Below are 72,089 nucleotides of genomic sequence, written 5' to 3' on the forward strand. Positions count from 1 at the left end.
GTCATGACATGAAAAACCTGCGTTTAAATCTCATAATATGATTTTAAAAAGAATACTTTAGAGTAATAGTGTAGTGCAATTCTCCTGCTTCGTAGCCTAGTCGACATATGGTTGAACAATTTGCCCAATGATTGTACGTAATTAAAATGTAAAACGTCAATTAAATAGGCTAGTGGTTATTACATGTTATTAGGAAATTCTACATTCCGCCAGGGTCTTTACTACTACTAATAATGATAATAAATAAATAAAATTCTAATATATTATTAAAATTAATAAATAAAATTAATAAACACCACTAATTATTATTATTATTATTATTAATAATAATAATAATAATAATAATAATAATAATAATAATAATAATAATAATAATAACAATAATAATAATAATAATAATAATAATAATAATAATGATAATAATAATAATAATAATAATTTTTTGTTATTTTTAAATTATCATTATAGGCCTATGTGTGCTGTATTCCGTGACCGTCTGTCTTTATCGCCTGGTGTAGTACAATAGCTAAACGATGTGGTTGCTAAGCAACGACGCACACGCCGTGCAGGTTATTTTCGTTAACACATTTAGGGCTATAATTGGACTGTCAGGTCTGAGATTAGCGTCCAATCTACAACCGGTTTGACTCAGTCAATCAGAGGAAAGGCCCGGAGCTATTTCGCCTTATTTAGCAAAAATATGTCCGTGTTGCTGCAAAGATGAAACATTTTATATGAAATCAATTCCCCTCCCTTGTTTGTCAGTGTGCGTGTGTGTGTTTCTGTGTAGCTCTTGTGCTTATGTGTATTTCGTCTTAAGCTCCTCCACCACTCACTGTGTAACAGCCTGCCGTATGGAGGCCTAAAGATACAACTGCTCACAATTAACAAGTTATCCTGAATTTCTGAGAAACAGGAGGTCGCTTGTGTCTTTTTTAGTTTTTGCATAAATCACAACACACAACACTCGCATATACATTATCCGTTTACACGGATCCTTGGGAAAATGCTATGCGCAATGCAGTGTTTTACAATCTCCAGTATGGCACCTTTTCCCCCCTCTGCTGTCACTGTACTCCAGCAGGCTCCAGTGGTTGGCTCCGCTTCCTCCTGACACGTGATTTAAGAAAAAAGAAAGAGTGAGGCCTCCTTTTGCGTAAGACTTTAACAAATGAGTAGCTTTATAAAGACCTCGCCCACTTTTTTCCCCCCAACTTGATCAATGCTCCTATCGGTGACGCACGAAGCAACGTATAGAGAGCCTGGAGCGAGCCGTGCGTAAAACCCTTCAAGTGGAAAAACTATTTATAGTTCAGACCATTTTTAGCACATAGTCTTTAACAGGCTATTTGACTTTTTAAACTTCTCAGAATTAAATTATTTATGTATATTTGTGGTGTATCTATATGTATAATAATATTTATAAAGAATGCCAGCCTTTCCGTTGATATATAACAACGTGGACACTTTTTCCAAAATTCGTCCTTTTTAAAGTTTCTGCACTTTCAGGCCTACGTGTTGATGGAAAAGTTTTTTCTATCAAACCAAGAATCTTGTGGGCTGCAAATGCCTCTCTCCCATGAGTGGCTACTGTAATTGTAACTGTACCACAGACACCCGACTCAGCAGATTGCAAACATTAGACTATTTAGACTCGCTTGCACTCTGATGTATCAGATCTTCTCCAAAAATAGCCCAAACCTGGAGATCTTTGTCCCAAACGAGCTGCGTGTGTGTGTGCTTGTGTGTGATGCGTCCATGCATGTGTATGTGTGTGAACATCCTGCACATCCCTGGAGACAAGTGTATTAATCAGCTTTGAAAGAGTCCGTCCAGCGTTGCACGCATGCACCGTGCGTAATCTAGAACGCACACAGTCCACGCACGCACACACGCGCCCGCGTCGTCTTGACTCCGGTTGTCCCTTTAAAAATCCGAATCCAAGGCCAATGATTTATCAAACTCTTATTATCAAGAAAATGTCACGCGAAGGGCACCTTGCTCCGCACTGACGCAAACTCCGCTCTTTCTCACGGAGCTATAGAAAAGCTTTGCACTTGGTGCTTTGCGCGGCTATACAACCAGTCCGCTTCCAGTCGTCTCTCCGGTCTTTTTACAGCTGTTTTCACCCTGCCAGCAGAGATCTGCACAACATGGTGAGTATCCGACACTTTCTTTACTCTTACACCTGCAGTTTCATCTGTTTTATGAACTATTTCTGAGCTGTTTTCATGTTTAATTTGTCACTTTTTTAAGGAGTTTGCCACGTTCAGGTAGTTGCGCTGTCCGTGGTTCTGAAATGCAGCTGCGGCTCCACATTAAAAAACTTTCTTCACTTCTTCAATTCTGTTACAAATCTGCTTGTTTTTCTCATGTAAAACACTTTACTCTGACTTTTAAAAACTTCGAGCAGGGAAAACATTAAATCCATCCTACATCTCTTCCTATTTTTTTCTTGCTTTTCTCCATTTTTTATTTTTTCGCTTTCCCTGTAAACTGAAGTGATTATAGCCAGGTGCAGTTATTTTTTCTGACTAATTAACGACACAACTAAGCATTAATCAATCAACTATTTTTTTTTCTTTTTTTAATAAAGCGTCACTCCTTTTTTAGAATCTGGAGGTTTTCCCGCCCCCCTGAAAGCTAAATTTCAGGGAGTCATTTGTAATTCCGCCGCCCCGGGTCCACTCGCTGCTGTAACGCCGGTGATCTTGCATGCCTGCCGGGGAGAGCGGAGCTACCGAGAGACCCGCAGCAGCTTGTCTATTGCCCATAAAAATCAGTGGATGTGTGTGGCTGAATGACATGAGGGGGAAATGGGCCGTAAAATTAAAGAATCTTGCAGAAAGCGAGAACTGGAGAAGCAAAGCAACCCCCTCCCTCCAACACACACATACACTCATACGCACACACACACACACACCAACACACCCGGTAGACTGTGAGCTGAAAGTATAGAGCAGCCAGAGCCAGAACATGCTGCAGAAAAGCGTTGCAGAAAGAGATTTGAGCCTTTTTAGTGGCACAGCAGAGATGTTCTGCAGCAGCCTCGCGGCTTCACGCCCTCTTGTGTCTTGCTGATCTGTCACTCATGTTCCAGGATTTCTCTGACCAGAGAGACATGGCCAAGCAGCCGGCCGGCGCTCCCACCGGCTACATCCCGACGCAGCAGCCCGACGGAGCTGCGGGACTTACAACAAACAAACTGGACAACACGGCTGCGTGCCCTCCGCCCGCTCCGCACCACCACCCCGCGCCTCAGCCGCCAGCTCCGTGCAACGAGAGCAAAACTTTTTGTCCCACGGAAAATAAACCGGGAGAACTGGACAGTAATAAAGCGTATGGGACGTTTAAAAGCACCCCTCCTGCGGTGCCTGCCGGATCCGTGGCCGTCAACTCGGCCTTCAGGAAGGATTCCGTCGGATCGGCCCGCGGGGGGTCAGCCCCGTACGGCGGCGACCCGCTCCGGGCCACCGCGGACCAGAACAACACCACCACCACGGGCAACTGGACGGCTATGAGCCAGACCACCATCATACTGGGAACAGATGGGAACACGTCTGTTCAGCCCGGCACCGTGACGGGGGTAAGTCAGCTAAATGAACCGGAGCGGCTGGATGCAGGTGCGGTGTGGATGTTTCCGTGTGTCGCTGATAAGAGAGCGGACTGGATTAACCTGCTGGGAAGGTGCAAACCCCCGGGAGCTCCAGTAGATCAGTGCTGCTGATGTGTGATGGAGAGATGCTGAGCTGTAGTGTTTACCTCTTAAAAATGTGATTCTGCAGACGGTGGTTTGTGGGTTTGTCTGTGCGCACATGTGCTCAAAAAGCGCCCAATTGTAGCTGAACTTCCGAGCTGAATCAGTGGATTATTGTTCCTTGAAAATTATATAATACCCTAAAAATGTTCAATCATTTTGAGGCCATAAGAGGGGTCGATCATTCATTAACGAGATGTTTTAAAAATAACTGTAGAATCAATGGGATTTGTCCGAGCTGTTCGTAAACGCACCAGAAAGATAATTGATTGCTGAGTCTCATTCCTAGGACGTCAAATACCGACGTTTAGGGTTGTAAAACGTCCAAAATAATGAGAAAAATAAGGAAATACAGGTAGAGGGCTGCAGGGTGTCTGCAGATACAGACACAACACACATTTATAGTGAGTCATAAATGATGTTTGATAGGAGTTATTGCTAAATTAGTCCATACAGTGTTTTAAAAATAAAGTGTTGCATATTGTACCTTTAAAAATCGAAAAGACAACGGCCTTAGTGATTGAATTAGCCTGTTTTCTTCCCTGTGAAATCAGCCTATATTTTGTATTAAGATTCCCATAAAGCAACGTAAAGAATGGCAAATTAATGTGGTTATAAACTGTGTAGTAGACCAGCATGGGTAGACCCCATTATTGGGTGGATCCTGAGCTATTTGGCGTCCCTGCTCTGCGCAGCCCCTTGGTCCTGATCCCTCTGCACCAAACTGATTAAAAAACTTTCAAATGTCAGCTAAGTATTCAGGAAACAAAACGAGGCTATTATTTAAAAATCAGCGCCTGCCAGTCAGTACAGAGGGAACATTTAGTCCTTTACGAAACTATTCGTCTTTTTAGATATGAATGAATTTTTTGTGTGTGTCTATGTTGAAACGATTAATGAAAACGAGGATTAAACCATACTCTGGCGGTATTTTGGGTGTTCCCTGCCCCTCTTGGTATGGCCCACAGAAGCCCAGGTGTTATCCGGCTGATAGGCAGAACTGTAGTACATGAGACTGCGGATTGTTTCCAATCCCCGTGAGGGAACACCCCCCACCCCCACCCCCCACCTCACCCCACCCCTCACACACAAGCACAGACACATTCCCCTGCATGGTCTTGTTTATATCTGTGAATATTCATGCAGTTTCTTGTATGAATTTGCTCAGATCCCGCCGTGCAGCTGTAATTACGCATTTCTGTTAGTATTTGCTGTGGTTTTTATTAGTGGGCTATTAGGGAGGGATTTTTTTTAATCGTTGTGCCTGAGATTTAACCTACAGGATGTAAGTTCAAGCGTTTTGTTTTGGTGCCAATAATGGGCCTCTAAGTCTGAAGATAAGCGTTTTGGCTTGACACTGGAGAGCTGAATTCTGATAGTCAAACGAAATTAAGGAGAAACTCATGAGATCACGTTGTCACTGCACTTTAAATCACGTTCTGTTCTCTGATAGGATTAATTAGTGTATTTTAGTTAATATAATATGTCAGTGTTTCTTTATGTTATTAAAATACAGGCCTATGTGTGTTTTTCCATAAAGAGTGGTGAATTTCGTTGCTTGTTGGGGACTTAAGATAATAGTTCGCTCGTTCATATATTTAAATGTACTTTATTATTAAATCAGGTCCAGACTCGATGCTTGTGTTGTTATATTATTATTGTTTTATTAACCTGGAGTCTAATGTGTCCGGGCTGGATTTTTATTCTGGACAGTAAACGCATGTTTTTTCCCCCCTCTTAGACTGAAGATGATGACGAAGGGGGAGATGAGAATAAGGCCAGAGGAAACTGGTCCAATAAACTGGATTTTATTCTGTCCATGGTGGGATATGCCGTGGGACTGGGGAACGTGTGGAGGTTCCCTTATCTTGCCTTCCAAAATGGTGGAGGTAAGAGCTCTGGGCCAGTGCTTTTAATTTCCTAACGCAGAGAGAAACAAAAAAAATAAAAAAATGTTTCTTCGTTTTAAGCCTGAGTTTGAACTATGCCTTATATATTTTTTTTAATTATCTCCTTATTGCTTGAGATATTTCTCCCAATATATCTTCTTGTAGGCCTTTAAACAGACGAACAGTATTTAAAAAATACAAATGTGTGTATTAAATTGTGTATTAAAAATGAAAAAAAAAGCTTACAGAGACAAGATTTTGTTCAGTGACTAATTTTCCAAAGAAACAGGCGGAAAAAAAAGAAAAACTAACATAAAGAAAAATGCGCTAAACATTATTTATCATTAGGAAAGCTGTGAAAGCTGTCACAGTGGACACAACTGCTATTAATATCAATTGTAAAAATCTATTATAATTAATTATTATTATTATTATTATTATTATTATTATTATTATTATTATGTTTAAATATGAGCACATGAGACGCAGATACGTGCTGGCTTTTATTTTATATTTTAATCCAGCGTTAGTTAGTTTGAGGCTTTTCTGCCTCTTCTTCTTCTGCGCTCTGTACAGCTTGCTGTTTTAATTTCCCTGCAGGAGCTTTTTTGATCCCCTACCTGACAATGTTGGGCATTGCCGGGATCCCAATCTTTTTGCTGGAGGTGTCTCTGGGCCAGTTTGCCAGCCAGGGGCCCGTGTCAGTGTGGAAATGCATCCCAGCCCTGCAAGGTAAACTGCCACAGACTGATCAACCAAACTGGAAGACAAAATTCAAAAATAAAAACTAATAACGAGCTCTCTACTTCTCTTAAGAGTAATTTATATATTTCGTCTCATTTATTTATTTTAGGTTGCGGGATTGCCATGTTGATAATATCTGTCTTGATAGCCATATACTATAATATTATAATGTGCTGGACACTGTACTACCTGTTCGCTTCGTTGAAGGGCTCACTGCCATGGGCTAACTGTAGGAATGAGTGGAACACGGTGGAATGTAAGGACAAAGACATGCTGCTGTTAGGTAAGACACACACCTTCACACACACACACACACTCTCACACACTAAAAGCACCTCTCTCTCCACAATGCGCAATGCGTCATGACTCCCTCAGCTGAGGTGTCCTGCAGTATAATGAATCCTGACCTGTGATCTCTGCGGTGTTTTCACTCCCAAAAACACTTTAAATTCAGAGCACTTCACTTTATCTCTTTCATCCATTTTTAATGAGATGGGCCAATAATGTGTAGGAGGCCCTCAGCGTGACAGAAACATGAATTTTGCACATTTTCCATCTTCTTTTGTGCGATAATGTCAGATTATAGCCATGTTTTATGTTGTAAAGCTGCAGTATTCAGCTGAAGCAGTCTGTCTTGGTCTGATTTTTTAAAATGAAACTGCAGATTAAATCATGTTTGGACTGTGAGGAAACCTGCACGGATGTGTCTGATGTCGATCTGCGTCGAATAAATATCGAAATCCCGCTCGTTTCGTGTAATATTCGCCTTCAGCGATTCTGTGAATTCAGCACAAAAACTGCTTGCTTGACAAATTTACTGTACCGGCCGAGCTGCTGCAGTGCTGCAGTGAGCCCGAGACTGACCCCTGCAGGCTCAAACACGAACTGCAGACCCCCATTCAACACTATAGTCTCTCTACCACTCTCTCACCCTAAGCAACGAGGAAAATAGGAGATAGAAGAGAAATATTATCAGTAAGAAAGTAATTACAAAGTAAATAAAAATTGCTACATAATAGTAATAAATATTATCAGTTATGTTATGTATAAATAATACAAACACCATGACAATCTGATACAATCACCCTGTAAAAACTGATAAATGCTGTTTGTTACTTTCACATTTTTGTGTCAAACTGATGTTTATTTAATTACGATCTAAATTTAAACTACAATCAAATTAATAATAAATACTAAAATTAAGTTTGCCTATGTGTTCATATCTTGTGTAAAAATAAATGCCACTCAGTCTGATACAATAGCCCTGTAAAAAAATAAAGAAAATGCTGTGTTTAATTTGTAATTTTCACATTTTTATGTCAAAAAATGTTCACTGACATGATAGTTTTTAAGCCATATTTTGTGTTTTTTTTCCACCTTGTTTAAAATCTATCTCTGAGTGGATGAGTCATTTCCTTTTGTTTTGTTGTTTTTGTTAATATTTTAATTTTGTTCCCAAAACTAATTTCGGACGTACAAACATCCAAATTTAGAGTTATAATTTATGAAAATGAATGATTTTCATCAAGATTTTAAAATTGAACAAGCAAAACAACAACAGCAAAAGAGGAAAAATAAAGAAAAAAGGTGAATACAGTTCAATAAATACGTCCACATTTATATATCTATACATTCACCCATGCATATACTAATACATACAGTGGTCAGTTGGGGTCATTTTTTTCATTTTTTTATTTGTTATTTCCCATCATCTAAAATTACCCTTTCCCCCCAAAAAACCTTTTCCATATTGCTTACATGTCAGGTTTGACAGATGAAAAAGCAAATGACAATCACAATACACTGAAAATAAAATATCTGTTGCCCCCACAACAGACCACAGAGCTCTACTGTTATTATCTGTTCTAAAAGGACTCCAAACTTTATAAAATTGAAAATGTTCCTCTTTTAAATAAAAGCCGAGAGCTGAGAGGCAACATCTGCTTGAATAAAATGCATCTCCTGGCACAGAAAAGGAGGATTTGGAGGAATATTTGGAGGATTATCTACACCAGGACTGCATGATACAGGAGAAATCTTCAGTTTTAGACCAAATATTCCATTTAGTTCTTTAATCTTTCCAGAACTCTTGACTATATACATTATGCAGATGCGCCTTCTGTGTTCTTGCACTTATTACACAACTTCTATAGATTTGCTTTTCATTTTATTTATATGATTTATCTTTAATCGTAGCTCTTTTGCTCTGTTAGTGGTAAAACAGTCGGATAGTCTTAGCCACATATCATCCCACTCTTCATTTCTTCTATTTCAACTCCAAAATCTATTCTGTTTTAATCATAGTTGTATTTTCTTTCACTTTCCCAGAGAGTGAGCTGTAAAGTCGTGTCACTATTTTGGTTGAGCCCTTGCTCGATCATTTTCTCGATTAACTGTTTGATTGTTTGGTCCGTAAAATGTCACGAAATGTTGAAGAATGTTGATCACTGTTTCCCAAACTCCTGTACGACGTCCTCAAATGTCAAATGTTTTGTCCAGAACCCAAAGATATTCATTTTACTGTGTTAGGGGAGTAAAAAGAAACCAGAAAATATTCACATTTAAGAAGCTGAAATCAGAGAATTTTGATATTTTTATCTTAAAAAAAAGACTCAGACCAATTCATCAATTATCAGAATAGTTGGTGATTAATTTAACTGATTAATAGATTAATTGACTAACTGTTGCAGCTTCTTTGAGTCTTTATTTTGTAAAAGATAATATAGTGGGAGGTATTTTAATCAGTATTTTGCCATGTATATAGACTATGCATGGCTGCATTTTTTATGCAATAAAAGCAGGATTTAAAAAATGTAAACCACATAAAAAAGCTATTTTGTCCACACATTTTGTCTGATGTGTCTGCATGAAAAAACTGTGCTGTCAAAAGCAAACAAAAACAGTCTTATCTTTCCTTCTCCAAAGAATCTAAAATGTGGCACAGATTCAGTACAATCTGTTATTCATATCTGGCTGCGTATCAAAATCTGACACAGTTCTCACTCAGGATCCTCTCTGCAGTCTCCAGATAAAGCTCCCGTCAGTCCTCCTCTCTCCAAATCAGCTCCATCTGTTTGCCCCCACTTTACGTTCAGTGTGAGAACCTGAGCGGACAGTAAGCTCTGTCCCGCAGCAGCGCTCTGCCAGTCAGTCTCTCTCAGCTGATGTGTGTTGGTTTCTGATTGGAACAGACACGTGCATCCTGCAGGACAGAAACATCACCTCCATCAAGAACTCCACGTTCTGTCTGTCCGCAAACGCTGTCGGAAACCTGACCAAACTGATAAACATGACTGTGGATGGCAACAAGACCTACGTCAGCCCCAGTGAGGAGTACTTCAAGTGAGTGCAGCTTCTGACTGATGAGAATTTAAAGTTAAAGTAGAATTTCAATTTAAAAGAAAAAAAGATCTGTACAGTTTGGGTTATAGGTCCAACTGTCTCTTTTTAATGTCCACAGATTAGTGATAAAATCTGATATTTCTCAGTCTTCTTATGCAGATGTTTGGTTTTATAGGGTGCAGACCAGGCTTTTGGTCATACTTTTTAACTTTTCATTTTAAATTTGCCTAGCTGCTTTTGAAAGGGTTTGACAGAACCAAGATTTAGTGATCTTCCTCCACACCAAACATCTCCTCTTCTCTCTTGAGGATGATCACCAAATGTTTGAATTTAACTGGCAAAAGAAAATCACCAGTTTTACGACAGTTTCACCTGACAGTGTTATGCAAAAAAAATAAAAAATCTCCTTTTCTTAAACATGTAAAATCTGCCATCGCAAAGTATTACCTGTAATTACCAGTAAAATGTAGAAGTATTACAACTACATCTTGAGTACAAAATACAAAAAAATACAACTTGTTTCAGTAATAATCAACAAAGAAGTCAGTCTCTCTTGAATAAGGCAACCATCTACAAAAGAATTAAGAAATATGATACCTTGAATTAAGTTTTTATGTGTTGGAAACAAGAAGAATTTGCAGTGTGCAGATTTATATTTGATTTATACTGCATTATCTTTTAGTTTATTTGTCTTCAGGCTGAGCTTTGTTGTTTCTGTCACACCTGCAGGTACAATGTTTTGCACATCTCTAAAGGAATTGAATATCCAGGAGACATCCGCTGGCCTCTGGCAGGCTGTCTGTTTGTGGCCTGGCTCATCGTCTACGTCTCATTAGCCAAAGGAATCAAGTCATCAGGAAAGGTAACTAAGTTGCACGTAAATTCCAGAAAACCCCTGATAACTTCTACTGTTTGCACCTTCGTCCAGCTATAGAAGAAAAACTGTGGCTGCGGTTTTACGTGAGCAAGTTGTCTTCTCTTCCATTCCATGATGAGAGCGCCCCCTAGTGATGAAATGTGCAACATGTAAGAAGTGAGCCCTGCTGATTCTCAGCAAGAGAACAACTGGTGTTTAAATTGATTCCTGGAGTTTAGGTCTTATAGTTCATTTAATTTTGGACCCACCTTTTTAGTACAAGTTTTGCACAAAGCCTTTTTGGTTTTTTTACTACAACTTGACCACAGTGTAGCAGCGCAAATGAAATATTGAACAATTAAAGTATAGACTTCAGTCTTTCATGTAACATCTGTGGGCAGGGGTTCTTGATTGCTGGCGTCCCCCAGTTCCTCCAGGCTGTGGGTTACAACATTTCTTTCGTTCTCGTCATTTAATGTTTACCAAAACGGCAAGGCAGTACAAACACATCCCAACTCAGGGGTACAGTCAACTTCCCTCTCCTCTCTTCTGCACAAGGCACTCTCCTGTGTGACACTCATACCTGTCCCCACAAAACAAAGGCAGGTAGGAACCAAACAGCTCATAACCAAAGGAACAAGATGAATCTCCTTAAACACTGCACATGAAAACATGCAAATGAAACAACGTCTGTGGGATTGGCATGTTGATAGACTTCATGCTGGATGAAAAAAATTTAGACTTTTGCGGGGAGAGAAAAGAAAAATGCAAGGCAGGATAAATTACTCAGAATTGGACATTTGGTTGACATGTTTCATTTGGGCATTTTTTAAATCTATTTTTCTGCCTTGGTTGAGGAGGGAATATGCTGAATATGCATCATACTGACTGCTGAAGACTCACAGATAATTTACTTTTAATATATATGCTTATTTGATAGGGACGGTGCATGTTCATGAAGAACTGAATAAAAATACAAGATATAAACATGACAGATTTTTGCAAAAATACTAAGTTACGTCTGTAGTCCTCAGACAGAGGCAAAAGCAGAGACATTACAAATGACAATGTGCAAACATACACACAAATTAAAAAAAAAAAAGACAATAGATTGTGCAACATATCAAGTTAGTGTTCCCTGAGTCTTCAATTCAGATTAAATGCTTGTATAATGCCGCCCCCTGCTGGACAGATATGCAACATACACTATAGCAACGTTTAGAAACCTCAGTTGGCACAACATTTTTTGTCACGTTTAATTCTTTTAAATTTGTGTATGTCAAGGGTGACTTAGTTAACAGTAATGCAGCTGTAGAAATGCTTTTACAACTTTTACCCGTTGGAACATTAAGGACACCCTGGAACCTCACATTTGCTTTTGTAATCATAAGGTAAATGTGGGAAAGTAAAACAATAGTAGAAAAGCAGATGCTATGAGCATGTGGGATGGCAGATACAACCCATTATTTTTTCCTGAACGTAACCAAAGATTTGTTGCCTTTAGTTATCTCATTTTTTGTGCTGTTCCTTATGTCTCTCATTATGTCTGATTTTGTCTCCTCTCTGCTCAGGTGGTTTATTTCACAGCCACATTTCCCTACGTGGTGCTGGTCATCCTGCTGATCAGAGGAGTGACCCTCCCCGGTGCCTTCGATGGCATCCTTTACTTTATCACACCAAAGTGGGAGAAACTAAGTGATGCAAAGGTACCAGACGCCCACTCGCTTATCTCAAGCATCATGGGTTTTTGTAAAGTTTGTCCTCACCTGCTCTTCACCCGCAGATCTTCCTCTTTTCCTCTGTCAGGTGTGGAAAGACGCAGCCACTCAGATCTTCTTCTCTCTGTCGGCTGCTTGGGGAGGCCTCATCACTCTCTCTTCTTACAATAAGTTCCACAATAACTGCTACAGGTAAACACACAAAAGGTAAACTATGCTTCTGGCACCATAGACACATGACACTGTGTATGTATGTCTGGTAGAAATGTCAATAATAAATGACACCTGTTTGCAGCCAGCAGTTCAGTGTTTCTTTCATTTTGTCTCACCTAAAACACTCCCCCTGTGTTTAAAATCTAAACTTTCAGTTCAGTATGAAGGTATTTTTTTTTGGAAACACCTGAATGCATCAAACATTTGGGCGCCTGTGTAGCAAGATTTGATTTTTTGTGAAAATACACAGTATATTACAAAAGTTTTAAAGATAAAAAAATGAAAGAAAGTACTTTGTCATGGTTTGTGGAGACACTTTTTTGCATGCAAACACAACTCACGAAAGATCAGAGGAGGGTTTGTTGAGTTTTGTCTGCTTGTGTAAGATTCACAGCTTTACAAATCTTGCATCACTTTTCTCTGACGTTACAGGGATAGTATGGATTATTTAAAATGGGGTTGTATGAGGTACATAGTCAGTATATTACCTATAGTAGATAGTGGCTGACAAGTTCCCAGTTTGCAGAAGCAGCAAGAGTAGAAAATAGAAATAGAAAATACTTTATTTTCTACCCTTTGTGTGCAAAAAGCAGACAACAGACTGCCTTTGCTTACATGTGCAGAAAAAGTGTGAAAAAGAAAGTACATTAAAAACACAACATATTTAAAAAAGACAAATAAAGAAAAAATGTATGGAAAGTTCTGCATACTAAGGTGCTTGGCTTACTTAAGAAAAACTGCCTGTCCTTACTGATTAAGATATTTACTGTCAACAAGAAAAAATGAATTTTCTGTAGCTGTTTTTCTTTGCCCCTCCTTGAACCGCCACCTGATCGTGGTGGAGGGGTTTGAGAACCTGAATGATCTTAGGAGCTATGTTGTCGGGGGCTTGTTGCCCCTGGTAGGGTCTCCCAAGGCAAACAGGTCCTAGGTGATGGGTCAGACTAAGAGCGGTTCCAACGTCCCCAATGAATAGTTCAAGACCAGGGATATCTACGTCGCCCGGATTGGCGTTACCGGGGCCCCACCCTGGAGCCAGGCCTGGGGTCGGGGCTCGTATCTGTAGCTGTATCTTTTCTCTGACGGCAGTAGCTGCCTTGATTGGTTATTTGGTTGCTGTTAATGTGCGACTTTGGTGAATCCAAACTAACCCTTTAAAACACAGAAAGTCACAGAATTACACAAACAAACTTACTGGCAGGGAGGCAGGATTGGACCAGCAACTCCCATGTTCTGTGAGGTAAAATAAGTGTTTTTGACAAAGGAGTCTGGTTGCCTTTGAGAGGTTTCTCATCAGAAAAGTGATATAAAGTGTCTGATGTATGTTTTGCTGCTGATCTTGTCCACAGCAGTACTTTGCTTAGCTTCCTCCACCAGAATTTCTGCTGCTTCTCTAACCTGTGGGTGTGCAAACTGCCATCTACTGTAGGTAATACACTAACTATAGATAACTACCAAATATAACTCCACTTAAAAAAAATTACCCAAACTATCCTTTTAATATTTTCTTCAAATAAAAATTCCACTCTGACTCTGAAAGTGTTTTGCTTCAAAAATACCTTCAGTAAAGCACCCAGTAAAATATTATACACACACACCTGATGCAACAGCCCTGCATGACTTACACGTAAAATCAATTTGTTGGGCAAATTTGTATTATTTTTCACCGGGTGAATAAAATAACAGAGACATTTTACAATGCAAAGCACGACACCCCCCTGTGTACAACTCCTGTAAATACCTAACATCTTTTAGAGCCCTCTATTTGCAGACGGTATGTATTCCTGCCATCAGAGGGCGCCATTACATCGCTTATCTGTGTGTACTCAAGACAGGGACGTCTCATATTAAATAAAAGAGCATTATCATATTCTAGATCACTTGTTATAGGTAGCATGCTATTAAATATTGCTGCTTTATTTCAGTCAGTCCAGCAGATATTTGCTTATTCAGCCTCTGTTTCTCTTTTTCCTCTTTTGCCTGCAGGGATACTATTATTGTGACATGTACAAACAGTGCCACCAGTATATTTGCTGGGTTTGTCATCTTCTCGGTCATTGGTTTCATGGCACATGAGTTGAAAGTGCCGATAGAGAAGGTGGCAGATGAAGGTAAGATACCAAGCTAGCAGGCAGCAGCAGCAGGCCGGCGCTGCTCCTCACTGAAACACTCCTGAACTCGTTTAATCATTGGTGTGTGCACATCCTCATTTATATATGTGTGTGTGTGTTTGTCTGTCTCTGTGTGTGTGTGTGTGTGTCAGGTCCTGGTATAGCATTCGTGGTGTATCCGGAGGCTCTGACCAGACTTCCCCTGTCTCCTTTCTGGGCGATCATCTTCTTCCTCATGCTCCTGACTCTTGGCCTGGATACCATGGTAACCACCTCCTTAGATGTGTGTGGGTGTGTGTGTATGGGTGTGTGTATGGTTGTATGTCTCTACTTATGTGGCTCATACCTCCTCATAATAAGATGAGGGCCTTCCAGATTGATAGCCAGGTTAATTGACCAAATGAAGGAATCACGCTTGCATGAAAAAAATTTAACATTACTGTAAGCAGCAGGCAATTTGAAGGGGAGTGAGGGGTTGTGCTTGTTAGCAAAATGACCAAAACGCATCCCTCTTGTTAACCTGCCATCCCCCCCCTCTCCACATCAGAGGGGTTGTTGAGTTGAGTGTGTTACTCTTGTCTCCCTGACTCATTAATCCTTCACCTGACTGAGGTTTGTGTGAGTTAGATCCAGTATAGTACAGCAGTGCTGTGTATTTAGAAATCCATGGTGCTGAAATAGCAGAGAGAGTTGTAATTGTGCCTTTTTTTTTTATCTTGGATCTATAATGTTCTCATACTTAAATACTTAATTCTATACTATAGTGTCCCCTGTGCAGTATATTCCATAGAGGTGGCTGTTAATCTTTTTCCCTAGGAGGCCTCCCACTTCATTCTAAGAAAAGCTAAGCCCCCCCACTAGCCCACGTACATGCATATATACAACAGAATAATAGGCGATTATTTCCAGGCTTTTAACATTCACTCACAATTATTGTCATTTATTCAACCTTCACTTCTGGTAATTGTCTTTTTTTTCCTGACATTTTTTTCTTTTAACAGCCCAACAGACTAACTTATACACACACTCATAATGATTCATGATCACAGAGCTTGAGAGCTCACAGAGGTGTGGCCAACTAAGTAGCCAACTATTTTTGACTGAGGACAAAAAAAACACAAAAGTCTTCTAAATAGTTTTGCATACAGACATTTGCATAAGTTGCAATCGTGCAACTCTAATTCTGACAACCGGAAGCTTAGGCCCAAATTCCGGACCCTATACACGCATACACTCTCTCTGTCTTTTGCTTCGTGAAGGTCCCTGTATACTCTCTCCTCCTCCCCAGTCTGATGCTCCTGCTTTCAGTCTGTGTTCTAATTGAACTGGCTTGAACACCCAGTGGATCTAGCTCACCTTTGTAGTGAACATACAGAGATGAGAGTGATAGGAATCCTCTCATCTCAATCTGGACAAGACAAAGAAACCAACCTATTTTCTAGAAGTTTTTTTTTTTTTGGCCACTTGGGGGCAGAAGAACTACTCTATACATTGTCAGAGAGAGCATGTACTTTGAGAGCAAATACTCTCTTCTCATTTTCTTCACCAGCTAGTAAAACAGTAAAAACAGCTGCTTGCTGCTTTGGGAAGCAAGAATGATGACAGTGATAGAAAATATATAATATCAGAAAATATTGTATCCTTCAACTTTGGTAAAATCACCCCAAAATATCCCAAATACAGGTACTGCAATCTTGCACTGGTGATGTCATTTGGAGCCAGGGTCTGCCCAGCAGTGATCAGTTGAAGTGTTGAGGTCCCGCCCACATGCCTGGCTGACTCAATCGCAAGCAGAGCTCAGCTTTTATCAGCTCCATCAAATAATTAATTAAAACGAAACATCAGTGTGATAACAACTACAGGAACCATCTTTTTTAAGTTGACCCATGTCCCATCTGCTAACACGGAAAGAGTGGGGTTTGTAATCTATTCTGCTTTGGCTTTACTTTTGGAGATCTGTCATGCCAGAGGCTAAAAAGCTCAGTGAAGCTGCAGAGTTGTTGATAATTCTCTGTAGGTCGATCACTGGAAACAACCCCTTTCACATGCATAATCAGTTGACTCAATGTTAAGATGAAAAAAAAAAAACAGCTTACCTCTAAAGATTGGATTTTTAATTGTAAGATTAGTTTCAGATCAGAGTTTGTGGGAAAACTCTGTTTCTGTTGGTGAAAATCTGTAAGTTTACCAACATCAACAGTCTTTATGTCAGTAATGAGAGTCTCTTGACTTCTGTTTGCTCCACACTAAACACTGAACTTTGGTAGCACCATTCGGCGATGTATAAACGCTGCACACATTGACCCAATTAACATAATTACCCGAACGCACCACCCACTGTGACTGATTTCAGCTGAAGTGCTCGAGCTCTCCGGGTACTTTAGCACAGGGGGGCCTGTTTGATTGAAGTGAGTGAAATTAAGTTGACCTTAAAGTTTTTGGAACAACGTGACTGAAGTTAATCAAAGTTTAAGTACAGTGAAAGTACATTACATCTTAGTAAGGTGGTTCCAGCTTCCAAGTTCCAAACGTCAGCATTTGAAGACATCATCTTGGACTATTTTCTGACATTTTGCAGACTAAACAAAATGCCTTTTCTGGTGTTTATGTGGCAGGTATGAAGCCTTGGATGTTCCATCAGAATATGTACAGCCTTTTACAGGCTTTAATTATAACCAACTTAAAAATAAACCATTTGCATTTATATGATAAACTGATAAACTCTAAGTGAAAAACAAACAAAAAGATCATCACATTTACTAATTAATAATTCAATTTCCTTATTCTGTCTTTACATTATTGCTTAATAATTGCATTTTAAAGTGGAATTAACAAATGCAGCTTTAATATTTATTTATTTATGTGTCTGCTAATCATATTTCATCTCACAATTAATTTGTCTCCTGGTTTAACATTTACATTCACATTTGAAATAATTTAAACTGATGAATTTATTAATCTAGTGTAACTGAGCACTGTAAAAACAGCCTATATTATTATTATTAATACGGTGGCACACTATTGCAGGAAGGAGCCATGTCAGCTCTTCTGTAGACGGTCTAATTTTTGGAGCAGGTGTTCAGCACGCTAATCTTAATTCATTAAATAAAAAGGTCCTAAACTGGGACGTTGTAGAGCAAAACTAAAGGTGAGAGACCCAGAATTCAGACTAAAATACAGTGAACATCACAATTTGTCCTGAATGTGACATTACACCATCTGCCACTTCTCATTAGGTTGTTCAAATTATGCTATTTCATGCATAAATATACAATATGGCAGTGCCATTATCATGCTTTTAAACCAGTTAAATATGATATCCAACCAGACTCCTTTTGAAAATATTTATTTGATTGAGAATTACATACTGTCGTTTTTTGCATTTTTCTTTCTGTCTGGAGAAGGATTGTTTTTCCCCTTGGTATTTGTTTCTTTTAATGTGAAAGGTTTCCCACAGTGAATTATCAGGAAACAACAGCAAACAGGCAGGTAGCAATTAGCTAATGAGTAACATGGAGCATTTAGCAACTGAAGAGATTTTCCCTTAAGAGCTGGTGGACACCAAAGTTAGTAAAAGAGTAAAGACTGGACTCACATTCATCAGGTCGCTACAAACATGAAATGAGTGATAATCTTACTATGTGTCTGCTGGATGTGTACATAAGATATTTAGTCATAATACATTTGCCATAAATGCTTTATAGCATATCAGATATGTGTTTTTAGTTTGTTTTGCTGCCCTTAATGTGCCAAAAAAAAAATTTGGTTAATGTAGTTTAAAGCGACTTATTCATAGTCAGTGTATTACAGTCTATGGTGGTCAGCAGGCACCCAGTTTAGAGAAGCAGCAGGAGTCTCAGTGTAGGAAGCTAAGCAATGTGCAGCAGCATAATGTGTTTTAGCCACTTAACCTAAAAAAAAAAGTATATTTAGAATATTTCCACAGCTTTACCTTGATGTCACACAGCCTTTATCCAGTGGGGAAACTGCTGACATATAAGCCAAAAATAACTCTCCCAAAATCCACCAGACTCCTTTGGCAAGTTTAATAATTTTGCTTTGCAGAACACAGACGCTGCTGGTCTACCGCATGCCTCAATCTGTTAGTTTGTTTGTATTATTGTGTGACTTCAGTGTCACACACACCAAAGTCACACAATAACACAAACAAAGTACAAGATAAACGCAGTGGTAGATCAGCAGCTCCTGTGCTCTGTGAGGAACAATTACTGTTTTTGCCAGTGGGTTGAGCGAGAGAAAGCCATATTTGACTCATGCACACACTCTTAGAAATAAAGTTCCTAATTGGAATTATAAAGGGTTCTTTGGCTTGTCCCCTTAGGAGAACCCTTTTTGATTCCTCTTAGAACATTTTGTGAAGGTTCACCCTTTCAGAGAGTTCTACCTAGAACCCAGCATAAAGAGGTATACCTAGAACAATCTGTGCAAGGGTTCACCTGGAACCCTTCTATGGTATAATGGTTCCACCTGGAACCCTCTTTGGAGCTTCTCTCCAGAACATTTCCACCTTCTCAGTGTGCCAACAAGAACCCACCATGAGAGTTCTACCAAGAACCATTTTATATTCCAAGGGTTTTATCCAGAACCAATCCAAGGGGTTTCAACGAAGAACTTTTTATACTAAACTTTTTATCTAGGACATCCTCATAGGGTTCTACAGAGACCATTTTATAGAACCCACCCAGGAGGTATCTAGAACACACTAGGGGTGGGAGGTGGGTGGGTTCTACAGAGACCCTTTTTGTATTATGTTTATCTAGAACCCACTGATGGGGTTCTACTGCAAACCTTATTATAATCCAAGAATCGACTTGACAACCCAGGCAGGGGATTCTACAGAGAACCTTTGTATATTCCAACCCACCTACGGGTTTCTAGTGAGAACCCTTTTATATCATGGAACTAAAAACTTCTTTGGATATAAAGGGTTCTTATCTGAGCCCTTTCTTCAAATATATGATTCTTCAGAAGCAAATGGTTCTTGGTAGAACCTCAGCCCTTCAGGAAAAACCTTTTTGGAACCTTTATTTCTGAGTGCACAGGTGCTTTTGCTGCTTCTCCATCACTGTGGGCGTGCTGACTGCCATCTCCTGTAGATAATCCACTGTTTATAGACAAGTACCTTACACAACCCTCACTTCAAAGAACTCGGAGAACAGTGTACAGAACTCTAATTGTGTCAGTTACCGCTGTGATTCATTCCTCATGTAACACCGGTGAACAAACACTTCAGTCTCCTGGATGTTCTCGAAGACCGGAGCACCTCCAGGTACAATCCTGGGCAAACAACCCCAGCTAAAACACCAACTCCTTCAAGTGCAGCGTGATGCACCTGAGCCGAGCAGAGGGCGCAGCGGCACATTGAGACACAAGTCAACAGTAACAGTAAATGATGATGTTACTTCGGCTTGGCAGCGGCGGCTCCGAGGAGGGGGCTGGTGGCTTTGTTGTAGAAAGCGGCGCGGTGGTAATAGGCTTGGGATGTTGACGGGAAATTAGTTTTGGGAGCTCAGGAGGAAGGAGAGGAGTGGAGAAGTGGCAGATAGCTCAGTGCCAGTGTGTTCCTACAGCACGCACACACACATACACACTCAATACCAACCTCCATCACGTCGCCTGTTTGTATATTCATCCACCGCCGTCCGCTGGGTTCTGAACCCCTTTTACCATCATGTTACATCTTCTCCAATCACACTCCACCTGTCAGTTCTCTCTATTGTAATCTAAATTTTTAATACTTATTTGTTTAGAAATGTTCTCCCGCTCACGATTAGGACAACGCTCTTCATTTGTTTTGGAAATAAATGAAATTACAGTAAAAATATATTTATTTGATAAATTGAAGCTGAACAACAACAACAACAACAACAACAACAACAACAACAGTGGATACTGAATCCTGACAGCAGCAGCTGCTCTGATTCAAATGAGGTAAAACCTGCTGACTGGAGGCTTTTCAGCTGAAACGCTGCAGCAAACCCGCCTGATTGGACAATTTTCAGTAATTCTGCAGGATCTGCTGGGACATGTTTTTTCTGGAGCCCAAAGCCTTACATGCAGAGTTTTCTGATGACACTAATTTAACATACTTTAATTAAAGTCATGCTATTTTTCAGGCAAAGTCAAATTTAAGCAGCGTCTTGATTAAATATCTTGTGATTAAACAGTAAAAAAAAAATAATAAAAAAAATTAACTTTTCCTTTCCTCATCCAGAAGGAACAGGCATCATCTAACAATGATATTTGGTCAATATTTTCCAGTACCAGTACCATTTCAACTGATGATCAATTTAGTCACTTTAATCATTACTGTCTCCTTTTTTATCTAGTCATTTATTTATTTATTTGTCTTGTTAAGTTTAGTTGTCTCATTACATCTATCACTGTTATTTTCAGTATTTCATTTTTTTGTTATTGTTTATCAGAGCTCTACAGTGCTGAGTATTATGTTTATAAAAGTTGAAAAATGTCTACACATTAAGTCATAAAAAAGTTTTAAGTCAGTACTTAAGTAAAAAGAGAGAGAGGTTGGTATGACATACAGAGATGAATTTAATCTATATTAAATTCATATATGTGCTCTGTGCCAGAAAACAGCCTTGTCCCAGACAAGAATTGACAACTTAAATCAATTTAGAAATGTGCTACAAGTCTTCAAAATCTAAAACTAACAATACCTCCTCGTATAACATAGGTGTAAAAAAAATGTACTATTATAATTATCTCTGTTTTAAAATCATTTTTGGATGATTTTTATGTTGGCCCTTTAAAGTTGTGTCCCAGATTTGTGTCAACTCTGTGTCTGAATCATAACATGTCAACTTCATTGCCCTTCTGAACAAGAATTATGATTTTAAAATGTGTATTTTGATAACCATTAAGAGAATCTTTTAGCAGATAAATTATTCTCTGTTTCCTGCCCAAGGACTACAGATGAAAATTAGCTAATAGCTAACTTTTGCACCCCTGTTAAATAAATAAAAATAAATGAAAAATAAATTAATAAAATTCTCAGTAACTTTAAAAAATAAAATGGCTTCCCACTACGGCTTGGCTGTGAAATGAAAAAATAAGAGTTAGGCACATTACAAGGTTTAATGACCAAGAGTTTGATGTTTTAAAATTTATTTTCCAGCATAACTTTTCCAGAGTAAAAAACAAAACCCGCTCAAAATATGGTTTTGTCCCAATTCTCAAGAATGAGTGATTAACATTCACTTTGGGTTAATTAATTGTCTAAGTAATAAAAAATAATGTCTAGAATAATCAGTAAAGTTGTTGATAGATTAAGTGACTCACTGAAAAAGTTAGTTGCAGACTTAATACCCAGCGCCCCCAGTAGACGGCACAGTTTACACCTGATGAGTTTCAGTAATTCTGCTGGATCTGCTGGGATGTTTTCTTGAGCCTGAAGCCTTAAAAGTAGAGTTTTTTGATAATGCTAATTTTATAGAATTAAATTAAATTCATGCTATTTTTCAGGCAAAGTCAAATTTGAGCAAAGTTTTGATTAAATACCTTGTGATTAAACAGTGAAAAGTTAACTTCTCCCTCCCTTATCCCCTCTTCTGTCCCCTCTCTTCATGTTTTTTTCTCCGGTTCATTTTTCTCCCTCCTTCCTCCCCCTCCTCATCTCATCATCTCTATTCCAGTTTGCCACCATCGAGACCATCGTGACCTCTGTGTCGGACGAATTCCCCAAATACCTGAGGAAACACAAGCCGGTCTTCACCCTCGTCTGCTGTGTCTGCTTCTTCATCCTGGGATTTCCCATGATCACAGAGGTACGACACGGACACAGAAAACACACGTCTATGAACACACTGACACCACACAGCGGGGACACTCGGCCATTCTCCCCGCGCCCTTGCGACTCTTTCTTTGAATAAGCCGACAGATTCCTGCATGCAAAGTGAAGTCATGGCCTTCAGAGGACAGGCTCAGCGAGTGGAACAAGAGAGGCTGAGTCTTATTAAAATCCCTCCCGACAGCTTCAGAGGGCAAAATCCAGCCTAAAGTTAGATTCATACATTTCACTTCTTATGATCCGATACAAGTCAGTGTGAAAGTTAAGTCAAAGGTGGAAAAATCTGAGGGTAGATGGGTGTCACTGTAAGACAAAGCCTTATTTTTGTGATATTTTGTTTGTGACAGAGTGGGATGTACATGCTGCAGCTGGTGGACACGTTCGCGGCCTCCTACTCTTTGGTCATCATTGCTATCTTCGAGCTGGTGGGGATTTCTTACCTCTACGGTGAGTACGGCTGATCCTGTTTTATCTCCTGACCTTTGTACAACAAGACTGAAAGTCCACCACAGGCTGTAATGTGATGCTGTAGGTACCCCTCAAGTTTAGTTCTGCACATGCAGGGCTTCACACTCAAGTCAATACTAAATATGCAACACCCAGGGAGACGTTCAAAATAAAGGCACAAAAACTACTCGGATTGGTTTAGGTAATAAAACTACTTTGGGTGGGTTTAAAACCACTTTGGCAAAATGTTATATGGAAATAAATCATGCTTATTCATTTATTTATTTTTTTACATTTTAACTTTCATTTATCATTGTTGTATGTCTATGAAAAAGTTGAGACAACTCCAGTTTTCAAGGCAATATAGTGCAATAGATTTTTGAGGTTTGAGCCCAATTTCAAATTTTGAAAACATTTTGCCAACTACTGATCGTATGTTGAGAAGATTTACTTTTCTTCTTCAGATAAACTTAAATTTTAATATTTTCAATTAATACCATTTAATTTCCAGGCACCAAAATAATGGCAAATCAGGGTCACAGTACTATTTTACAGTAAGTATATCAAGCCAAATTTTGAAATACAGTTTCTAAAACTCAAAAGATTCAAGTTTATCTAAAGAAGAATTGATAATTATCTCAACTAAAGATTTTTTTTTCTTTTTTTGGCCAAAAATGTCCCTCATTGTAAAGGTTGCAGACCCCTGGTTTAGGAAAAGATCATGGTTTGGGTTACAATAAGTATGTTAGTTATGTAAATTAACGTACCTAATGTAAGTTAACATAAGATAAGTTAATGTCACACAACAGACTGTAACACAACTCAGCATTTTAAAAAGAAGTCAGGGTTTACTTTTGGTGTCGCACAGGACATGAATCCCAGTCTTATATTTGCACCGACCAAGCTGCCATATTTGACACATTTAGACAGAGAACTGGCTGGTCCATCATTTCAGCAAGTGACAGGTTTAACCACTGGAGGTCAGTAAAGACAAGATAGTCTGGGGGTGTGACGTAACTCTTTACTGAGGAGCATGAACGTGCTCAGTAAATTTAATCGTAGTCTATCTTTTAGTTTATGAGATGTATCATGTGGAAATATCAAATTCAATATTATTATCCCTAAACAAATTTGGATGCAGCCAAGCTAAAACACATACAGTTAATGACAGAAATGCAGTGTCAAATACATGAAATTAATGCAAAATGTCAAATGCAGACGAATATTCAAAAATGGGCATTTATAAATACAGAATTTCCAGTCTAGGTTCAGGCTACAGAAAACACAGATGGCTTCAGTAAATTGCATAATGTGTACAAATGGAAATGTTGGCTCGATGGTGAGTCATCAGGACTATTAGGAATAATCCTCTGGGTCTCAGTAATATCTGCGTAAATGCAGCAATTTGCTTTCAAGATTCTGCCATGAACCAAAATCTTGGACAAAGCCAGAAAAATCATTCGGACATATACTTCCGAGACCATATTTACACTAAGTTGATGGTAATCTGGTAGTTTTTGTCAACATATATCTTGTTGAGGACCAATTTTTTTGAATATACTGACTGACCTAGACTCTGTTGCTGGAAGGTACAAAAAAAAACCCTTATATATTGTTCCTTTTAGTCTTTTCTTTGAGTTAGACTCCAAAATCACTGGATCCTGCACCTCCCATTTGCAGCTCGATATCTTTTGTTAGACCCTTGAGTCCTGGTAAATTAGCCTGGGAACCAGACAGATCTGCAAGCTCGTGTTTCATTTGCTCCTGCAGACACGCCTGGCCACCCTCTCATTCAGAGAGATTTCCACCCCTCCTGGCTCTTGTCGGGCCAATCACAACTGTTGTTTTTATTTTTATTTTAATGGAGAGGGCTTGATATAATGACTGACAGAAGAGCGTCACGGTCCAGATTTGAAAAGTGCAGCGCGCCGGGCTAACAAAGTGCCGATATAACAAATTCAAATTAGGCAGTAATTATTTTACTGTATTGCCTGTTTCTCGCCTCCGGTGTTTTCAGAAACACATTTTAGTGACTGTTTAGCTGTGATTTGAGAAAGTTTGCAACCAGGGTGCCTTTTTTTAAGATTAAAAATGGACTGCCCCAACTTGCATGCGTTGTTCAGCACTACATCACATGCTTCACTGCTGTAACTGGGTCTAGGTCTATCCAATTGTATCCAGAGGCATTTTGTCCTGCGTCTGTTGTTAACACTCCTTAGAAATCGAGGTTCCAGGCTGACACAGAATGTTAGCATGGTGACATGCAGAAGCCATGTGCCTACAACTGAGGGGGATGAAGGAGAGCGTCTCTCTGCCAAAGTGTGTCCTTGAAAAAAATGTAAGGGGTGTAAGGGGCTGAATTCTTTTGTTGTAAAAATGGTAGAATCCAGTTCTTTAATTTGAATATCAGCTTATTAAATAAGCTGCAGCTTCAATACAAAGACTTTGAAACACAGGTTTTTAGAGCCTGACCAATACTGGATCTTTGCGACCGATGTCAACACTGATAATGAGGAGTAAAAAAAATCTGCTGTAGTGGCCAATATTCTTTATTTATGTATAAAAAATCCAAAATGATGTCAGGGCATTGAACAGTAAACTTTAATTGGTGTTGCTGATCATTTCAAATAACTATGAATACAAAAAATCGCTGGCTCTACTGGTTTTAGTATCTTAAAGGGACAGTTCACCCTAAAATCAAATATACTTATTTTCCTTCTTACCTGCAGTGTTTTTTTTTTTTTTTTATCCATCTAGACTTTCCATATGTGAGATGTGAGGCTTTGGAGATATTGGCTGTCTGCCTTCTTTTGTATATAATGGAACTAGACGGCACAGATAGCACCACATCACACCAAAACAATCTAGATGTATACATGGCACTGCAGATAACAGGAGGAGCATGTGTTTCTTATTTTTGGGTGAACTGTCCCTTTAACTTTGCCTGTGTCTATAAGGTGCTGTTCATCCAGAGGTCCTTCATGTCAGACAGTAACTCTCACCTCACTTTCTCTGCTTTGTGCAAAACATTATTCCAGCCGTGACCACTAGGTGTCTCTGTTGTAATGTATAAGTCTCACACACACACACACACACACACACACACACACACACACACACACACACACACACACACAGGCAGGCAGGGAGCTCAGGTGTGTGTCGGCAGGCTGTTACCAAGGAGCAAAGCAAACGGTTCTCCTCTGGTTTGTCAGAGCATCAGTACAGGTGACATATTGAAATGATTGTGCGACTCTGCCTCTTCATGTCACTCACTGTTATCCGTCAATAAAGGAGAGGAATGAAGCCATCTGCTCCCTCGCTTCGTCTCAGGGACCACTGAAACCGATACTCTCTCTTTCTCACACACACACACACACACTCACACACACTCACACACACTCACACCCACACATAAGGATGGATTGAATTTGCTGGTCCTTTTTTTTTTTTTTTTTACGTACCTTATTAAACCCAGGTCACTCTCTGTGTCTGCCTCTTTCCAACTTTCTCCCATTTCTCTTCTTTTATTTTATTTCTCTTCTTTCTTCTTATTTTTTCCTCTCTGCAGGTCTGCAGAGGTTCTGTGAGGACATTGAAATGATGATTGGTTTCCAGCCAAACCAATTCTGGAGAATCTGCTGGGCCTTTGTGACTCCGACCATTCTGACGGTATATTTGTTTTTGCTCATCTCATTCTCCTTCACACTCTCTCACACGGACGCACACACACACACACACACACACACACACACACACACACACACACACACACACACACTGACATGTGCAGCTTAAAATGTTTCCATTTCCGCTGCTGCCTTTCAAGTTCATTGATTTGCAGTTGGAAGGAACTGGGAAGAAATTGCTCTTGTTACATTGAAATCGAAAATTATTTCTTCCTTCTAATTCCTGTCATGTCACCAAGTCTCAAGTTGTTTGTGTTTTTTCAAACAGTGCACTCTTAGAAATAAAGATCCTAGCTAGAACCATAAAGGTTCTTCGGATTGTCCCCATAGGAGACCCTTTTTGGGTACCGGTAGAACCTTCCACTTGGAACCCTTTCAGGGGGTTCTACTGAGAACTTAACATAAAGGGTTATACTTGGAACCATGTGTGAAAGGTTTCACCCAGAATCCTTTCGAGATATAGTAACGGTTCTATCCAGAACCCTCTCCCTCTCTCTTTCCACCTTTACCTTTTTATATTCCAAAGGTTTTATTAAGCACACACTCAGGGGGTTCTACAGAGAACCCTTTTGCATTCAAACGGTTTTTTATCTAGAAAAAACCAAAGGGGTTCTACTGGGAAGCTTTTTATATTTCACGAGTTTTAACTTGAACACACCCACGTTGTTCTACCGAGAACCTTTTTATATAGCAAGGGTTTTAACTAAAACCTACCAGGGGGTTTTTATGGAGAACCTTATATTCCAAGGGTTTCATCTAGAACCCAACAAGAGGGGTGCTACTGAGAACCTTTTAAGATTCAATGGTTTTTTTTTTTATCTAGAACAAACCAAAGGGGTTCTACTGAGACCCTTTTTATATTTCAATGCTTTTATCTAGAACATACCAAGTGGGATCTACTGAGAAACCTTTTGCATTATGGTACAAAGAACCTTAGATGAACCCTTGCCGAAAGAGTTCTTCAAGGATTGCTCAAATCCTTGAAGAAAGAACCTTTGACAAGCCCCCTCTTCAAAACAGGGTTCTTCCAAAGCGAATGGTTCTGTGTACAACCTAAGCCCTTCAGGAGGAACCCTTTTGGAACCCTTATTTCTAAGAGTGTAACTACCACCTAGAGTTACATCAGTTCAGCTGCTGCAAACACACATATACATTTATTTCCAGAGCTGTTTTACTTCCTGTAAAATGGTCCCCTATTTGTCATATGCTGTGCAGCAGAAGCTCTAAATTCAAATGCACAGTGTTTACCAGCGTGTCAGTGTTGGACTCTGGCCAGCATTAATGTTAGTAATTGTAATGGAAACCACTGTAGCTCCGAAGCAGAGGTGACGATGACAAATGGAGCAGCCGTCGGGCCGGCTGGTCATCCTGCTGCTCTCTAGGGAGATCACAATTCCTCTGGGAGCTCGTTGATGCACAACCCCAGGCTAATCTATTTCTGTCTGACTTTTTTTTTTGTTTGTTTCCCCCTTTTTTTGTCTTATTCTAATCTTTCTCAGCCAACTTTGCTCTAGATAGGAGGTGCAATTTTTTCAACCCTGTCTACTGCTCATGTAGTAAAAAGGAAGATCTCATTTTCACTGTCATTCATCCTCTCCTTTATATAGAACAGTGGACAGAGCTTTGGCTATTGAAGTGGACAAGAATCTATAATTCCCAGAATAGAGCTGGACGCCAGACTGAAGAAAAATCAAGATCCTTAACGTGTTGCATAAAATATACTGATACAAAGAGGTTGGAGATCATCAACTGTTGCATTTAAAGCAAATAACCCGGTGAGAACTTTCCCTTCAAAAGCACATTTAACCACCAGTGAAAAGACATTCAGAATAGATTCAAAAGTGAAAGTTTTTTCACACATTATTTTAGATGTTGATTCTCTCATCATTTCACTGCGATTTGCAACAGTGACATCCTCTTTGTACTCTACAAAATTTCTCAGTTGAAAGCCAGATTCTTTCTTTTTTTTTACCAGTTGCCTGGATGAAAACCCAATATTTAATCCACTCATCCAGCACATCACGCTGTTCATTTAAGCTACTTTAGCTACTTATATTATCTATATAAGTACTTGGACACATACGTTAAACTAAAACATGAAGCGATATTTCTTTATTTTTAGAATTAAGAATTTTTCCAAGCCTGTGTAGTTTGTTTTCATGCAGTTTTATTTGAAACATTACTGCAGGGGGTGTGTAGAGGCCCAGGAGAGAACGATATATTGAGCGAAACAAAGCTGTATGATTTTTGTAGGGGAAGTAAACAAAGTATTGATTGCTGATGGTATCTTGCTGACCTTCATTTCACCAAAATTCAACTTGAATCAATTCAATCAATTCAACTTGTAATTGTAATAATGATAATAATAATAATATTTGCCAGAAAAAGTTCCAATATCTTTTCTTTTTCAACCTACAACTGAACAAATTATCAAAATAATTAAACAATTTGTCACATGTTAATGTTTTGCCTGCACTTTAGGTGGTTGGAAAGAGGGTGATAAGAAGTCTCATACAATCAGACTGAAAATCAGCCACTTTTCAACAAGAAATCAACACTGAAATCCCAGCCAGTGCTCACTGGGAATAACTAAATCAAATGTGTCTGCTTAATAATCAAAGAAAAAGTCTCTTACTCACAAAATGCCCATGAAATCAAGAGAAACCAAATTCAAATTCAGAGTTATTATAAGAAAATCAAACATCCCTTAGTTAATAATCCACTCCAGATGATCATCAGTCTTTCAATTCAGGAGATGAGGTGTGTGTGTGTGTGTGTGTGGAAAGAGTTTGTGTGTGTGTGTTTGAGAGGAGGTTTTAATATCCAGGATGGGTAGAGGATGAGGGGTAGTGCACGTTAACCTGAGATAGATTTGTCCAACAAGGATAAAGAAGTCCATTTCTGTGTCTGAGCAGGTCAAAGAGGGAGTAGAACCAGCTTCGTCCAAACTCGCTCATTTCCAGCAGCAGCTTTTTATCCAGAAAAATTCCAAAGATCCAGGCGGTTTCTTGGAACAACAACTGTTATAGGTTTATATACATATGTATATACATTTTTTTTAAGAAAGGATGTCCAGAAACTGGATTATATTTCCATCGATCTTCTCTTTTTCCTACTTCCACTTCTCCATGCTGCCTTTGTTTGTTTTGTTCTTTTGTTTTTTAAAGATTATTTTTGGGGCTTTTTATCCTTTATTGACGAGGACAGCTCAAGATAGAGAGTGGAAGAAGACGCACAGAAAATGGCCACAGGCTGGAATTGAACCCATGTCTGCTGCTCATGTTGCCTTTGTTAGGTTTTTTGCCCCTACTTCAGCTTTTTGGTATGTCTGATCTATCTTCTCTCCCTTCTTCCTTTCCTGTCCAGGTGGAAAAGAGCTATTCTATACATTTTTCCCCGTGTGCTACACTATAGGCTCCACATGCGGTTCAGTCAATAGACCTTTTTCTACAGCAGCCATATTGATATGAAAGAGCAGGGTAAACACAGGTGTTACCAATGATTCTAAATAAGGTCCTGTTCTATTTAGTGTAGCAGAGCCTCTCTGTGAGCTAACATGCACAACAGCAGCCCCCGGACTCCGTTTGACCTTGTCTGACTTACCGGATGCACGCAGCAGGAAGTCCTGGATTGGTCACTTGCGTCAAGCAGCATCGCAGTGTCTGCTATCTGCGTTCCCAGGAAAGAAGTACAACCACCTAGCTGCAACCTACATGCTGAAAATGGCAAATTGGCACCTGGGATGATAATTCATACTGTGATGTAGTCAGCACCTCTGTTTACCCTGCTGTTTCGTGTCAAAGTGGCTGCTGCTTAAAAGGTCTGCTGGAAAGAAATCCTGTTTGGTGCAGAAAAGTGCTCAACAGTTGAGCAACGTCAGGCTACAGCAATCTAAAGACACAAGTTTGGGTCATTATTTTAAAGATTTTCAGTTGTCATTCAGACTTGTGGCCAATGAGCAGCGTCACTGAAGGCTGAAGTGACTTGGGAAGACACGGTGGCAGCAGTTAAGGCATCTCATTCAACTTCTTTGTTTCACTGGTGTGTGCAGGGCATCCTGGGACTGAGCCTGTACCAGTGGAAGGTGATGACGTACGAGGACTACACCTACCCCACCTGGTCCATGGTTCTGGGCTGGCTCATGGTCATCTGCTCTGTCATCTGGATCCCCATCATGTTCGTCATTAAGATGCACCTCGCTCCCGGCACCGTGATCGAGGTAATGATTGAGACAAAGCCGTGACGAGACACTGTCACGTATGTTTTGTTATTGTCTGCACGGCGCACGCACACACACACTGTTTCCAATGCACGCACACTGTTGGAGAAATCAATAGTCTCATCCTTTGCTCATTAGCAGGGAGAGGCGGACTGCTGGCTGAGTATTAATTTGGACATTTTTCTGGGGAGTCCGGCGGGTCCCTTTTAAATACTCAGATTAATGGATGATGATGATCGTGGCTCTCTCTCCTAACATCTCTGTTCCCTCAGCAGCTCTGACAGCAGGCTCAATCACAGATCATCCTCCAACTTTACACTTTAATTTCTATTTTTTGCATGTCCGTAAATAAATAAATGCATAATCACCACAGTTTTCTCTCATGTATCAGGGTCCTATTATGTTGCACTGCTGTAAAGTAACAGAAAATAACAAGAAGCACAAACAGGAAGCGTCTCAGCAGTAAATTAAATAAAAGCAGGCATACCAGTAAGACCAAAATGTCATGTATATAATAGTACCCATGATGAAAATGCTGCAAACCCACAGTTTGACATTAATTATACTGGAAGAGTGGTGCATTTACAATATACAGTACCTTGGTATATAAGTGCTTAAATGTGCCTTTCATTCACCCACACACATTCTATGAGTGTGTGCATGTGCCTGTGTTTAGGGGAATGAGATGCACATTGTAAAGGGCTCTGGATAAAAGTGCTCTGCAAATGCAGTCCAAATGCAAATGCATGCTCCTGTTTTCATCCACTTCCACTTCATTTCTGATAGTGTCTACACAATATCTTTTATTGCTTAAACTTCCCCTTTGCTTCTTCTTTCTTCAGTTCGGATGACTGTTAGCGGTAATATCAAATAAGACACTGTGGTAAACAGAAACACACGCCGCCAAAAATTCTACACATAAAGGCAGTAACAAGAAAGCTATAGTCTGCCAAGGAAGCTAAAATAGAGGGAAGGGACATAACATCACCATAGAACATTCTATAATACAGACGTTAATGTCAGTTTTAATTTAGCTTATGGGGGATGCAAGGTCAATCAGGCTATTTGGAGACCAACAGCAAATAAGTGAACGTGCACATTTGGAAAAAATAGTTAGTGCTGTTCTCTTAAGTGTGTTCTTGAATTTTTTAGAGGAATTTCTTCATCAAAGGTAATACAACATAGATATGATGGGTTTTAATGTGCAAATAGCATAATTGACATTGCATCTCCCTTAAGCTTTGCTAGAGTTCAACAGTGAAGTTCAGGAAATCAAAATCCCATTCATATCCTGAATATAAGCTTTAGATTATTAGTCATAATGTTGTTGCCATCCAAAGTAGACTGACCACAAGATATGAGACTGAAAAGATGTTATCTGTTCCTATAGAAGCCACAAGTCCATTGGATATCAACCTTGTACTACACTAGCCACAACCCTAAAGTGTAAGAAGGATGTCTCTGATTGGTGGAGCTCACTGCTACCATGGAAATGTTTACTGTACCTGCAAAGCAGTACTTCTGCAAGCAGGCTGGCTAGCTAGGTAACTAGCTAGGTAACTAACATAAGCTAACATGAGCCATACTAAAAGAGCAAAAAAGATCAAAAAGAAAACAGAAAAAAGGCAAAGGTACAAGAGGATACTGTTTCCTCTTAAGTGTAACATTTCTCGCCATTATATTGTGTTTATATGGTTAATATGTTGTAGTTTGTGTTGTGTGTGTGTGTATATAGATTATATTCACTGTGGCATCACAACATTATTAGTACAATTCATGTTCACTACTTAACTAGCCAGCTTGCTAACAGAACTACCTGTTTTCAGGGGAATGTTTGTTGGTGATGTGCTGACCCTTTTGTCTTTTTTTCTTTGTTTTCCTGGCTGCTGTTAAAGAAAACAGTTTACCCACATTAAGTCTGTTTTGGCTCTATCTTTTATGTTATATGCTAGACACGTCTATGTTGAAAAGAAAACCAAATTTTGAAGGCAGTTAAAAGATCTTGGTAGCTAATCTACATATTTCGTTGGAGAGCTAGTTAGCTAGTATTTGGCTTTTTTTAGCAAAGCACTAACTAACTAGTTTGCTGATCTACATTAATCCTTAGCTAGCTAGTCACATCTGAGATTCCTGGTATATTTTCTATCTTGTCAGGGGTCCTTGGCTGAGAATGAACTGAGAACATTGGACTTAAGATGTGACAATGTGACAATCATCTTTAAAGTTTTTCTTTTCAGCATAGCCTAGCACATATCATATCTCTGCAGGAAACAGGAAAGGAGAAAATTGATAGAGGTTGCACTGTGTACAAAGTTTGCTAAACTGTCACTGGAGCACAGAGCAAAAAGGGGCGGGACTTAGGAGAGTTTCATCCTGTTCCCCATCTCCAACTACAGATATGGATTGTTTGCAGGCTATCTACTCTGTCTGTACAAACCCCTTCTATGTTGCCTCTCCTCTGCCTGCAGCGTCTGAAGCTGGTCTGCACCCCTCAACCCGACTGGGGACCTTTCCTGATGAAGCACCGTGGGGAACGTTACAAGAACATGATCGACCCTCTGGGAACCAACTCCCTGGGCCTCAAACTGCCCCCCAAGGACTTCCAGCTCGGCTCCTACCAGTAGCAGCCACACCGGCAGCGCTGCACCCATCACCTCCAGCCCCTGCAGGGGGCACCGGGAGGGGGTGCGACCTCCACCTCTTCTTCTCTTTCCTCCTCTCTATCGTTCTCCTGTTTCTCCCTCTTTGCTTCCTGTCTTCCTTGCCGACAGACAGGCTCCCTTTCCTCTTCCCTCTCTTCTTCCTCACCACTTCCTCTCTTCTGCCAGGGAGGAGTGGCTGCGCAGGTGGAGTCTACTCCTCCACTGCTGCTTCGTACTCGGTAAATGGGCTATCATTGCCTCCCACACATGACCACTGATTACTCCAGAACCCTTCCCAGGGATCTTTATTCCAAGAGAAAAATTGTGTCATAAAATGACACAGCTCAGACTGCACTTGCAATATTAGACTCACCGTAGCTGCTCCCTATGGAGTCGTGTGTGTGTGCGTGTGTGTGTGTGTGTGTGTGTGTGTGTGTGTGCGTGCGCGTGTACGTGTGTTTGTGTGGGCGTGTGCCATCATATTTGTGTGTAGAGATAATGAATCATCTTGGTGCAAGCAGACTCACGAAAACAAAAAGAAAATTGAGCGACAGAGAAACAACAGTTCAACGAGCTCGACGGGGATCTGTGTTTTTGTTCCATCTGTGTACAAAAATTCCATCGGCAATACAAATAATATCAACTGCCTCGGGAAAAAAAAAGAAAAATAAACACAGTATGCACTGGTATCACATTTTGTTCCTATCCAGCAGTATATATGTATATTCACCCTAGCTACTGCTCAGCCGCTTTTGCTTTGTCAAAAATAGATTACAAGATTTGCAATTTGTGCCTCCTATGTCCCGGTAGAGTAGAGAATGCATCCTGATTACCACTTTCAGTAGATACACTTTGGCCTGGATGACTCCGCAGTCAAATAGAAGCTTGGGTCTATTTTTCTCTCTGAATCCAGGGGCCTATTTGTGATACCCTCTCTCTTTGTCTATTTATTAAGTCGTATTCCTGTTCTCCTCTATTGTATTACCCTAGAATGTAAACGTAGGAAAACACTAGAGTAGTCAATCTTTCCTTTTAGTAGGTGAAAAAGTGGCCATTTAACCCTTTTAAGTCCCGAAATCCTGACCTGATAGTCAATCTGTGCATATCTTAGATGGTGCATTTATCCCTGTATGTGTTGTGAACTTGTCAAGCCATCTGTGAAAAACATCTTTCCAATATGCATCACATCAGTAGAGTAAAGGTATAAAATATATAAATATATATACATATACATAAAGTAATATATTTATAGCCTCCAGCGGTGGAGAGAGCTAGCAAGACAGAGATTGAGTGTGTGCGTGTGTGTTTTCATGTCTCTCTGACCCACGTTTCTCTTGCTAGCTGTGTAATATCTTGTACAAAGTGTACACTTCCAAAAAAAAATCTATCTTCAAGTCGTACGTATGTGTGTTGTCGCGTCCTCACAATGTTAGGAGCAGCTGCTATGTGTGAGTAGATGAAGATTAGACTAGACAATGGCCTCCTTCTTCCCTGGAAGTGTACTTTTTTGTCTCTTGATGTTTGTGGTAGAGCTCCGGAGACCTCGTTGCCATTTCAGACTTGCGCCTCTCGCTTCTCTGTGTCCTCATGAAAAACAGGGTCTCAGGTATACTCGATTCCATCAGACTACTCCGGTAGTTGTAGGAATAAAATAGCATTCAGTGCATAGGAAAACAGAGAGTAGAGCCATCCTAATGATAAACTATATTCGAAGCAGTCTGGAAGTGTGTTGCAAAGGATCGGAATCAAAAAATCCTTCCTGATGACCTCAGTGCAGCATCACTTGATTTTTGCTAGCTGTTGCTTTAAGGGATGGTTCAGATTATTTGATTTAGGGTTGTATGAGGTACTTATTGATAATCGGTGTTATACTTACAGCAAATGCTGGGCAGCACGCTCCAGTTAGGAGAAGCAGACAGGGACACCAGCATGAAAGCTAAACAATGATCTGCTGCGGACAGGATCAGCAACAAAAGGTATTTTAACTGCTTAAAAAAGGGGACACCTAAAAAAATCAATATAACTTTAAGTGTATGATATATTTAGAAAATTTACATTGCCATCAGACAGCCTTTTTGTTGCTACATAAGCTAAATATTGCTCTTTCCACACCAACCAAACTACATAGGTGAAATCAGTAATTTTACCTCACAGAGCAAATGAGTTTTTGTTCTAGCGCTGCCTTGATCTGTTAGTTTTTTGTGTTACAATGTGACTTTGGTGCAATCAAATTACCCCTTTTAAATGCAGATGTCACACAGTAACACAGACAAACTGAAAGACTGAGGTAGTGGTGGATCAGCAACTTCTAGGCCCTGTAAGGTAAAATTACTGATTTTGGCAGTGGAGCATATTTGGCTTACAGAACAACAGTTTCCCATGAGAAAATGCTGTCTGATGGCAAATAAAAGCAGTGAAAATATTCTAAATATAGTTTAAACTTAAACTGATTTTTAGGTGTACCAGTTTTAAGTGGCTAAATACATTTTGCTGCTAACCCTGTCCACAGCAATACAGTGTTTTGCTTCCGACACCGGTACTCCTGCTGCTTCTCCAAACTGGTGGGAGTGCCGACAATAAGCACCTCAAACAACCCCACTTCAAAAAATCCAAGCTATCACTTTAAATGCACCTTGAGATGATTATACAGGACGTACAAGTGACTTAACCTGTTTTAACCAACTGTGTGCAATGCTTAATCAAGTGCTTTTCATTATGCTTGTAGACTAGTTAGATGGAAAACAATAATTAGTTGATATTGATTTAAAAAAATCTAACTGTAGTCAACTAGAAATTTGATTACCTCTTGAGCCAGTTTGTTGACCGTCAATATATTGATCAGTTTTATTACACATGCAGAAGATCAGAGGCTTTCAGAGACTGTCTGATTGCCTTGCTAACACTGTGGTCCCTTGTAATCAGTCAAATTACTGTAATTTAGAACATATTCCCCTTTAAGCTGTGCTGTTAAGACATCAGCAGCACAAAGTGAGTAAGTCAGTGAGTTTCTGGGGGTGTAAAAGTCACCCCCAGATGTTATATCACAGCAGCGCTGAAGAAATCGTCCAGTCCAGCTCAGCAGGCCTCCAACTGGTTTTGCAGCCTCTTAAAGTGTGACATGACAAGCAGCCAACCTTTACTTTGTGGGCTGCCAACCAATTACCTACAAAGTAACACCATGTATCCACTTAGAAGCAATTAGTCCTTTCCATGCTTTGACTAGTTGGATATGCATTTTCATGTTGACACAAAGCCCTGATTGGTTTTATTACACTTTTAAAGCCACAGGCATTTACATGTTGAGTGGCTGAAGTGCTTTAAATGGAGGCTGCAGGTATGGATGCAATAACAGTTGCTCAGAGGTTTAAGGGTCTCCCTAACTATTTCTCTAAGCCATGTCTTTTCATAATCTTGACACGAAAATAGCACAGATTTAAGAGGCTGTATGGTTTGAAAACAAAACATAATCAATTAATGAGCACAAAAGTCCTGTTGTTAAATAGTTTGCTTGCTCCACAGTGTTGCTTTTGTTAAGACTTAGTGTATTTAGCTCTATTTGTTTAAACGTGATAATAATGTATGTCTGTGTATGCCTGTGTGTGTGTGTTTGTCTCTGTATTAGTTTTACTGAACTCCACTTAACTGTCAGTCAGACGTTTGCATGGCCAGATCGCTGAAAGAAGCAGAGGACTTTTTTTCTTTTTCTTTTTCTTTTTTTTTCCTAGGATGCCTCGGGCCTTACGGTCCTCTTTCTCTTTTCTGACAGCTGTGAGGATCTTAGACCACCAATTGTGAACTTGAGCTGGGTAAAATAAACTTTAAACACTGATATGCTCCAAAAAATTCAATCCTATGCCAACCGCCCACTTGAGAGCAGGGGTGGCTGAAGGAGCAGGCTGGCATTTTAAATCATGTGTTGGATGTAGTGGACAGTACGCTCTTTAGACTTAAATGACAAAAGCCTTTTGTGCCCTGAGATAGATTTTAATGATTTCCTTTAGGGCCACAGATAAATAGCTATAAGTTTGTGTGCTTTGTGTCCCTGTGTTTCCATTTCAACTGGGCTTCTCTGCTTTTGTTTTGAGAAAAATAATGGCTTAGGGTTCAGTTAAAACCACATTGTTTCTTAAAATATAACACTGAAAAGCTTGCATGTGCAGTTTGTGTTGCTGTAACTCAATGTCCATGTATAGTAATCCTTGTCCTTTCTCTCTCAATAGTATAAGTCTGTGCATGTTTACTTTAGGGAGCTTTTCGTTTTACATAATTGTAAGAAATGGAGGGTTGCTGTTGTCCTTCTTGCAGAGGAGGAAGAAGGGAAAAAAAACAGAAAAAGTTAACTGTCAATTCGCTTTGCCTGCAAGTCAACCTTGGGCAGTATAGGTAACCAAAGAAAGAGTACCTTAAACTAGGATTGTAGTGAAAACAGAAAACAAATTTAAGAAGAAAAAGGAACGTGTCATCTGCGTATAGGAGGTTGAGATACTGCCATTCATATCCCATGTAGTGTTCCTTGATGTTTGCCAATACGTTACAAAACATCTTCAGGTAACCATTGGCCTTATAGATGTCCTCTAATGGTAGAATATTGTATGTATTTCAAAAATAACACCACAGAATAGCTTATCGTCTGTCTCATATGGTAACAGTATTCCTATTGTTATGTCTGTTGTGTCTTTTTGGCACTTTATTGTCCGACCTATGGATGCATAGGTTAAATTTCTAATTACTTGAGTAATGTCATATATTTCTGTGTGTTCTATGTGAGGCACTGCTGCCTATGGATATAGATATGTGCCTCCAACAGCCCATGACACCCTTTGATTTGAAAGTAGAAACTAGATATAAAAAATATGTTTTAAAAATTGGTGTGAGATGTAAAAAAAAAAAAAAAGAATATATATCATATATGTGAAATGCATTTATTTATTTTCATCACTGTCATCAATCTTTGAGGCCCTACCTCAGATTTTGTATTTATGTATAGAAATGCAATTGGATTATAGTATCTTTGCCAATAATAATATATCGCTATTATATCATGAAATGTATAACCTATGAATCAATAAATAAATGTTATTGTTTTCTTTGTTGTCGCTGGTTTCTTTTAGAAAGAAAGGCCCCCTGCTGCTGTAAGTGGAGCAACAAACAATAATGACGTGAAAGTAGGTTAAGACAATAAGTCCCCTCTGTGACCTGTCAATCATCTTTTTTATTCAGCTGCTAAATAACTGAAGGCATCGCGGCTTTGTGAAAACATTACATGCTGTTTGTTGTTTATTGGAAAAATCATGATCAAAGAAAAAAAAAGACAATCTGAACGCTCCTGCAGGCATGTTGTTTGTCGGTACATACCATGTGCTGCTGAACACCACTGACTGTGGCAGACAAAGCTTGCATATTTCATGTAAAACTAATTTGCAATTGAAATTCATTTGCATGCAGCACACTGAGTTAGCACAGTATATCATACACAGCAGTAAGAAGTCCCTTAACAATACTGGGAAGCAGGGAGACTAGAGATTTATTGAATTCAATGCTTCAGTGCCATCATTATTGATTTGTTATGAAAAGGAAGCAATACAATAAGTGAATGCAATAGATGTTTAAAATACATGAATATTTCCACACAGAATTACATAATACAGTTCAATATTGTCAGTACTAACTAACTTTAGGAGCAAAAATGACTTAAATTTGTATGTTTAATAGATTTTGTTTTTGGAAGAAAAATCATTTTAAGCATGCATTTGATTGTGCATCATTATAGAGTCAAGTGAGCAGCTCTGTGTAGCTGCACTTGGGTACAAAGATGGTTTAAGGCAAATGCTAACAAACTGATGTTTACCGGTAAATTCCACCAGGCACGGCATGTCTACGCCATGGTTCTGATCTGTCCTCCACACGGCTGCAAGCCCCACCAGCAACATTTCAGAAGCTTTTTCAGCAGCGGGGCGTTTTGTCTGCCTGATGACGTTTTTGTTGATTAAGTCTTTTTTTGAATCACAAGCATTGTCTAGAATGTCTGCTGTGGTGTGGCTGTAATTTGGCGCAGCTGTTTCTGGTGGAAATTGTGGGTTAGCAGATATTATTCACCAGGTTTGCCATCTAGGTTTTACCTGTTAACATGTTCAAATTTGCTAATTAGCACTGAACGCAAATAATAGCTGAGGATCATGGCAATGTTATTGGTTGTAATTGAAGGTGTTGGCAATCATAAATTCTGGCCTTATAATGAAAGATCCGATCAAAAAGAAAAGATCAGGTGCCATCCACTGGGCACCATGAATGCCTTTACAAAATTTCATGCATTGACATATACAAAGATGGAAGACATGACAGCTGTCAAAAAGTGAAACCTAAACATCTTGATGAATAGACCACAACTCTGCAGACTCCAAATGATGTCACCAGCACAAGATGGCAGGGCACATATCCAGGGGATTTTGGCTTCATTTTTGTACAATTGGAGTAAATGGAGAAGCGTCGTCCCTTTTCATACGGTCCATGTTGGACCAAATAACTGGGAGACCAGTGTTGCCATATATAGAGTCATACTGCAAACATTGCTAAAAATATATTCCTTGCGTCTATATTTTTCTAAATCAGCATATTGTATTTTAGGTACATAAATTCCAGATTTGTGATCAGGTTATCAAATCCATTACCTGTATTTTGATTGACAAGTTGCTACCATGGTATGTCCTCAAGTTCTCAAGCAGATCCACTCAGGACAGAGGCGGAGCAATGCATCCTCTTCCAAGGACTGTACTCTCATTCATTTCTAGTGCCAAAAACCCCAAAAGATGGCAACGACCCTAATGCCAAACTTTCAAAATGATACTCCAGAAACCACTGAGTGATTTCATGGTGGGTTTGGTTGACATAAAAGCCTGTAGACCCTGAAACCCCTTTTTAATTTGACAAAAAAACGACCAACTCCCACCAGCATCTGGCTTTTGTACAATTGGGTACAATCAGCATTCACTTTCAGGTCAAAAGACTCTGCAGTAGTCACAGGCTTTTATCCATTCGAGCTCCAGTCGGCACTGATGGAAACATGACACCCAGGTGGATATGCATTTCCCTTTTTGACAGAGGCAATGAAGGTTGTCGCCTCCGTCTGTAACATCTGTGACTCATTTGCTCCTTTTTCATACACATGCAGCTTTGTTTGACTCAGTTTTATTTGGTATGTCAGTTCAGCACAGTGGAGTTTTCACCCACTTGAAGGTGAGTATTTACTGATAAAGCAGTCGTCTTTAGTCAACTGTCTGTACGACAGTGGAAAAACATTTAATTTTCAGTAAATTCTTCACAATATAAGCCCCCCTGTTGTTTTGTTATCTGAAATCTTTTATTATGAAGCAGCAAAATCAGGAAATGTTGGATTTTCATCAGCAGCAACTTAACATGACTGCTATCGAGCTGAAAGTGAACATGAAACAGTAACAAAAAAAGCAAGTATCTTGAAGCAGAAACAGTGAGCAGCCTCAGAGACATTTAAAAACGTCTTCCACTACTCTCCTGCACACACAAGTTAAGTCTCTGCTTTGCAGTGCACATCAGAAAAAAAAAAAAAAAAAACTTGTCAGCTGGTGATGGGAAAAGGGTCAGTTGCATATTAACAGTATATATAATGGTATAAATGTTAAAGGCCATAGTTTCACTTCACCCTTCTCCCAGACTGTTGAGTTAATCAAGTTGGCTGCTCTTTTTACTCCTCATACATTAAGAATCCATCAAATTTTCCCTTTTTTCTCCTTGATGCTGGACTTTTGATGACACAGTTCAGCAACAAGCGGAAAAAAACCCAACATTTACCTCATTATCTTTCCCCTCCCTGACAATCCTTTGTTCCACGAATCCCCTGAAGGAGCAGAAAGACTCTTCCTCTCCTCAGAGTGCAAGGAGAGCCTCTAAATTAAAAGAGGTAAATGAGGGACTTCTGCACCCACAGTGGATTTGTTTAACATATGCTGCATAAGTATATTATCCATCTCATTATCTGTTGATATTTTGTGCCTTTGATCGATTTTTTTTTTTGCTGCTGTGGCTTATTCTCTGAAGGGATATTTATTCTGAGGAGCTAGATGAGCCTCTTGAATTTACGTCCCAAATACCTCCAGCTCCTGACACTTCAGTTGCAATTAGTATTGACTGTTTGACAGTCTACCCAGAGGCTGAACAACCTGAAGTTTTACTAAAAGAGCTACAAATTTAAATTACAGAAATAACACAAAGTTCTTTCATCTACCAAAATGGCACAATTTACCCATATTAACACGGTACTAAAATTATCAGGTGATAATTAGCAGTGGAACTTTTACTTTTCTTCTGAAGAGGATGTTCTCAGAAGACTCAGAAAACTGAAGAAATGTGCAATTATTATAAACCAGAGGGGAAATTCTTTTTGTCTCAAGATACAGCATCATTTACCGTCTGTTGAAAGCACTTAGACCTGAAGTTCTGTTGGAGAAAAGTGCTGCCATCTGTACTGTCAGCGCTGTCCTTCTCCTCTCAACCTGCTAATGCAAGATCAAAGATCTACGCGGGAGGGAGAAAAATAAAGTTTGATGTGTTCAAGAACACTTTGTCTCCTTTTTGCAGGTGGTGACATTCAGACATTTATCATTCTGACCGCGGCAGTCTCGCTCGCTCTCAGCCTGACAGCCTGTTTGTTTACTTCACCATCAGTTAAAAGTTTCCTGGCCCTCGGCGTGAAGACACAAGAGCCAGCGCACAGTTTCCTGCCTGTATTCGGCTGACAAGAAAATCCTTCATGATTTATCTCATCAGCTGATGAAAGCTGATGAGATAAGGCGGGAAGTGAGCTGACCTTGAGGAGCAGAAAAACTCACAGCTATGCCGGCAAAATATGATAATTCGCTTTTAAACGACCCATTCTGTGGTATGATGGCAAATAAAAATGCTGTTGACACCAACATAATGACATGATTAAAGGGTACCTGTTTCTCCTGCCTCTCATTGTTAAATGCTAAAACGCTTTCATTACAGCTGAAATTTAGAGTATCTAATTTGGGCTTATTGTCAAAACACAACATGACGGCAATAAAAAAAAGAGGAAATTTGATTATTAAAGGCCTCTTATCCATCCCCTAACACTGGTGCAGATAATAGAGTGCTGCTTATTTATCTACTCTTTTATTTATTTGTCTGTTTATTTGTCTTTCTGCTGCTGAAACATATGAGCTCAGTAATTAAATAGCAATGAGTTAGAGAATGCTGCCCTGACTGAACACATTTTAAAGCCAGTGTTGTGTTAAGTGTTTCTCCTTGACTTGAGGGCATCATTCACAAGAGACACTTTGAAAACACTGCTTTAATTTCCACTACAGATTCAGTGACAGGCGCACAAATATTTCCTGGACTTTTCTTTCTTTTATCCAGCTGTTTGAGTTGCAAATCTTTTTCTCGGTGAGGCGGTAATATGTAAGCAATAATGACACCTTACATGGTGTACAATGACAGATTAAAGGATTTTCAATGTGCGACTTTTTAAGGACACCTTGGATTGTATTATCACGCTTAAGGTCCACGTCATAATGCATATAATATTTTTCAGAGTTTGCAGTCAACTCTTCAGTTATGTTTCAGTAAGTATTATTCTCTGTTGAGCAGAAGCACTCTTGCTATCATTACCTACCATTTAAAGGTCCGGTGTGTAAAATTTAAGGGGATCTATTGTCAGAATATGGCAGAAATGGAATATAATATTACCTTGGAATGGGCCCTTTCTGTCTATATCTATTCAGGGACTGGGGCCTCTTCCATGGAGCTAATAGGGCCGCTGCTGGCCATTTGGGTGCCCTCAGTGTTATTGCTCCCTGCTGTGACAAATCAGCTGGTCCCAGCCTGGCTCCTAGGTAAAACCGGTCTACAACTGCCACTGTTGAGATGATATGAGATGTAAATAGCTTGCCAACATTTAGTCTAACTTTTGAGTGTTATTCAGCCCCCTTCCCAAAAAATTAGCATGCTAAGGTTGGTGTCAATGGATGCCTTAGGTCTTTTAGTTTAATATGATACAAGTTTCAACGGTCTAGCTTTGAAACTCACTACAGCCTCTGAAGGAAAGTAATGCTTCTAAAAAGGACCTTTTGTGTTTTTTTTGCAAGTTTTGTCATTCGTCGTTATTCTATGTGCTATAAAGGGGAGGGTGAAGCAACCTGCAATCTGCAACCTCACCACTAGATATCACTAAATCCTACACACTGGTCCTTTAATATAAAGTGCACACTAATTTGGAAAAATACTTTAACTGTTGACTTGATTAGTGTATGCGACAACACTGACATATTATCACATGAATATGATTTTAATATGGCAAACTTGTTAGCTTTTAATGCCTCTGAGTAAAGACTTTCTTGTCAAGTAGTACTTGTTAGTTAAATTAAAGTGAATATCCAATTAGTTTTTCTACATATAATGAAGGTAACTGCAATATTTATTCTCCTTTTGGCTCTGATTTGGTCTCCGCTACCTCCTGAGAAAAAACATGACTCTTTAGCTGCTAAATGTTCCACTTCCTTCACCTGTTTGTCACTGCAACTACTTTACTTCACACATAGCAATCTTTTGAGTAATAAGCAAGGTCTGTAAAAAAAACACAAACTGCAGAGGCTTGAGAAACCGAGGAAATAATAATGCACCCTACTCATTTAAAGGACACCACAGCCTTTGATCTCTGCTTTCTTGCTTTGAAAGAAATGTGCTCACACCCAAGGCTAATCCACTAAAGAATATATAAAAAATATACAAATAAAATACCTCGGATGACTTCTTGAGTCTTCTGAGGACAACTGCCTCGTCAACAGTCATTACACTTCATTATTTTACATCATCAAGCATCACTTATTCACTTCTTCTGCCAGGACTTTTACTTCTAGAAATAAGTGACATTTTTCCAAGGTTATCTGCTTCTCATAGGCGCCTCCAGCCTCCATCTAATCTACTGTATGATCACATTATCTAACATGTAGCCCTGCAGGTATGATAACCTAAGCTGTGTTTATCCTGCAAAGGGGTAAAAGGCTTTTCTGATATTTGGAAACAATGAAAATAGGGTGGTTCTCACTTTTGAAGCTCAAGGCAAAGCCAAAGCAAAGGGCTGACCAATATCAACAGGCTTTTCAAAGGAAGTCATGAGTTTCCAGGAGGCTGCACTCTGAAATGGGAAAAGGTTACTCTGTCCGGCTCTCAGATACTCACCTGTTTGACCCCCCCCCCACCACCCTCCTTCCCCCTTTCTATTTCTACCACCACATACAGGAAATATCAGATGCTGTACACAACAGAGACAGAAGTTTGTGGACATCAAAATATTGCACTCCAAAAGAACTGGCTTTTGCTTACAGTCACTTATATGGGAAGATTTTAGAATCTGGCTGCATGGATTTTGGCCTGAGGTCAGTCGCTGCTGTTGGGTGATAAGACTTAACTTGCAGATGGTGTTAAAGCTCATTCTAAAGGTGTTGGATGAGGTTAAGAAGTTGTTTTTTGAAGGCCAGTCAACTTCTTCCACCATGGGCACCACCTTGCGTCCAGTACAAAGCCGCACACAGCACAGCGCAACTGTCATTGCTAGTTTCCCACCAACACAGCTGTCATTTCCTGCTTTTTAAAAGGCATGTTCTTCAGATAGTATGACATGTCTACACACAATGTGAGTGCACTCTTCACCTTCCACAAACTGCTCCCACAAAGTGTGAAAAACACCACTGTCAAAATTATTACTGTATGCTGTAGTACTAGACTAAGTCAAGTCAGGTCTAACCCAATTTAAAAAACAAATCCAGGACAAAACTAAACAAAAGTGGCATTGAAGTTAAGGGGCAACTGCGAATAGTCTGCACCTGAATGCTACATAGACCTTTCAAAGGTTTTCTTGAGTCAAATCACAACGAAGTAGACAGGGTAGATTGAGGAAAAATTGGTATAACAGTAGCAAAATAGGGACACTTATCAAATAACTCCAAGGAACATCACAAACTGACAGTGTTAGTGTATCTGACAGGTGATTTTTCTTCTATAATATATGTAAATTGACAGAGTGGGTGTTCAAGTTCAAATACAAAAGGGGTTCTGTTGTGTAAAAGCTGCAGTATAATACAAACAATGACATTTATTTATTTGAAACATGAGCTTGGTCACCAGCTATTTTTTTGTATCCTTTGTGTGTACTACTTTGGTGTATCCTCACAACACAGTGAAATCAATATGGCAAAACTCAATTACATTAACAATCAAATATATTATCATATTAAGTCTTATTAAGATTTATTTTGTTTCTAGACAGCTACAGAATTAGTTGATATTTAATATTTTTTGGTATAATTTCTAAGACTTTAAGTATTCTTTCATCTTTTTGTGACAACATTTATTTTTTATAACATTTTGTTGTGAACTTTTATTTTGAAATTTCTGTGGTGGGGGTGGAGCATTCTTTAGAGGTGGATCATCTATGTGCTTAACCCTCATTGGATGACCGATAAAGAGTCAGCCATCTTGAGGTGTATATAAAGGTGTTGCTTTTACCTGTCCTGTCAAACACAGAACTTGTGCTGAAATGAGCTGGTGGACAAAGTGTAGAATCCTTCTGTAATTCAGTTAGTGTCAAGTTTTCTTTCATGTTTGGTTTTATTGTTACCTAGCACCTAGTTTACTGGTTTAGTGAGATTAGACTCTTTCTAAAAGTTCTTACAGCAGTCTCAAGTAAATTAGAACAATGCATTCATCTTCTTGCGTCCAACCTCTAATCAGCTCCACCTTTCAGAGGTACAAACTTTAAGCTGTTTCTGTGAGGCTAATGAAAGTGCAAGAATGGCTTAAATATAAATCCACATTTAAAAATAATCAGGTTTTTATGTGATTTCAAACGGCCTGTGTATGTTTTGTGCTAAACTTGTGATGCTACATCTGGATTAGCTGCTGTTCCATTAGCTGAAACTGAGTGCAGTCTCTCACTGGGTTTTTTCATCAGTCTTTCTCTTTTTTAAGATTATTTTTTCAGTTTTGCCTTTATTTTCGATAGAGACAGCTGAAGATGTAAGAGTAGAGAGAGAGAGGAGATGACACGCAGCAAATTGGCCACAGGCGGGAGTTGAACAGGCGGCCACTGCAGAGGACTAATAGCCTCAGTACATAGGGCACACACTCTACCAGCTGAGCTATAGGGAGACTTCTCCATCAGTCTTTTAAAAAAAAATCCATATCTGAACTAGCTGCAGTCAGTCAGCTGGCCACATTTTGACACACAGTTAGTGTTTAACCTGTGAAAGTATGGGCTTGTGGAAAATGGTGAAGGACACTATAACCAGAAATTTTACACAATGTTATAATAGTTTAAATATTTAAATATTTTAGCTTGCACCTCTTGCTCCTGTCTCGAAATTTCCAAATCTAACTTGGTAAATTAGGGTTTATTTCTATCAAACCAGAGTTGGTGATTATTGCAATGATGCAAACACAAACCAAGACATTTTTAATTAATATATTGGCTTTTTGTCATTTATGACAGTGTCACAAGAAAAGGGGTAAGAGAAAGAGGGGAAGACATGCAGCAAAGGGACTGGACTTGAACCTCAACTGTTCTGACAAGGACTGGGGCGCGTACACAAACAGGTGAGTGACCAGGGCGCCATCGAGTTTGAATGAAGTGTGTTTAATGATGATAAAAGTGCTGTTCTTTGTAAATGGAGTCTCCTGAGTTTGACAGGGGTGATATAATGGCTGTGTCTGTTTAAACAAAAAGGATCTTACTCTACTAACAAGACTATACTAACTAGACTATACTAACAAGAAGGTCTGTCTCTGTAGAGAGCTTTTCCATGATGTTGTCAGACATGTTGAATAACAATCTGAACCTGTCAGCAGCTAAAAACAAGCTCTTTTAGTGGACATACATTGGCGGTGTGCAATTGCCTGCCAGGACTGCATTGCAGCCCGTTTTGTGGGTGCTGGCTGCAGTGCTCTTGCTCAGTACTGGACCAGTTTCAAAAATTATTGTCCCCATTAGTCACCTACACACAAAAGCATGAGAAAACAGGGTCTAGCTCAAAAAACACTGAAGTTTCCCCTCAATATTTCAAATAATTTGAGGTGTATCTACTTTCTTAACTGATGTTTTTTAGTCCCCGTTCAGTTCTTTTATGTGCTTCTGTGGTGCACTTGACTTTGGCACTTGACAATTGCAGGATTAATCCTCCTGTTTCGACTGAAATGTGTATTTTCAGAGTCTGATGAGATGGTAATTCATTTCTGTGCTCATTATTGACAGGACCACTCAACGTGACGGTCGTGGAAGTGCACAATTAAGCAGACAGTGTGCCGCAAAGACTGGAAAACGAGTAGTAAAGCTGCATTACACTGAGTTCTTTTGGACTGAAAATAGTGAGGTGACTAATGCAGGCAATAATTTCAAAATACCCTCAGGGCTGACTTCCATCATCCATATTTTGTCACACCTGTGAGCTGCTTAAAGAGACCTAAAGAAAGCCGAGCACCTCAGATATCTAAAAATATGTGTTTGCTACTGATCCAACTATAGAGCAAGACAGACATCTGAGGGCTGCCTCTGTGTGTAATACAGCCCTTCAACAGACTGCACCTGCTCTGCTGACAAGAGGATATTAAATCTCAAATAGAGTCTCCGTTAGTAATAAGAACAGAGTGTGCAGATGTGCCCATCTCTGCATGCCGTGTTTCGAGGCGGTTGTGGAGGTCAGTGCTGTCTTAACGCTGCTCTTGTTTTCTGAACTGTGTGCAGAGATAAAGAAAGTCTTGGGTCTTAATGTGAGGCAGCTACAGAAATGTCAGACCAGGCCACAGGACTCCTCTGTAACTAAATGTGTTAGTATTTTCCGGCAGTATCTTGAAAATTGAAGAAGGTGTCCTTAATCCAAATGCAAATTAAAAGATTGCTCCAGCAAACAAACTGAATTACACAATCTGAGGCCTCCTTCCAACCTGAAATTGACTGGCGGAGCTCCAATCACTGGCAGTGACAGTGAAAAATTTACTCAGATTTGAAGCATTTAGGTTTCATAAAGTTTGTAATGATTACTTCTGAAGTGGTCCAGATTTATCCCTGAGAGGTTTTGACAAGACTCAGGACAAGAATAAAGTATGGTGAGCATTATGAACGTTTTGTAAATCCTTTGGCGTTAAAATGTTTAAATGATGTGATGACATACATGACAAAACGAACTCTGACCCCGATTTTCTTGTGTTTATTTTTGACTTTTTTTGTTCAGAAGTGGAGGTTCTTTTGCCCCATCCAATCAGAACCAACTGTAAAAAAGCACTCTGGTTTCATTGTGAGTCGACACCAAGGCTTTGGTCATGGTTGCAAGGCGCAGTTATATGTTTAGTCTTGCCGCTCAAAAGAAAGTATCTCTGGCTGAAGATGGTGTTCCCATTCTCTTAATCCTTCTCACAAAGCTCTGATTCAACGAGGGCAACCTGCCATCACTGACTACGTTTACACATACACACTAATTTTACACTATTATTCTGAATATGACAATATTCTGAATTTGATACGGTCATGTAAACAATATATCCTGTTTGGTCTCATTCCAAATGTAGCATTTTCCAATGAAGACATATGGGACGTGCAGATATTACTGGGGTTTTAACCTAAAAAATAAACAGCATTACAATAACACAAAATATGTTTTATAAGCATATAGTTTATTGACTCATACCTCTATGTTAAGTTTCTAAATTAAGTTTAAATAAGGATTAATGGATAATTTGATGTTCAAAACTGTAAGTGTGCCTATGTGGAATTCTGGGTTATTGCAAGTGTGCACATGTGCAATACTACTGCAAAGGTGCGCTGTCACCAGTTAGTTGTGTGATGCTGCATTGTCAAATTATGGTGCTCCAGCACCAGATTTTGTCAGGTGGGCTATTACTATGTCTGACTCATTGGATGCCCACTGCGGGCATAAGTCCTGCCACTGGTTGCTTGCTTCAAGCAGCATTGTGGCGTCCGCTATCTATGTTTTCAAAAGCCCCGGGAAACAAGAACAACCCCCTAGTTGCAACCTACATGCTCAAAATGGCAAATTAGGTATGAATGTTAACAAGCTAACAGCTGTTACCTTTTCTTTTGCAGTCATTTTAATGCCAGAGCTCACCTCCTGATGTGCAAATGTTCCACAAAATAAGTCCCCCCTCCACACTATTTTGCAGCAGCACCATCGCTGCATCCTGGGCATGGCACCGCCCCAAGACATTTGTGATTGGTTTAGAGAAATGCAAACCAGGCAGGGTGTGTTTTCCCTTGTAACAGAACGTGCACGCGTGAAGCCAGACCTTTCTCCAATGCTGAGTGCTGTGGAGAGAGGTCTGGCTATGCAGGACTATGGCCTTGCTGACCCCTCTACTATATCACAGCAGTCTGTTTTGCTAGTGATAGCATGCAGTACATTTTGCAGATGCTGGTCGTTTTAAAGCTGCATGCTTTTCAGCCACTACTGGCATCACGTTATACAGCATTCTGTCTGTTTGTGATGGACAGGGCTTGATGTAATAATCTTGCACTGGGGCTGATTTTAGGATTTTTAACTACACTTGTACAGTGCATTGGGAATATTCATCCCAGTTGGGGTTTTCACTGCAGTTTGTGACACCTGACATTGTCTGTAAACAAACCAACTAGGCAACAGTTCGCAAGTCTGGCGTAGAGATGCATGCAAAAAAGAAAAGCCCACAGGACTTTTTTGACATGCTTTACTTTGGGTATGATGTATGAGCTGTAGGACTTGTGTCATTAATGAATATGCAAGGCTGCATGTAAACAGGAATATTAGTGAAATATTCATTTTCATTAGCCATGTACACAGCTTAGCAGGAATATTGTGTTTTCTGGAAATTCAGAAGGGCAACAGCAAACCCAGTCTGACTCAGATTCAGACAAATGCAACCAGACAAGAATGTGCAGTGTTGTGCTATAATTTTGACTGGAGCACAACATCATGTTACAGAATGACAAAAACAAACAAATAACAGTCACCGTGTGTTTACATTTAATATAGGTAGGTTTTATTTGGATGCATCCGTGCAGGGAAAGATTGAGAGCAGGTCGGTATAAGGGCCACTTGTACGTCATTATAAGTTAAAGGATCATTCCACTAAAATATTAATCTAAATATTTATAGTATCATTTTGTTTGAGAGGAAGAGTTGAAACTTTTCCTCTGGCTGCTGACAGCAGCAGAGATATTTTAATCTCAGCTGTTAATCACAAAGCAGTGTTGTCAGTAAAATAGTATGCGCCGCTGAGAGTGAAAGAAGTGCCACCTAAGGCTTTCTCCTTTGCTGGAAACTGTAGTAATTACAATAATAATAGTCTGAGTACTTGACACAAGAACTTGCAACACAGTGTTACTGACAATGAGTTCTACTGATATACTGTACTGTGGTGTTTTACAAGTTCCTTTTTTTTGTTTGTTTGTTTTCATATTGTCAACAGATCAATAAATCATTTCTTGACACATTTCCAGAGGCCTTTATTCCATCTGGATGTAAAATTAAATAAACATAACATAAACATTGGCCTCTTGAAGTTTTGCTGGTCAGATATAAACTACCGGTTGTGAATTCATGTGTCTGTTCCAAGGGAATGATGATTTATAGTTGCACAGCCGAGCCAGGAGTGTTTGATAAAAAATATGCCTGGGAAAATAACAATGTTATCCTTTTTAATGACTCTTTCGAACTAAATTGCTTTGGCAAAACAAGAACGTTCCCTCTCCGGAACTGGCAATTTTGTCAGTACTTGAAAAGCCTTGGCAGTGCGCTTGTGAGTGCTTGTATTTGAAAGTAAACAACAGTTAATTAATACACAATGGTCTGAGTCGTTGGTAGGAAATGACTCAACAATAACAGGGCCTCGAATATTTTTAGCCTGCAGAAGGAACTGAAGCAAACAATTATTTTAGTTTCTTTTTAATATTAATATTGAATATAAATATATAATTGTATTATATTCTATTGGTCATCATTAGACCATTTCCTCCTAGAGCCTGAGGAAATACTGATAAATAACCACGATAACAGCAATAATAATAGCACTGAGAATCATATTAAAGACAAATCACTTTTTCCATCCACAAATAAGCCTCAACAGGACATTTATTAATGCTGCATTCAAGGGAAGTCTTTAGTATCACATCAGGAGACAGCTCTATAACCAAGCAAACTAATAAACAGACTTTCAAATGTTTGATATGTTTCTTTAATACTAATATGATTCAACTGTTTTAATGTTCTGTTGTTTGTTTACTGCTGAAATAGTGCTGGAAAGCAGCATTTCCTTACTCACATCAGTAGGGCAAAGTGTCCGTTGTGACTAAAGAATAAATTCTTAAGGCGGGGACAGACATCAGGACTGTTGAAGCAATTCTAAATACGATTTGGGCGTCACAAGGGGGACCAAGCTGGACGAGACTGTTTCAACAGTCTGCAAATAAAATCTTATAGTGGCGTGTGAGATTCCTCTCTTAAAGTGGAAATAAAATAGCAAAAAAAAGACATATTTCTAACTTCAATAAAATAATTAGATGCATCACCTTAAAAATTACTTCATAAAAGTAAGCAATTTCTCAGAAATCCCTTTTTTTAAATATGTCTTTATGTCGTATTAACAACCTGGGTGCTGCCATATTTGTTTTCGCTGGCGAACGACATCACAAAAATGGTTGGCTGACAAGAAGGCTGAATACAGCTGTGTACTGCAGACTAGTTGGGCATTGATAACTTGGATTTTGAGAGTTTTGATGAGTTAGAGTGACTCATGGACAGGGTCAAAAACGCAGTTGTTTCTGCTTTTGAGCCGATAAGAGCAACTTCAGTACTAAGACATGTCACCATGGTGTTGATGCTGTCTCTGGGGGACGTCCGAGCTGAGACACTGGTGCGCCTGATCAGCAGCTGGTAAGCTTAGTCTAATGACTACATTCAGTTAAAGTTTTCAGCTGGAGGACTGAACTGGACATTTCCTCAGGGGAAGAACATAACAAGGGACAAGTTTACCGTTCTTCTTTGATTGGGGACTCATTTAAACATCCAGGAGCAATACAAAAGGATCTTCCTGTGATTCTTCTTTTTCTGTCTCTTTTGCTCTCAGCATTGTCCATTTTAGCAATCCTACATGAAAAACGACTATTGGCGAACAACAGGGACAAATAATGCCTGTTATGTCACAACCCAGCTCATTTAAAGAGGGTTGCACCCTACTGCTGAAAAAGTGAAATACTATTTAGTTTTCTAGCAAACCTAGGTGTAGATCAAGTTCAAAATGTGGCCATCATGGAAAATCAAAATCAGAATCAGAAATATTTTATTGATTGATATTTCCTTGGACCACCTTTACCTTTGACTACAGCATGCATTTGCCATGCAATGTGCAATGTCACAACATTTATGTCCGTCCAGATTTGCATTAATTTTTTTACCAACATCTTGTATTGATGGTGGGAGAGTCGGACCTCTGTGTAAAGTCTTCTCCAGCTCATCCCAAAGATTCTCAGTGAGGTTAAGGTCTGGACTCTGTGGTGGACAATCCATGTGAAAATGAAGTCTCATGCTCCCTGAACCACTCTTTCACAATCTGAGCCTGATGAATCCTGGCATTGTCATCTTGGAATCTGCCCGTGTCATCAGGGAAGAAAATATCCATTGATGTAAAAACCTGCTCATTCAGTATATTCAGGTAGTGAGCTGACCTCATTTTTTGGACACATAACGTTGCTGAACCTCGACCTGAGAAACTGAAGCAACCCCAGATCATAACACTGCCCCCATAGGCTTGTACTATAGGCACTAGGCATGATGGGAGCATCACTTCATCCACCTCTCTTCTTACCCTGATGCCCCCATCACTCTGGAACAGGGTAAATCTGGACTCATCAGACCACATGACCTTTTTCCATTGATCCAGAGTCCAATCTTTATGCTTCCCGGCCAATTGAAGCCTTTTCTTCTGATAAGCGTCACTGATAAGTGGTTTTCTTAAGGCTACACAGCTGTTTAGTCCCAATCCCTCGACTTCCCTCCACACTGTGTGTGGAAATGCTCTTACTTTCACTGTTAAACATAGTCGTGAGTTCTACTGTTAATTTTTTATGATTTGATTTCATCAAACGTTTAAATGATCTCTGATTGCTATCATTCAAGACTTTTTTTTTCCCGACCACATCTCTTCCTGGAAGATGATGGTTCACCACTGTCCTTCCAGGTTTTAATAATGTGTTGGACAGTTCTTCACCCAGTTTTAGTAGCTTCATCAATCTCCTTAGTTGTTTTCTTTGCTTGATGCAGGACAATAATTTGACCCTTCTGAAACAGAATAACATCTTTTCCATGACAGGATATGTCTTCTGACGTGGTTGCAGATGCAGCAACAAAACAACATTAACCAATATTTTTCATATTTTATAGTTTATTTGAATTATATACCATATAATAGTTTAATTTGTACTGACGAAAACAACTTTTGATTAACATACAATTATCAATTAGATGGTAATCTGCACGAGAAATAAAGAGGAAGGAAAATAATGGTGATAATAATCATCATAATGATCAATTTGACCTGGGCAGACTTCATCGCTACTGAATAAACCAGGATGGAGATTAAAGTGACAAGAGCTGCAGTGCAGAGGGAAGTAGATATTACAGGTTACGTAGGAGAAAATAATGACAAAAATATGTACTAATTTTCTAATTTACTTTTCATAAGATTAAAGTTTTTTTTTTTTATCTACAGCTGACATTGAGCAAGGCCTGTGTGATTACAGCTTAATGAACACAGAAAGTGTAGAGACAGTTACCTGAAGAAAACACACACGTGCTTGTGTGCACTGTTGGCAAACTACAGTTTAATAATAACCTGAAGGTGAGAAAAGCATGTACGTGTGCGTGTGTGTGCAGTTGCACTGAGTGTCTCTCCTGCAGTCAATAAGAGGATCCACTGACAGATGAGTTGAATAACTGTTAGGAAGGCGTGTAGGAGACTAATTAACCAAGACGGGGTCATTACTTCACTTTGCGCTATACACCATTAACCTCATGGTAGAAAATCACTTGAAAACAAAGCTGGTTTCTGTTTGTATCAGCTTTTCTTTTGTTATTAGACTTCTTCATCAATTACCCTGCAACTGCATATGTACCAGCACGAAAAACGCTGCTCTAGCTGTGAAACTGACGCTCCAGTGGATTAAGAAATAATATGGTGAGAGATATAGCCAAGAAACTATTTTTACTGCTGTTCAGATACTCATTAATTAAGAATTATTTTAGTATGATTTACACATGTCTTGACGGAAGCTATAGCACTTGGATTTATGGCTACAGCCCATGCCAAGGCCTTCATTTGTCACAGTGTGGTCCAGCACCGAGGGAGATAACATCCAATATCCAATTCCCTTCAGGCATGGGGCTTTACTGAAGTGTGTGTGCCATTCCTTAGAATTAGCAGCTGTGTATTATGGTCTGGTACTGAGCAGCAGCAACAACAGAGCAAAAGAAAATCAATGACATGAAAGAGATGGGTGAGCGAGGGCATTCATCAGATCACAGAGGTGCATCAGGTGGCCCCAAACCTGGTGGTTCCTTTGGAGACGTGGTTAGGCGACGCAGCAGACCTTTGAACCCAGGGTCGCACGGTCTTTATCGTTTGTCACATGCACTCTGGTGCCCTTGACAGGCAGCAAAGTATTTATGTTCCACTCGATGTCCCAACTTTTTTAAAATTGGGGTTACAGAACTGAACCTATGTTATTGCCGTCTTTTTAATTATCACACCAGATCATTTCGGTAAACATGGACACTGCCATGACATTAACATTAAAGGATCTTTTCAATAATGCTGCTAGCATATGTTTTTTTGTAGAAAAAGGAGACAATCCTGATAGAAATTGTTAGAGTCTATATATATATGTAAGCTGCTTTGAGCCTATTCATTCTCTTTTTCCTGGATTCCATGGGGGCTTTCAGTGGACATATGGCAAAGAAACACCAGTAAATCAATTCAGTCTGAAGGAGATGTTCTCAAGTACCTCTGGGGCCTGTGCTTGAGAAGGTTTACAGTATCTCTCAGCTTAGGGAGAGCTGACTAGAGTGACCTATATCCTGCATACATGGAGTCTCTGGGCAGATCAAGTGATAACGTTATTGATAACATCTGGTTCAAGTGTACATGTGACTTTCCCCGCTCGGTGAGAGAGAGCATACTCAGAGGAGACACTCAGATCTTTTTAAAATGCTAATTACAGAGGCCACTGCTCTCTATCCTCAATGAATTTCTTATGTTCACGTTACTAATTTCTCGTCATAACTCTTTACAGATTATGTGCTAAAAGTGCCACGTCAGAATAGGAAAAGTCATCTGACTGGGCTGCACACAGTTACAATAAAAGTTTAAGGAAAAGTTTGATATTTTAGGAAATACACCAGTTTGCTTTCTCGCTGTGAGCTTGATAAGGAGATTGATGCAGGTCTCATATCTTTGTTGTAAATATGTAGCCTCTACCAGCAGCAGTGGGCTAAATTAGCTTAGCACAATGACTGGAAACTGTGAGAAACAGCATGCAATAGCCCGGGGTGAATAGAATGAAATAAAATACAGAAAACAACTTTATTGTCGAGCAGGGTAGAAATTGTTGAGTTCACCATGAATCATGTGAAGCAAAAATAGCACTCAGAACCATAAAATACAAAAAAGTCAGATCAAGATAGTTCCATTATAAATTTCTTCAAAGTCTTTGTCGGGACAGACATGGATATAGTATATATAGTAGTCGGAGCCATCCAATTTTTTTGACTGCTCTGTTTTACTCGACCACTGACAGCTGACCTCTCGCTCTTCTTAACCGGCCAGTGGGGCCGCAAGTGATCAACAACTGCTTCAGTTCGAGATCTTGTTTCAGCTGGGACAACACATGTGGGGGTCGTGTTAATGTTGGTTAACCTTTGCAAATCTCTGCCGGCAGCTGTGGCGACATTGCAGTAGGTGCTTCACCATCTGTTGCCTGGCGAGGATCTGCACTCTACTGAGTGACCTTGTCTAGTTTATCTTTTGTCTGTTGTCAGAAAGCCGAAGAAGAATGAAATTTGTTCTCGGCTCACAATATGTTGAACAGCAGTCAACAGCTGTGCCGTGAGATCATCTATACTGACGTTTATAATGACTAGTGATGACAGAGAAGGTTAGCAGCAGATTTATACTTGTAAGACGTGCAGAAAGTCGGCAAAACAACTCTAAACTGTATCATTCATGCCTGCTGAAGAACAGATGCCTCGCTTCTGAAACGTTGATCATACACAGAGCCTGGACATCATATCTGGGGGATAATGTCAGTCAATTCCAGTGAAATTCATGCTTCACTTATCACGTGCGTATGTGCTGCATTTAAACAACGTACCTTGGTAATAATGGTCCAGTGCATCAGTGTTCAAAATAGAAATAAGATGTAGTTGCTCTCAACTAAACTTGACTTCTAATTAATTTTGTTTCTTAAAGGGTAAGATTCAGCACATTTTGACAAACATTTTGTCCACTTACCAGCCAATGTTCGGGACTGCATACAGATTCTGTCCTAGAAAACGTGGCATAACGAAAACTAATGAGAAGGACCCACTCTGTCCCACATCAGTCAGAAACCATAAACATCACGCTATGCTAAGAAATTCTTTCAACAGACACGTTGCACTGGTTTAAACGCTATCGTGAATATAAATCGGAAAGCCGTGATACCGTTTGGCTTAAAAAGCCGACTCCACGTTTGCCTGCTCCGTTACAGCTCAGCCATACTTAAACGGTCTTGACACTTCCTGGGAACAGGAAGGTGGCTGGTGCGTTCCACTCCGTAACTTTAGCCAGAGGGCACACAACAGCTCCTGATGAGATACAAGTTGTGACACGAGAAAACTGCCTCGTCTTTACCGCCTCGTCCCTGTGCCCACACACTTTGTAGACTGAGGAACACAACTTCTAAAAGTAGCTGTCAAAGCATGGATTCAACAGATTGAAAAATAATCCGTTTCCACTCAAAAAAAATATACAGATGTTGATCATATGTTTTCAGATGAGCCATTATAAACAAATTGCAATGCTAGATGTAGACTCAGCTACTCACATGCAGATTTAGATGAATACAAGACTTCTAATATGACTGCCAGGCAGTTTATTTTCACCTGAAAGCCCTCTGTAGAGTTTGGATTATGCATATATTTAATTTGATTGCTGTATCCCTGAAGGCAATTTGTTGAAATCAACATTATGGGCTCTGAGTGTGCGGTGTGAAATGTGCTAATTACATTGTAATTTGTTACCTTGTCTTAGAACATTATTTCTCGCCATCACAGACTGAATGTGTGAATGGAATCAAATATTTGTCTGCATCAGCACAGAAAGGCGTGTGGGCGGACAGAGGACAACATCTGTCTGCTGTATTATGGGCTCTTTGATTTGTGCCCGGTCCAGATGGGCTGTCACGCTTTGTGGTTTCGCACAGCAAACGCTACAGTAACAAATGACTCAGGCTGTGATCCAATGACGGCGACTTTCACTAGGACAAACAAAAGGCCAGATGAATGGGCATCTGTGGCGGCAGTGCCACTGCAGCAGTAGATTGTCCCTCCTGCCCTGTGAAGCCTGAAGAAGGAAAACTTTAAATGTCAAAACATGAAACATGTACACTGAATGATGACAAAGCAGTAAAGTGCTGCAGATTATTGATAGAGCCTGAGTTGTTGTGGTTATGTTTTAAACAATAGTTATTTTTATGGAGTAATTATTTTTATAGCTGAATTTAAAGCACTAAATTAAATCTGACAATATGCTGCACTACAGTCTTGTGAACCAATACAACCCTTTCAAATATAATGCCTTCACTGTTAAAGGAGCTATAAAGGATGGTCTCTCTTGTAATGATAACTGTACCCCTTACATGTTGGTTTAATAATACTAATATAATCAGTGATTATACCACCAGATAAATTTTATTTTATTTTATATAACCTTTATTTAGACAGATGATCTCATTGAGACAGTTGCAAAAATAAGTCCAAACTTCTCAGTTTCAACATTATTATAATTATATTTATTTTGAACATTTTGTTATTCATTTATAACATTTTACATACAAAATAAATAAATAAATAAATAAATTTGTTAATTTTACATACCTTCATACATTCCTCGGGCTGCAACTAAGGGTTATTTACATAGTTGATGAATCTGTCAATTATCTTCTTGTTCAGTCAGTGAGCTGCTTTGTGTATAATGTGTCAGAAAATTGTGAAAAATGTTGATCAGTGTTTCTCAAAAGATGACATCATCAAATGTCTTGTTCTGTCCACACCCCAAAGATATGGACTTTACTGTTATAGTAAGCTAAAGAAACCAGAAAATATTCACATTTAAGAAGCCGAAATCACAGAATTTTGACTTTATTTTTCTTAAGAAGTTACTCAAACCGAGTAATTGATTATCAAAATAGTTGGTGATTGATTTAAGAATTGCTTCATTGATGCAGCTCTCTCTATATATAACATCTTACGCAGTATGCAGTATTTACGGTATGCAGTATTATGACAGTATTTGTGTAAAAGCTGATGTTTCATAGTGATGCTGTTTCAGCAGTTGGAAAACAACACACATTCAGGAACTTTGCAGTGGTCTTGAGAGGTTGCAGCTTTTATTCATTGACAAAATCAAATGTAATCTGTACATTTACTGCCAGGCTGACAGCTTCACTGCTCACCTCTTCGTCTGCTTAGCGTGCATTCACCTTGACTCTCTGTCACTCGCTCTCTCACATTGGCTCAACCAAAGGTAGCATCTTCATGTCAGTTAAATAGAAAAAGGATTGTCTGTATTTTGAGTTACTGAAAATCACACCATCGAGATTTCTTTTTCTCTTTTCTTCAACTACAAAAAGTTTGTGTCTGGGTTGGCAGGGGGGTCAGCAGCAATCTTACCTGCATCCCTCAGGGTCTGAAAGGCGTACAGGTGCCAGAGGGACAGCAGATTGCAGCCAATCACCGTCTCGGTGGAGCGAGCGCTACAATGTGCCCTTGTCCTTTGCAGTGGCAGCAGATGGTGATGGAGGAGGCGAGGATGGACACAATGATGGCAGCGTAGAAGTACACCATCATTGTCTTTCAGCCCTGTATGGGGTTTGGTTTGAGTGAGCTCTGATGTAGCTCCGCAGAGTGTCCTCAAAATGTGAAAACCACTTCCTCTGTGAACAAATAGTGTTATTATGTGAGATAGGAATCATGGCGGCTGAAAGAGGGATGCTGTGTACAGATGAGATGTATCTGCGAAAAAAAAATCTGGAATGAAGAAAATATCAAAAGACATGAAAACTCTGAAGTTTTGAAATAAAAGAGTGTAGAAGCAAGCAAGTTAAATGAAAATCACCTTTCTATCATCCAGTTTGCAGAACTTCACACCCTCACCAGTGTGACATATAATGTGATATTCACATCGATCCACAGCCGGCAGGGACTGCTGCGTGGAAACAGACCTGCAGTAACTATTCCCCTCTGACAGGACTGAATAAACTAACCCGAGGTTCAAAGTCAAGTGTCTCAACCTGCAACATTGACCTGAAATATCTGGGAAACACCCAAAGACTAAGAAATAAGGCACAACATAGATTTTACAGAAGTGACGACTGTGCCAATAAAAATAATATGAGCAAAATACTTCATGATTTGCCATATATCTATACATGTGGCCCAATGATTTACAACCATGATTCATCTATGATTATTATTCAGTCAGATTAGATTGAACAGGATTTACTATTTTTACTTGTTCATGAATGTATCTGTCAGTGGTGGAAAGGACTTTGACCCCAGAGACTTGTCTGTTTGTGCAGCCAAAGCACTCTGGTTAAGGTCAGAAAAAGATTATGGTTTTGGTTATATATCAATTAATATGTTGTATCTTGTTCTCCAAGTCCCAATGAGCTTTCTGTGTGTGTGTAAATATATATGTATATAAAATCAACAATAACATCTGGCCAATAACACAGTACACTTTAACCTCTATTTTTTTAAAATTACAAATAACTATAAATAAAAAACACAAATAGAAAAACTTGAATTAAGAAAAGGGATCAAATACTGCTCCCATTCTTCTTGAGTTGATTCTTCTTCTTGATCTATATTTAATAAAAATTTAATCACTAAGAGGCTGACCCATTACAAGGTATTTTAAAATATACTGCATTTTCCCGGCACAATTGAAAAGTAAATATTAAAACCCCCACAAAATACGGCTCTGTTCCACTTCTCAAGGCAAAATGGACATGCTGCCAAGAATCCCATAAAAAAAGTATTGGGCAATAGCTTATTAGCCATGTCTATACTGGGCTGATAATATTGGCTGGCTGATATGTTGGTTTAGTTCTGTGTCTATATGTTTGTGACATTATGTTGATTAAAAATGTAATTCAGGCAGGATTATTCTTCCTGGAAAAACACATCTGCTTTTGCAAATTAGTTGTATATAAATATAAATGCAATTTGTAGGTTGCACCATCAATGGAGAGTCATCAGTTTTTGATAAATTTCACACAACTTGGTTTGGAGTTGTGGTTGTGTATGTACGTTACTGCATTTTGCATGAACTTTGCGTGGCTTTTATGCTGCTTACTGTGTCTGTCTGTGTGGGATTGCAGCTCAGAATCTTTAGAGGTACGGCTCACACGGTAGAACGTAGGCTCTCCTCTCTTGGCCCTCACTACAATAACTGCTGTTGAATCCCTGTGCCAGTTGTTATGGAGTGGGTTGTTGCTACAGCCTACCAGCACCGTGTTCATCTGTGTTCAGCCCACCATCAGCGGCCCCAGCATGGCGGTAGCAGGAGGAGGCCCGCAGGAGCTCCTCAGAGCAGAGACGCTCTGACTCCTCCATCTGGGACTGATGGACATCTTCAGGCAAGAGAAAGCATCTGATACGCTTGTATATTATTCTAATTATACAGGCTACAATGTTGTAAGATGGAAAGCAATTTCGTCCTAGTCATATTGTGTACAAAATTAAAAAAAAACTAGGGGGTTCTGCCACTGTAGGGAGGGAGATGATGTTGCCGTCTAAAACTAATTTGCTCATGAATGTAGGCAGCTCTATCATTACACAAAATCCCAATCTTTCCCCCCATGTTCTCTTGATTATTCTGTCAGATGAAATAATTAATTATCATTATGATCAACATAATCTGGCATCATGTGTATTTGAACTTGCAGTATGCAGTAAAAAACTCTTTATTCTGATCTCCATGTGGATGTGAATCCTGTGAATCCCATTCTGGGACTTTATTATTTTATTCATGAGATCTGCTGATACATTATCAGGCTTGGATGGAGACATGCGAATCCATTCGGGGTCTTATCCTCTGCTGGAGGTTGATCAGTGCCATTGCGCATGTGGGCCATTGTCATGTTTCAAACTGCCTGTCGTGGCTTTGCTTCAGCGGAGATCTTCATTTCCTTTTTCGCTTGTGTCACTTGTTTCTGATGCTTGTCTCCTGTTTGATGACTTTTCGCCTCCTGGCTCTGGAATATTCATCACTTTTTACTGCTGTTCACCGCTTGTTGTTTCTTCTTTTGACTTTGGGACCAAACTAAGAAGCATTTCCTCTGTTTTGTGAATCAATTCTTCTGTTCATATGGGAATAAACTTTGTCTCCTCAGTGACAAAAACTGAGGTTTTTCATGCCTACTCGGATACAGTACATCATCCTTCTTAAGAATTCATCCACACATAATTATGGAACAAAACATACCACAGCAGTCTTGGACAAATATACCTTTTTTAATCAGCAGTACTTGGTGTTGTAAGTGTTTAACAGACAGAAAAACATTACAATGTTTGATTTCCAAGTTGTGATCATCATCAGGACAAACAAACATCAATGTAAACCAAATCTGCAACTTTCTAGGGAGTGAGTTTGGATGGATTTATCTACAATTACATCCATCGTTAGCGCAATTTAAAAGCAAAACTAATTTAATTATCAATGTTGCTCTGGAGGTGCAGTGACTTGAAATAAATCCAACTGCATATTTCCCAGGATGCAATGCTTGCTGATTGGATTTTTGGAAAACATTTCCATCCTTTGTTTGAAACTGAAAAGCAGAAATACTTCCTTAAACCATATGGGTGTAAATGACTTTATTAAAAATGAATGACTATGAACCTTTTACCTCTATACATATATTCATATTTTCATCCAACAGATGCTCCCCCAAGTGAGCTAAATTTGGGTTTTGTCATTTTTAAATGCCATGCTTCAGTAGATTTGTATCACTGATAAAAGTTAGACTTTCAAAACTGGCCCATCTGCTGCATCTGAAGTTGTCATATGTAAATTGAATCCATTAAGGCAGATTTTCAAAGCCTTCAGATGTCCAGTAATTAATTAAACCAAACATTATGATTGCAAATGTCTCCATCTGCAATGTAAACCTTAAAGCAGTTGTCCCTCTGATCAAGTAATCTGTCATTCCAAGAATATGTCAATATTTTGGGAAAATAGCTTGTTGTGTCTTTGTTCATTCAGTATAGAGGGCGGCTCAAGATGTGTTTTAACTAGCTTAGCACAAACACAGTAAGAAGTGGCTGAGGGGACGTTCAGGGGACACTATGGCCTGCGAGGCAATGGTCACATAACAGCTGAAGGCATCGTGTTTGTGCTCTCTAAATCTTGTACTGTTACAATTAAAGGCTCCATGAGGAGTTTTTGTCCCTTCTACTGTTGCTGTTTATCCAATGCATTCTTGTCTCAACTTGATGAAACATCACTGCCCCTTTGTGTCTGATACTCAGGCAGAAGGTGCTCCATTGGCTGCTGTATCTGACACAATCAGAGAGCCGTTTTTAACACGTGATTAGCACCACGGAAGGGTTGCAGTTTGGTTAATTTAGGCACTAAAACTACTTGGTTAGGTTTAGGATAAGACAATGTTTGGGCTTACCATGACTACGAAAGGCACTTGATGAAAGCCCTAAGGAGTGAGATCAAGCTGGTTTATCCCATGCACATGCCTGCACATGTGTGTTTTGTGGAGGTGATGTGGCACACAGTCCTGCCAGTGGTTTAAGTAAAGAAAATATTTTAAAATTCTTAAAAAATTGTTTTTGCAAATGTTTTATGAGGAAGAAATGCACTGGACACATTTGTTTGAGCCCACGGATACACACAGTGCATTTTAGAAGTTTGTAAGAAAACTTCTAACATAAGTTACTTCATTATTTTGATATTTCTGTTTTTCTATCAGAGTTTTCGCTCAAATTCTTTAATGCCCAACAAAAGACTGGCTAGAAAATTATGTGGTAATGAAAAAAAAAACACATTTATGTCAGTAAAAATGTTGTAATAATAATTTTCTTGACAGAATACCAAATGCACAGCCAACGATGATATATGCAGTATACAGGATGACAATGTAATTAGTTCCCACTTTGCTGTTTGGCTGGATGTTACAATATTGGCAGATTGGCTCCTCAGCTCCAGTGCTTGGGACAAGAACCCCCCAGGAATGGCTCTGGGCTGAGAGGTGATTTTGTAGCAGCATCACGTGTTGCACACGGTCCCAAAAATATTTTTCTTCCCACATAATCATAACAAAAGGAACAGCAGTGATAATGACACACTTTCCATCCATGTGCATGGAGAACCAAGAGTATTCTAGTGTGCATGCCCTATGAATTCAGAAACAGGGAAGCAGGAAACCATTAAATAACATTCCTACGAATGAATGAGGTCCATCATGGATACCTAATATATCCTTGACCAACCTCTCTACAGAACAGATGTGATATTACAGAAGTGACGTTGATCTTCTTATCTAATCGCCTGTAAAACATACTTGTTTCCAAACATGTCAGAAAACTCTTTGAAGGTTTTACCCCTCCTCCTTTATCTCCATCTCATTATGCAGAACTCCTCCAAATTATTTCAGAAAATCAAATTCTCTGTGCAGTCATCAAACAGAGAGCAAGTGGGGAAAACATGAAATCAGTCCTTTATTGTGTTGCTGTTTTCTTCTCTCTCGACTCATCAACGCAAAATCACACAGAGGAGAGAGAGCATTATTGGCCGGCTTCTTTTCTCCACCCAAACAGTGACAGCGTGAAAATATTATTAAAACTGGATTCATCATCATGTTTCTTTCCTCTCTTTCTCTCATTTATAGATGTGTAAATCAACCACCTCCCCACTTCCCCCCAAAACCTCAAACCCACCAAATTGAGCTCTTGATGCTGTCTGGGCCCCAGAGCAGTGAACACAAATGTCAGCAAGATTACTAGCCTAATTGGCACAGCGTTAGACCTCCTTTTTAAAGCCGAGAGCCAGGCTGAGAGCTGAGATGTGGCAGTGAGGACTGTAACTCACAGGACCCTCGTCTAAACCAAACAGAGCAGTGAGGAGGAGGAGGAGGAGGAGGAGGAGGAGGAGGAGGAGGAGGAAGAATGTCCCTCTTCTCTTCTGAGGCTTATGTTCTCCACACACAGATGCACACTGCCAGCATGCACACGCATGCATAAACAATTGCACACACAAAAAACACACACAGGATACAAAATTCACATTTGGTTGGGTACACACCCTCACAGGTGAGGCCTGATCTGCATGCTTGGTTTCCTGAAATTTCATGAAATAAGAATAATGTGTAAAAAATGCAAAGACCTGCCATGTGTGGAGACTGTAAGAGAGAGGAAAGGAAATGTGATGCCTAGGACCAGGCATTTTGAGGTTCTAGTTGCCTGTTTACTTGAAAAAAAAAAATCATTTCACAGTGTTAAATTAAAATGTGCAAAAACTTAATAAAACTCTAATAAAAACTTAAATGATAAAAAAAAATGTGCAAAAACACTGATAGATACACAAATTACTGTAAAAATATATATATATTTTTTTTAACTTATTATGCTTAATAAACATAAGATATTGAGCAAACAACTGTTCAGTCAGACTTTATACCTTTAGGATTTATTATAATTTAACTTTTATTTAATGCTAACCTTCATCATGAGTCAGTGTTTTCATTATTATGAAAACAAGCAACCATGACTTATCTTAAAGGCATTTATTACACGACGTTGTCAAATGGGCGATTCTGATTGGTCGATCACGGCATTCTAAGGTCTGTTATTTCTGTATAGCACACCGTTGCTATGGATGTCGTTCTGATGGACTCTGGCTGATCACGTCCTGTCATATCAATCCTAGTTTTCTGTTGCTCCACCAGTAGTTTTCAGTATCAGTTTTAATATATTTGGAGAGAAAGAAACTTTAGATTCATGGTTAATGGCTGACTAGTCTCCAGTAAAGAAAAGAAGAGGCGAGGAAAACAGTGCAGAGAAAGAAAGAGAGGTGAAAAGACACAAGGAGCTGGACAACAAAGACACTGACAAAATTCAAGAAGACAGACATGGAGTAAATACTAAATGGAACACGGTCTGGGCCATGACTGTGAAATGTTCAGTTTAATGTGAATTATAATGCTTAGTAGGCTCATCCTCGCTATGGAGTTACCGTTGCTATGGATGCAGTTCTAACTGTAGCAACGAACGGACTATCTTTTCAAGCAGAAGCAATAAAATCTTTGCTAAATCAATAAAATCATATTTGAATCAACATTTTATGTCAGACTTTTGATTTCTTTAGTACGTAGCCGTATAATAAGTGGCTACTTACTAAAGGTCACCCTGTCGGGGTTTATTTCTCTATAGCGATCCACTCACTCTACATTATCCCTTACATGATGCATCTTTTTCCCAAAAAACAACAAGAAGTGTATAGACTCATAAACATAATCCCTTTCAGTCACTTATGACCCATGTTTTCCTGGGAATAAGACCCATAAATCTCACCGACTGTATCTTTAATGTGTTTTTATCATGTTATCTTAAGAGAGGAAGAGTCTCAAGAGGGTTTTAACTCTCACACAATGCATGCTGGGAAGCCTGCTAATATGCTGTTAATGATTCTTTAGAATCTTGATTTAATGAGCTGCTTGAGGACTGTAAAATGCATTCATTCAACTGATTATTTCATATTAAAAGACTTAAATGAGATATATGAGAAAAGATTCCTGTAATGCTGTATTCCTGTCTGATTTTTTTGCAGTGCAGATAGGTAGCATTAATGTAATTGAAATGGGACGCCCACAGTGATAAACCGTCAGAGAATTATCAACAACTCATAGCTCCATAGAGCTTTTTTCAGTCTCTTCTATTGTTTTTAAGGCAAATCTACTGTTCAGTCCCCACTCTCTCATTAACCCCATGTCCAGCACCAGCAGGCAGCTGTTTTCAGCAAACAAGCTCTGATAAAGCCACTTTACGCCACCTGCCCCACCACCAAATTTATTGACTAGCTTGTGACGAAAAAGCCTGTGGCTGCTTTTCCAGATATTTTTTTTTCTCAGGAGCTGATGTCAAACAGGAGCTGAATGGAGACTGATAGGATTTACCTGGTGATGATGGACTTAATCAGCTTTCTCATTTGGGAAGGTTTGGAATGTAACAGTGTTCATTTATATGTAAAAGTCCTTCACTCCAGCTTGGTAGCAAGTCTACTGATGCTGGAAATCACTTACCTTTTCATGATATTGCTCAGAAAGACTGTTAGTGAGATCAGTGTATGGACATCAGGTCTAGTTGTGGCTGCAGGTTTTGTGTTCAGACTTTTCACTTACTAATTTGTAGCAAATTCAAAAGAATAAAAGATAGTCAAACTGAATCTGAGGCTGCACTGACAAGTTTTTTGTCTGCTTCAAGGTTGCATTTTAGATTTCTAATGAAGGAAAAAGCAACAGGATAAGACTTTGTATGTGTTTTGTTAGACAGAATGAAATGACAAAAAACTTCAGCACAGACACTCTTAAACAATACACTTTAATTTGGATCCTCCTCTCATTATCTCAAAGTTTATTAAGAATCTTTCTCTTCATGATAACGTGACCTGCAAATTAACCAGATCTCAACTCAGCTGAAAACCTTTGGGATATTTTGATGTGACATGTCAGACGGTGCTCTTCATCACCGCCATCAAAGCACCATGTGACAGAAAATCTTAAAGCAGAATGCTGGTAAAGTTTTATAAAGTTGGAGCTGCTCATGAGGCTCGTGAGGCGGCCCAGCATCTTTTCTAGTTGTGTGTGTTTGACAGTTTTTCTCTTTTAAACTTTTTTGAAGCAGCAGTAAGAAAGGTCTCAAAAGCCTTCCATTTACTTTGAAAATATCACAGTAATCCTGAACTGTAACCCTAGGCTTTTGTTGTGTACCAAAATCATGTACCAAAGGTATTGTGTCCCTACTTTTCAGTTGCTAATTTTGCATTTTGTGTGTAGTAGTGGTGCTTTGAGCTGTCATAATAGCTGCCCACTGGTGCAAAACTCAGGCCTCAAACTAAATAAAAGTAAAACGTGAGAGTCTGAAATGGTCTGCACTTTGGCATGCTCATTGTTAAATAACATCCAGTACACAGTCGCCCACTTTTCATCATCCACATTACAGCCTTTTACATGATCAGGTATTTATATTCTTCATGTTTTATTTCTTTTGATCCTTCTCTTTCCATGTAATCCATCATTTACAATGGCTAAACATTTCTTTGAGTGCTTGAGATGATGTTACAGTGATTGCTGGCTGATGCAGGGAAGATTCTAGTACACTTTGTACTTTCCATTAACTGCCACTTGTGTTGTGTGTCGGCGCTCTCCGCGTGGAAAAGAGATCATAGACTCTGACCTCTGTATTAACTGACTTGCCAGGCTGTTTTCAGCAGTGCAGAGCCACTCCCCCCTCCAGTCTCTTACTCATCTGATTGCGGTTAATGATGAGTTTGGTTTGATCATCAGAAGTATGAAATATCAGATTTTATTTCAGCCAGTTTTGGTGATACTATACCTCACAGACCTCAAATCAATCACAGCTTATAAACAGATGCTGGTCGTGTCTGTGATGTTTTTAGAAGTTAAACAAAAATGAGAGTTTAGGGACAGTGGTTCTTAGAGTTAAATGCTTTAGGGACAGTTCACTCCAGGCTTTAAAAATACATGTTTTTTCCATCAGCCAGTGGAGCTATTTATCCATCTAAATTGTTTTGGTGTGAGGTGCCCAGTTTCAATCAACTATAGAGATGCCTGCCTTCTCTCCAATGTAATGGAACAGGATGGAACTCGGTTGTGGTGCTCAAAGCGCAGAAAAAAACCAAAATTGAAAACACTGAAAAATTCACCACCAATAACTCTTTCCAGAAATCATGACCCGGTTATTCAAGATAATCCACAGACCTTGTTGTGAGCAGTTTCATGTAAGAACTACTTTCTTTCTGCATTGGAATCTACCAAACCTATATTCTTTCCACTTGAAAATAAGGAGTTCCTGTATGACATTTCTCAGAACAACAACAAGAAGAAAATAAAATGAAAATTATCTTTTTTTTGATTTTGTCACTGTCACTTAACTTCAGCTTGCTAACATATTCATGATTGCAATGCTAATATGTTGAGGACCAACAGGTATAATGTTTGCCATGCTAGTTTAGCATGTTAGCAGGCTAATATTAGCTAATTAGTACAAAAAAATGACAGAAATGTGATTGGTTTGCAGGCATTTGGTCATAAACGACAACTATGAGATGCTGTGGGTGCTACTGTCAATGAAGGTCAACACAATCATTAGTATTCATCTTCCAAATGCTATCAGACTGAAGGGATCATATTCTGATCTGAATGTCATTTTGTAGGGGTTGTGATGCTCAACAAAATGTATCCACCGTTTTACAGCGGCATCTTTCACAATGTAAGCATATAGGAAGTCTTTTGGACCTCTGTGCTTGTAATAATACAGTTTGGTCACTGTGCCAAATTGTCTTCAAAGCTTGGAGCACTTCCTCGGTGCTTGGGTGCAAGGGGATCTATCAAAATCAATAGGATGCATCCTTTCGGGAACATGAATGTGTTGTGTTTTCAAGACATTTTTGTCTAGACACACTGACAGACAGACAGATAGATACTGCCATCCACACTGTTAGTGTGGCTAAAAATCTCTTTTAAACCATGTCAGTTGTTCTCAACATTTAATGCAGGATTATTCACCAATCAGATCTCAGAAATCACTGGGTGAAGTTTGTTAACTGGCACCTGAACTTCTATCATTCATAACCTACACTCATCATCTCTGCCTTGGCTGCAACTGTGGGATTTTCTGCATTTCCTGCCCATTCTTACAATCTGTTTGCTCAAGTGAACAGTGAGGCCTGTGTCAGTTACAAATCAAACTTCACCCAGTAGTGTCTGAGATCTGAGTGAACAGGTGTGTTGGTTTGACAAAGACCATGGGAAGAAAGCAGAAAGCTATCCAGTCTGTGCAATTAACTATGTATCACAATCTGATCTTGACTGCATGTACTGCACTATAGACAATGGCTGGATCTGACATGTCGTCCCTGTCTTTCGTCTCTGTCTTCTTCCCTCTCTTAAACTGAAACAAATATTCTTCTCACATAGCGGAAGAAATGCAATGCTGCTTCTTTTTATTTAAACTTTGTCTCACTTAGTACTTTAAGCTGCATTTTTGATGGGTCAGCACCATTCAAACATTCAAAATGAAATTTAAATAAATGCATAAGTTGCAGTCAGTTGTTTTGCTTTTTTTCCCACTTGGGTCTAAAATAACTCCACACAGCTGACATGATGACAGTGCTGCTGTTTAGTTTAGTTTAGTTTAGGCCAGTGGTTCTCAAACTGTGGGATGGGTCCATAGACTGTATTTATAGAAATAGACAACATGAGCTCCCTAAAAAAGAAGCCAGAGCCCCCTGATGGTTGGCTGCAGAACAGGTCATAAATTCTGCTTCCGCAGTGTTAGAAGGTGGAACACGGACCAAACTAGAACATCAAAGTACATGTCAAAGAAATTTTTCTTATTGATGCTGTCTGTCATTAATTCTTAACACACTGAAGTATTTTACAAGAGACTTTTAACTTTAAGCGCAGCTCTTTGATTTACATATGTTATGTTTAAGTCAAGGACTTTAATATGTCGTATGCTTATGTTATCTGTTCCAAGCCCTGTCTGAACAGTGACTTTAGTGCAATAAATGTTTCTGCTGAAAAACTAAGAATTGTTGTTGTTGAATTTCCAGTGATTTTTGAAGGACTGATACAGATATTGAATATTGGATGGGCACATCTCTACCATTTGATGGTTACAGCACACACCAGAGGGCTGTACTACGAAGGAAGCTCAACTAAACTTTCTTTCTTCTCAAACTTTCTTTTGCACGAGGTGGCTCGACAAAACCTAAACCCCTGGTCAGAGATAACGGGTATCTCAATGACAGTTATCAGCTTGCTTTGTTAACCCAGGCTTTCTTCTTGTGTAAAAAGGGCCGTTTGTTTTTTGCGTTGTTTGGCTCTTCTACTGCAGAAAGTGAAGTGATCGCGAGCCGTCCACTTCAGTCAAAATGATCAAGTTGTTATAATTAAGAGCTGTGGAAAATATACAAAATACATTACGGCAAAACTTCACTTAAGTTTTTGGCCAAATCAAAGTAAAATGAATGGAACTGGTTAATAAATAAGATCTACTTATCAGTGTTCTGAGCTGCAGTATCAGAAATGCAAAAGGGACATTCAAGATGGTATGTAGTTGTTTCATCATTATTTTAGTATGTGGATGATATACTGTGTAAATTTAAAGTGTTAATATGATCTGAAGCAAACAGAAAAAATGACTCTGCATCACCTACCTGCTGTTATATTAAATTGTGTTATATTTCTACATTATACGGCTTCGTTTGGTGATATTATGAGCGTACAGCTCAGCAGCTTTTCATTTTTAACGTCTTCCCTTGGTTTATAATCTATATTGCTCGTAAGAACCTCATTAAGACAATAATTAGTTAAAGAGCGGCATTTTTTATGGATGATTTAATCTGAAAATTTGAACATAACCTGCTGCTGACTGGGTTATGAGCTCAGCATAAGTTACCATGGTGATCTGGCCGGGTTAAAAGAGAGCCGTGACAATGAAAACCCCGGCTTTAGATTTAACATACCTCGCTAACACATTAATCTCGCTTTGTACTACAGCTCTCAGATGTGTCAGCAAACAAACAACAAGTTCTGTGATGCTTGGAAAGAGAACAGGCTTGTATCCTATATTCTTTATTAATGGCTGACACCGGTGGTGTGTGGGCTCACATAGAAAACATCAGGTGCAGGTGTTTCTACGCAGGTCATAAGCTGCCGATGTGTTCTGTCAATAAAGCCCGTGACTGTCTTGTGCATTCACTAACACTCTCAGGTGTTTCTTAGCAAGCTAAGAATGATAATAAATCATGCCTCGAATCTTCCCTGCAGATGAGCATCACTGGACACAAAAATAGCAACCGGAGTTGAATTAAAACAGCCTAATAATTGAAAGCTGACAATATTGTTGAAGAACTGTCTCAGTAAACTGTATGTTCACTCGTCAGCAGCGCGTGAAAATAAAAAACAGATTGCATGCTGAATGAAACAGCTTACATCAACCGAGAAGGTATTTTAATCTTTGTGGCCAAGGCATG

The 72,089-nt window shown here is 39.3% G+C and overlaps 1 protein-coding gene across 2 annotated transcripts; it reads left to right on the forward strand.

Annotated features, from left to right (window-relative positions):
• Positions 1-1,938: 1,938 nt before the first annotated feature.
• slc6a5 (solute carrier family 6 member 5) lies at positions 1,939-33,556 on the forward strand. Of its 2 annotated transcripts, XM_084731870.1 has the most exons (16): positions 1,939-2,156; positions 3,101-3,586; positions 5,499-5,646; positions 6,247-6,378; positions 6,500-6,673; positions 9,582-9,732; positions 10,462-10,594; positions 12,160-12,294; positions 12,395-12,498; positions 14,506-14,630; positions 14,783-14,895; positions 22,304-22,435; positions 22,806-22,905; positions 26,477-26,577; positions 30,646-30,813; positions 33,282-33,556. In XM_084731870.1, exons 1-16 carry the CDS (start codon positions 2,154-2,156, stop codon positions 33,435-33,437), a joined length of 2,361 nt encoding a protein of 786 aa, XP_084587996.1. In that variant the 5' UTR covers positions 1,939-2,153; the 3' UTR covers positions 33,438-33,556. The 2 variants fall into 2 exon arrangements, with proteins under 2 accessions (XP_084587996.1, XP_084587914.1); XM_084731788.1 differs by lacking the exon at positions 1,939-2,156 and having other exon boundaries at positions 2,633-3,586.
• Positions 33,557-72,089: the final 38,533 nt, after the last annotated feature.

This window comes from Lutjanus erythropterus, chromosome 1, assembly GCF_056507025.1.
Source record: "Lutjanus erythropterus isolate fLutEry1 chromosome 1, fLutEry1.hap2, whole genome shotgun sequence".
Classification (NCBI taxonomy): domain Eukaryota; kingdom Metazoa; phylum Chordata; class Actinopteri; order Lutjaniformes; family Lutjanidae; genus Lutjanus; species Lutjanus erythropterus.

Coding starts and splice junctions, on each gene's coding strand:
- slc6a5 (XM_084731788.1), top strand. CDS start 3,092: ATGTTCCAGGATTTCTCTGACCAGAGAGACATGGCCAAGCAGCCGGCC. Junction 22,906..26,476: donor GGGGATTTCTTACCTCTACG/GTGAGTACGGCT, acceptor TCCTCTCTGCAG/GTCTGCAGAGGTTCTGTGAG. Junction 30,814..33,281: donor CTCCCGGCACCGTGATCGAG/GTAATGATTGAG, acceptor CTCTGCCTGCAG/CGTCTGAAGCTGGTCTGCAC.